This window comes from Melospiza melodia, unplaced genomic scaffold (assembly GCF_035770615.1).
Source record: "Melospiza melodia melodia isolate bMelMel2 unplaced genomic scaffold, bMelMel2.pri scaffold_61, whole genome shotgun sequence".
Classification (NCBI taxonomy): domain Eukaryota; kingdom Metazoa; phylum Chordata; class Aves; order Passeriformes; family Passerellidae; genus Melospiza; species Melospiza melodia.
The window spans coordinates 3,304,842-3,376,930 of record NW_026948800.1 but is presented as its reverse complement, the minus strand read 5'-3'; the positions used below and the strand labels follow the sequence as shown (position 1 = coordinate 3,376,930).

Sequence of the window (72,089 nt, the reverse complement as noted above, 5' to 3'; positions counted from 1 at the left end):
TCCCCAGCAGGATGGGGTTGGCAGCGGGGTTGTCCTGCAGCCAGGGGCCATGCTGGGCTGGGAGATGGAGCAGGAGAGAGGGGGAAAGGGGCACTGACTTCCTCCTCACCTGACTAGGTGTCCCGGGGCTGCTTCTTGTTCTTCACTGCCTCCTCCCCCATCCAATCAAGTTTTGGGAATAGGAAATCCTGGTTTGGGAAGAAGACAAGCGGTGAGTACATTGTCTTTTGTACTGATTTGAAGGCAAACCTGGGGGAGTGTCTAAGCGCGAATTACAATTTAATAAGAAAATGAAGATCAAGGCAATGATACAGAAACACTGCCTTAAACTGACAGAGTCGGGATATAACCTGACACCCTGTTGTTCACGGTGGTGGCAGCAGTCCCAGTAAATGGTGGTGCAGTCCTGTTGGAGAGATGAAGGTGATTCAGTCGAAGCAGTGATCCTGTAGAAGGGTCTGGTCTTCCTCTGGAGGTCCAGTGCTGGTTATGGAGCTCTTGTCCTCTGGCAATCCAGTAGGCAAGCTACGCCTGGTGTAGCAAGGCTCAGCTTATATCCAGGTAGAAATGCTTGGTTCCTCCCCCGGGGCAGAGCATCCCACAATGGGATGATGGAATTTTATCAGTCCTGCAGTGACACTCAATGGCCCATTCACAGAAGATATCTCCCCTGGAGGGAATAATCAGGGCTGAGTCATGGAAGAGATAAAGAACACTGCCCTGCCATTTTATAGCAGTTGATGAAGATGGGGATTGAAAACATGCATTTGGTTACATCTTGCATGGCAACCTGAAACAGTGGGGTAATCCCTGCTCAGGGGGTGAACACCACCCCCCTTACCCAAACCGGCTCAGGTGTAAAACCCCCACCCCCAGAAGGCCAGGCACACAGGGGACAATGTCACACTTGCCCTGCCCCAGGGGAGGGCTCTGTCCCTGTCACTCCATTGCTGTCACCCTTTTTCTCTTTCTTTCCATCCCTCTCTCTATGTCACATTTACTGTTCAATAATATTCATCTTGGATTTGGTATTGTTAGCACTTTAACTGGGGCAGAAGAATCTCTCTAACAATTTTCTTAACTAGACTGTGACGTTATTTTGGCACAGTGGGTTCAGGGCACTGTTCTCTGACATCAAGTGCCTTTGACAACAGCATGGTTCCCTCCTCTGAGGAGGTTGTGCTTCTTTCTGGAGGAACTCTTGGAAACTTGGATGCAGCTTCCTCTGAGCAACTTATGGGAAAACTTATGAGGAAAATGGCTGTGATAGGTGGCCAGTGTAAAGAAAATACTTTTTTGTCCTTTCTTGAAAAGTTCGTTAAAATCACTGGAGGAAAGGGAGGAAAATATACCTGAGAGACTGACAAGGTTCATTCACCCCAAGGTGAGGAACACAAGGCTGCTAAAAGTCCCACAAGAAGCCCAGCTCAAGTAGCTCAGTTCCCAAATAACTCCTGAATTCCCAGGCTTGGGTTGTCAAATGTGAGAATCATTTTTCTCTTCATCCCTGTCACTTTTGTGACAGCTACAGAGAGCTTTCCCTTCCTTTTAAAAATCTGTATTAGGCTGAATTTCTACTTTTCTTTTATCAGAAACTGCCAGCAGTTGAGCTGGAGCTATGCAGAAACCGATGAAACTTGGAATTGCCACAAAATTACTTCTATGTTTCATTTATTATTATTTGGGATTTGTTTGCATTTCCATCACATGACTTGTGGAAAATTCAAATATACATCCAAATTATTTATGCAGAGTTAAGTTTGATTTCTGCCAAGTTTACTTTTGTCCAGTGCCCAGGAGATGCTTTAGTGGTGTCTGTGCCTCTGGCCCGGGGGGATGCTTGGGAGGGGTTTGGGGGTGTTTTTCCTGTCCCTGTCACCCCAGGCCATTCCCCAGAGGGTCTCCATCATTCTCACCCCAGGGAATGCCTGGGGGTTTTCCCTCCCTCTCACCCCTGTTCCAGGGGGTGCTCGGGGCAGTCTCTGTCCCTCTCAGCCCAGGGGATGCTCGGGGGTCTCTGTCCCCTCACCCTGGGGGATGCTCAGGGGGTCTCCATCCCTCTGGCCTCAGGCAATGCCTGTGCAGGGCTGGGGACCAGGGGCTCTGTGTCCCTCTCACCGCTGAGGGTGCTCGGGCCTGGGGGGGCTCTCCGACCTTCTCACACCTGGGGAGGCCGGGGGGGTCTCTGTCCCTCTCAGCCCTGCTGTGACCCCACCCAAACATCATCGGGCTCAGAGGGACAGAGACACCCCCAAAGCCCCAGAAGGGCTGAACCTGGGATTTGGTTTGGGGCTGAGGATTTAGGAAGGGGCTGGAATTGGGGCTAGGTTGGAGTTGGGGCCGAGATTTGGATTAGAGCTGGGATTGGGGTTAAGGCTAGACATGGGATTGGCTTTAGGGCTGGGGTTGGGATTGGGTCTGAGGCTAGATGAGTTTGGGATGGGATGAGATTAAATACAGAATTGTGTGTCTAAACATGGAGTGAGATTGAGAGCAGGATCAGGGTCAGGATTGGGACTGAGCTCACCCAGAGCAGGACAGGGGGGATGTCCCAGCCCTCCTCAAGCAACTCCAAACATGAGGGGCAGCTGGGTGCTCGATGATCCAGGTTCTCCCATCCTGCCCCTCAATACCAGGCGAGCATTCCCTGAGGGCAGCCCTGACTGTGACCACTGGGGCTCTGGGATCAGCCCTCACATCCCTCTGGGAGCAGCTGCAAACAGGATGAGAGATTCCCCTCCTCTTTCCAGAGGAAGGGTGAAGCCCGGCTGCCCTTTTCTTCTGGTGCCTCCTTCTCTCCTCAGCTGAGGATGTCAAACTCTCCAGGAGCAGGAAAATCCCCATTTTCTCTTTCCTTGTGGCTGCAGCCTGGAACATCCACCCAGAATGAAGGACTTTCTGACAGCCCTGCTGAATGACACTGGGAGAAGGTTTGTGAGAAAGAGAGGAAACTGTATTTTGTTAGGAAATAAAAAATGCAAAATTATTTCTTTGTGTCCCTTTCATTTTCAGTCAGTTCTGGTCTTTTTTCAGTGTGCCACCTTCTCAGCTGATTGTGTTCTGCCCCCTTTCTCACCTGCCTCTCTTTCCCTGCTCTGTTTCTCTTTCAGGGTCTCCCTTGACCCAGGGCAGCTCCCACCAAAGACCCCGCCCTGATTTAATTCCCAATCCACGAGCTACAACAACCATGAGTGACGTTATGAAGGCTGGCAGTGAAATGTCACTGTAAGATCTTGCTCCACTTGGCTTTTGGCTCCTTCTTAGAGCTTTGCCTTCAAGGGGAGGAACATCTTTTCCTGGCTGAGAACTGGAATTCCAGCCCCTGGGAGTGTGTGCCATGGATCCCAGAAGGGCATTCCCGAGGCTCCCAGGGTGCTGCTCCTGCCGTGCCTCCCAAGGAACTGTGCAGGGCCAGGGGACAAGGTCCAGCAGCTCTGTGGGCTGCAGAGCACACAGCAAAGATGGCTTTGCCGGACATTTTCCAGCACCTTCCCTGCTGGAAATAGAGGGAGGGAGGAAATGGAAGCGAGTCCCCAACAAAATCCTGGAAGGATTGGGCTGGGAAAGGACCCTGTCCATGGGTTACGATTTCGCGAGGGAGAGACGCCTCTGCCCCAGGGAAGGAGCGAATGAGACTATGGAAACGCAACCTGCGGATCTGCTCGAACTTGGATTGAACTGATTAAGAAATGGGGAAGAGAGAAGGAGAGAAAGAATTCGGGAAGAGGTCTCAGAGAGAGAAAGAAATAGGAAAGAGGTCTCAGAGAACAGATAGAAATAGGAAAAGGCTCTGGGCCGGACTCCGCAGCTCCCAGGGACACCCGCAGGGCGCAGCGTCTGTCATAATTCCAGCCAATCAGAAGAGGCGCTAAACAATTTCCAGCCAACCAGAGCATTTCTCGCCGATGACTCACCGGTTGCCAGGCGGGCCCGCAGAGCCCGGCGGCCCCGGAGCGGAATTTGGGGCTCGGGCCGGGGGACGGATCCGCCCCGGGGGGGTCCCCGAGCCCCTGCCCAGCCCTGGGGCCGATCGGGGGCTCCCCCAGCCAGCAGCCGGTGCTGCGGGGCCGTGGGGCACAGCGGTGGGAAAGGGGGGTCCGGGCTGGCAGCGGAGGAAATGCGGGAGGAAGAGGAGGGAGAGGAGGAGCGGGAGCGGGAGAATCGCGGCGCTCGCAGCGCCCGCACGCCGAGCCTGCAGCACCCCCTGCCCCGGAGCATCGCCCCCAGCCCCGAGCCGCAGGGGAGGGCGGAGGCCGAGCTCGCCCCGGCTCCAGCCAGGGGTCTCCGGCAGGATTTTTTGGAGAGTGTTCGGAGCCGGCAGATCCCGGACTCGAGCCCCGGGTATCTCCGGGCTCCCCAAGAGGAGCTTTTTCGCGGGGAGAGCAGCCGCGATCGCCCCTCGGAGGGTCCCGGGGGTCCACGTGGGGATGGCCCGGTACCGACAGGGCGGGACATTGGTTTTGGGGATCCCCGTGAGAGCCGGGGCTGTGGAACCAGGGACCCCCGGGGCGGGGAGAGGGGAAGGGGCGATACCGGAGCTGGGGGACCCCCGGCAGCCCGGAGATGAGGCGGGGACGGGACCCCCTGACCCTGACAGGGGCGTGTCCTGGGGTGACTTCATGATGCTCGTACCCCATCGGTCTGTTTAGCCCAGAAATGAGTTCTGCACCTTTAAGGCTGGTTCTGAGAGTGAAGGGGAGGAGAAAGAAGCAGCAGTTTGTTTTCATACACTGCATTCCTCTACATTCCAGCTGCTGGATAGAGAGACAGCAGGTAAGAGCTGTCCTTTGCTTTTAGTTAGCTTTTAGCTCGCTGAGGCAGAGAAGTTCCCTGGACTTTGATTTTTCTTTTTCTTTGGAGGTGTTTAAATCTGCTCTGCACTGAACAGCCAGAACACCACGGGCAGCTTGCACCTGTGGCCCACCTGGCTGAGCCTGGGCCACAGCATTTCCAGTGCTGGAGGGACTGAAAAGAGACTGATAAGAGACTGATAAGACACTGAGTGCACGGAGCTACAACCCAAGGAGGGACTTTCAGAGTTTGTCATATATTTTGGAGCAGCAGGAGGTTTTATTGCTTAATATTGTTCAGTTTTTGTGCTGGTGAATGCTTTGCCTGTAGAATAAAGTTTTTTCCACTTTTCTCCCCGGAAATATTTTCCTGGACTGGCTGAGGGTGGGGCTGCTGAATCGACATTCTAGAGGAAACTCCTTTTGGAGGGTTTCAACCAAATTTGCCCTAAACAAGGACGGGGTGGTGGAAAGAAAGGGGAACCCCAAGTGGCTGGATTGAGGGGAGGCTGGAGAGGGGGACCTTGGGACCCCAGAACCTCCCAGAAGCCAAAAGCAGGACCCTGGAGAGGGGGGATCCCCAGCAGCCTTGAGATGGGGGACCAACCATAACCCAAGAGGGATGAGAATGGAAATGGAAAACCCCTGGTGGGTTTTTTGATTCACTCTTGATTTTTGGACATCAGGTGACTTCTAGAAATGGACATGGGTGGGAGGAATCCCCAACCCAAGGCATTCACAGCTTGTTTTTCCCCAAACAAGGATTTTCCCCAAACCTTCCCACCAAAACATTCTCCCTGTCCCGCTCTGGGTGAGCTCAGTCCCAATCCTGACCCTGATTCTGGTCTCAATCTCACTCCATGTTTAGACACACTCATAGTTCTGTATTTAATCTCATCCCAGTGCCAGACTTGTCTAGCCCCAGACCCAATCCCAACCCCAGCCCTAAAGCCAATCCCATGTCTAGCCTTAACCCCAATCCCAGCTCTAATCCAAATCTCGGCCCCAACTCCAACCTAGCCCCAATTCCAGCCCCTTCCTAAATCCTCAGCCCCAAACCAAATCCCAGGTTCAGCCCTTCTGGGGCTTTGGGGGTGTCTCTGTCCCTCTGAGCCTAATGATGTTTGGGTGGGGTCACAGCAGGGCTGAGGGAGACAGAGACCCCCCCGGCCTCCCCAGGTGTGAGAAGGTCGGAGAGCCCCCCCAGGCCCGAGCACCCTCAGCGGTGAGAGGGACACAGAGCCCCTGGTCCCCAGCCCTGCACAGGCATTGCCTGAGGCCAGAGGGATGGAGACCCCCCGAGCATCCCCTGGGCTGAGAGGGACAGAGACTGCCCCAGACATCCCCTAGCACAGGGTATGAGAGTGAGGGAGAACCCCCAAGCATTCCCTGGGTGAGAATGATGGAGACCCCCTGGGGAATGGCCTGGGGTGACAGGGACAGGAAAAACACCCCCAAACCCCTCCCAAGCATCCCCCAGGACGAGAGGCACAGAGACTCCTCGAGCATCCCCTGGGCACTGGACAAAATAATTTCACAGACATCAAACTTGACTCTGCATAAATCACTTTGATGAATATTTGGTTTTCCCACAAGTCAGATGTGATGAAAATGCAAACAAATCCCAAACATTAATAAACTGACTGTACAAGCAATTTTTGACAATTCCAAGTTCCACGGGTTCCTGCACAGCTCCAGCTCAGCTGCTAGCACATTCTGATAAAAGTGTGAATTCAGCCCAAGACAGATATCATAAAAAGGAAAGGAAACTCTTTGTAGCTGTCACAAAGGCGACAGGGATGAAGAGAAAAATGATTCTCACATTTAACAAAGAACTCAAGCCTGGGAATTCAGGAGTTATTTGGGAATTTAGCTACTTGAGCTGAGCTTCTTGTAGGACTTTTAGCAGCCTTGTGTTCCTCACCATGGGGTGAATGAACCTTGTCAGTCTCGCTGGTATCATTTGCTCCCTTTCCTCCTGTGATTTTAAAAAAACATTTCAAGGAAGGATGTCGCAGACATTTTTTCATAAAATCCTCTCTTTTAGGATTTGTCCTTTCTGGGAAGCTGAGGCCCCAGAAGAAAAATGCAAACAATAATTATCTGCTGATGTGGAATGTAAGAGGAGCATCTGTGATTGGTCTTCTGTGAGTGTTTGGATTTGCTGACCACTCACAGGAGAGTTGGTCCTTGCTTTCTGCTGGACACAGAACTTTGTTATTCATTCTTTTCTTTCTATTCTTAGCTTAGCAAGCCTCTGCAACTTTTCTCTTTATTCCTTTTAGTATAGTTATAATGTATTATATATCATATATCAATAAATCCAGCCTTCTGATCATGAACCAAGATTCTCGTCCACTTCTCTCACCCTGAAGACCTTCATCAGGTCGCTGTAATAGAAGGACAACAAAATATTTTCTTTACACTCCGGGCCCACAAAGGCGATTTACCTCATCAGTTCTCCCATAAGTCACTCAGAGGAAGCTGCAGCCCAGTTTCAAAGAGTTCCTCCAGAGAGAACCACAACCTCCTCAGAGGAGGGAACCATGCTGTTGTCAAAGGCACTTGGGGTCAGAGAACAGTGCCTAAACTCACTGTGCCAAAATAATTTCACAGTCTGGTGAGTCTGGTTAAGAAAAGTGTTTGAGAGATTCCTCTGCCCCAATTAAGGTGATAATGAGACCAAACCAAAAATGAATTTTATTGAACAGTAAATGGGATAGAAAAAGGGGGACAGGAAGGGAATGACGGGAAAAAGAGCGCTCCCCTGGGGCAGGGTAAGTGTGACATTGTCCTCTGTGTGTGCCCTTCCCAGGGTGGGGGTTTTACAGCTGAGCCAGTTTGGGTAAGGGGGGTGGTGTTCACCCCCTGAGCAGGGATTACCCCACTGTTTCAGGTTGCCATGCAAGATGTAACCAAATGCATGTTTTCAATCCCCACCTTCAGCAACCATTATAAACAGGTGGGGCAGTGTTCTTTATCTCTTCCATGACTCAGCCCTGATAACGCCCTTCACGGGAGATATCTTCTGTGAATGGGTCATTGATTGTCACTGCAGGACTGATAAAATTCCATCCTCCCATTGTGGGATGCTCCGCCCAGGGGGAGGATCCAAGCATTCCTACCTGGATATAAGCTGAGACTTGCCACACCAGGAGCAGCTTGCCTACTGGATTGCCAGAGGACAAGAGCTCCATAACCACCACTGGACCTCCAGAGGAAGACCAGACCCTTCTACAGGATCACTGCTTCGACAGAATCACCTTCATCTCTCCAACAGCACTGCAGTCACCATTTACTGGGACAGCTGCCACCACCCTGACCAACAGGGTGTCAGGTTATATCCTGACTCTGTCAGTTTAAGGCAGTGTTTCTGTATCATTGCCTTGATCTTAGTTTTCTTTTAAATTGTAATTCTCCTTAAGACGCTCCAAAGGTTTGCCTTCAAATCAGTACAAAAGAAAATGTGCGCACCCTTTGTTTTCTTCCCAAACCAGGATTTCCCATTCCCAAACCTTGATTGGATGGAGAAGGAGGCTGTGAGGAAGACGAATGAGCCCCGGGACACCCAGATAGGTGAGGAGGAAGTCAGTTTCTATTTCCCCCTCTCTCCTGCTCCATCTCCCAGCCCAGCACAGGCCCCAGCTGCAGGACAACTCTGCTGTCAGCCCTGTCCTGCCAGGGATGTACTGGAGGGATCTCCTTCCCCTTCCCTCTGGCATGGAGGCAAATCCCATCCTCTCCTTGTCCTTCCTTCCCCCAGGAAGAAACTGAGGATGGAGACCAGGGAAGAAAAATCTGCATGGCAGAACCTCGTGAAAGAGACTGTTTTGAGTGATTCTAGCACACAGGAATCCAACAGGGAAGAAAAACCTCAGACATCCCGAATGAGGAGGGGCTCCAAACCCAGCCCAGGGTGCTCTGAAGAAGAAAGAGCCACCCTGAGCGAGGAAGGTGGACAGAGCTTCAGCCAGAGTTCAGAGCTGGTGGTCCATAAAAAGCTTCATGATGGGGAGAAGCCCCACAAGTGCTAGCAGTGTGGGAAGAACTTTAGGTGGAGCTCCAACCTGATCAGCCACCAGATGATCCACACTGGGGAGTGGCCTTACGAGTGTGGGGAGTGTGGGAAGGGCTTCAGCTACAGATCCAACCTTGTGACCCACCAACGTCTCCACACTGGGGAGAGGCCCTACGAGTGTCCCCAGTGTCAGAAGAGGTTTCCGAGCAGCTCCAATCTCCTCCAGCACCAGCGGATTCACACCGAGGAGAGGCCCTTCCTCTGCCCTGAGTGCGGGAAGGGCTTCAAGCACAACTCCAACCTCATCAAGCACCGGCGCATCCACACGGGGGAGAGGCCCTACCAGTGTGCCACATGTGGGAAGAGGTTTCAGACCAGCTCCAGTCTCCTCCAGCACCAGCGGATTCACACGGATGAGAGGCCCTTCCACTGCCCTGAGTGCGGGAAGGGCTTCAAGCACAACTCCACCCTCATCACCCACCGACGCATCCACACAGGGGAGAGGCCCTACAAGTGTCCCCAGTGTGAGAAAAGCTTCACCAGTAGCTCTCACTTGACCAGACACCAACGGAGCCACCAGTAAGGGAAGCCCTGCAAATGCCAAAAATGCAGGAACAGCTTCATGCACCACTCCAGCTTCATCCCCCATTAGAGGGCCCACATTGGGAAGAACCCTGGTGATCCAGTTTCCCTGTGGTCTATGCTGGAAAAACACCTGTCCCTTTTCCTGCCCTTGCCAAAGACATAATGTGGGACGGAAGAACATGAGGGTCTGGCCATGGCCGTGTCATTACATTCACTCGCACCTCAGAACATTGCCAGGGGCAGGAAAGGGACTCCCTCTCTCTCCCTGAGGAGAAGGGTGTCCTTTCCAGACAGGGGAAATTGTGGCCAGGAAGAGCCTCTTGTTGATGTATTAGTTTTCCCAGTAAACTGTTTCATTTATCCCTTCTGTTATCAATATAATTTCTTTTTCTGTTTGTTCCTTATCTCATTGTTGTTCCCAATAAATTGTTCTTATCCCAGCCCAGGATCTTTGCCTTTTGTGCTTTCCATGGGAGGCGGAAGGGCAGCGAAGGCAGCACGGTTTTAGCAGGGGCAGGAAATTGAGGAATCCCATTCCTGAATCCCGGCCCGTGGAAACCGAGCATCCCAGCTGGTCCCAGCCCTGGTGGCCATGGCAACAGCCTTGGGAGCGGGTCCCTGGCTGGGGCTGTGGGAACCTCTTCCCTCTGGTGCCCAGGGACAGGAGTGGAGGGAATGGCTGCAGCTGAGTCGGGGCAGGCTCAGGTTGGATGTCAGGAAAAGGTTTTTGCCCAGAGGCTGCTGGGGCCCTGCCCAGGCTCCCCAGGGAAGGGTCCCAGCTCCAGGGCTCTCTGAGCTGCAGCAGCGTTTGGACAGCGCTGCCAGGCCCAGGCTGGCATTGTTGGGGTGTTCTGGGCAGGGCCAGCAGTTGGACTGGAGGATCCTGATGGGTCCCTCCCAGCTCAGCCAATTCTGTGATTCTGGGATCCCATGAGCCTGGGGATGGGGCTGCCAATGGTTGCCATGGCAACGGGCTATGGCTGCAGGCCTGAGCTGGTGTCCATGGCAACCACCCCGGCATGGGGTCTCCATGGAGCTGCCAAGGGACTGAGCATAGCAACAGGGGTCTGGTGATGGTTGCCATGGAAACTGACCATAGCAACAGGGGTCTGGTGATGGTTGCCATGGAAACTGATCATAGCAACAGGGTCCCAGTGATGGTTGCCATGGAAACTGATCATAGCAACAGATGTCTGGTGATGGTTGCCATGGAAACCGACCATAGCAACAGGGGCCCAGTGATGGGTACCTGCTAAGGATCAGATTTGTCACAGGCCCTCAGAGGGGTGCCATGGGGACTTTCCAGGAGTCTCAAGGCTGTTCCAGAGCTGGAATGTCACAGGCAGAGACAGGGGCTCCATGGAGACCTCCCAGGGCTTTCTGGGGATGGTAAAGAGCCCTGTGGTCAGAGGCAGTCACAGCCATTCCATGGTGACATCCCAGGGCACCTTGAGCTGCAAAGGCACTGATCTGTCACAGGCACTCACGGGGGCTCCACAGTGACATCCCAGGAGTCCCCAGGCTGCCAAAGAGCCGGGATGTCCCAGACACTCACAGGGGTTCCTGTCATGGGCACAGAGGGAGCTTGAGGCAAGAGCTTTATTTCTTTATTGGAGAAACTCCTGCCAAATCATGAGGTGGAGAAATGACACTGAACAGTCACCATGGATCCTCAAACCCTTGCAGGGCCTGTAGACTTCTAAAATTCCTTCTAAGAGAGGAGACTGGGAGTGGCTGGATCCAATCCCAGCCCCAGACTTTGTCAAAGGTGTAAAAGATTGAACAGGTGGAATTCAACTTCAACACAATTTGTCCCACAGGATTAATGACAGAATACCAGATACGTTTATATAAATATGTCTCTGGCTTATTCTGATCATCGTCAGATGGAAAGATCACTAGCACAGTTATTTACTCCACGGTTCAGGAGCTATAACCATTATTAGAATATAGTGCTCTAGGAAGCAGTTTTGAAGTCAGCAGGGCCTTGCTGGAGTTGTTGGAGCCCATTGCAGGCACAGAGCCTCCTTGTCCACCAGGAACTGCCTTTCCTGTGCCATGAGCAGGGCAGGTCCTGCTGCAGGAAAAGCCCCAGGCCAGCCCCAGCATAGGGAAGGGCTCGGGCACAAGGGCAGAGCGCCGTGCTGGGAGCTGTGCCAGGGAGAGCCTGAGGCACCAAAGGCACCTTGGCAGCAGCAGCTGCTTGCAGGCCATGGCCAGAAGCCTCCCTTGGCAATCCGGCCTGGTGGCCACCACTGCAGAGCTGCTGCCTCAGGGCTCATTCCTGGCTGGGCTCTGAAAAGCCACTTCTGCCCCAGGAGCCTGACTGGGAAGCCACTGGCCCCAGCACCTTGGGGACAAGATATTAATGACAAAACTCTTCATGCCAGCAGAGCCAAGGCAGGGGCAGAGGAAAGGGCAGAGCCAGGCCCAGGGGACAGGGCTGCCATGGTGATGGCTGTGAGGTCACTGCCCCTGCAGCAGCCTGGCTGCCCTCAGCAGACATTCTGGCCAGAAGTGCTGTGAGGGCACCCAGCACATCAGGGAACCCACACTACAGGAATTCTGTCCTTAGGGATGAGAGGGTTTCACTGGGTCAGGCTGCACAAACATCCTGATCTTAGACAGTTCCTGTGACGGGGCATTCCTTTCTCTGGAAATACACTTGCAGCTTTGTGCCTTTCTCATAACTATAAAAGATTTCCTCATTCTATCAAATGTAAATCCACACTCATTCATTTAAAGATATTGACCCTTGTTCTGTCACTGCAAGATTTAGGAGAAAAATCCTTTAATCACTATTTTTCCATTTTCACAGGTCTTGGAGAGGACCAGAAAATCTCCCAAGATGGGGTTTGGAGGCCTCATCAGATAAGCACCAGGGAGAGGCTGATAGCTCTGGGGTCACTGGGGTAGAGATTGAGGACTAAATGGGAATAGCCTGGGAGGGATGGAAGGGTGGTTTCAGAGAGTCTGGAGCTTTTTCTTCATAGTGGGAATGGGCCTGAAGAAGACATAATAGCACCAATGGCATCTGGGGAGGCCCAGACTGGCACCAGGAGAAAGGACATTCCGTGGCAGGGCAGGGCTGTGGTGCAGCACGTCCCCAGGAGGAGCCTGGAGCAGCCCCAGGCTTTGTGTGGGCAGGCAGAGGCAGGCAGGAGGCAGAGCTGTCAGCAAAGGAAGGGCCCAGCCAGGTGGGGCAGCTGGGGGATGCCGACAGCCTGCAGGGACAGAGGCGCAGCTTTGCTCAGCACCACAGACACCTTTCCCTTGCTTGTTCCCACCTGTCATCACTGCCACCTGTGTTCTGCTCTACCTGGAACCTGGGTACATTTTCTTGGTCCTGTCCCTCAGAAGGATCTATTTAAAGTATGAGAAACTTCAGTGTTTCACCCTCTTTTTGAGTCCCTGCGAAATTCTTTGAGCACATTCTGGGGGATGGGTCTGAAGCAAAGAGCACCAAAGCCCCAGAGGGTCATTAAAGTCCCTGTGCTGTGTCTGTGCTGCTGAACTGGGCCGGGCTCATGGCCCAGAGGGAGCTCCTGGCAAGGGCAGTGCTGCAGAGAGACAGCTCTGGCCAGGAGCAGCTCCTGTGCACAGCCCAGCAGGGCTGGGGCACTGCCAGGGCCCCTCAGGGACACCAGCAGGGCACAGACAGAGCTCACAGGGGCTCAGCACTGGCAGGGGCTGTGGGACGGCCCTGAGGGGGCTATGTCACAGCAGCACCTCTGTGGCTGTGTCATAGAGGCACAGAGCAGCTGGGATGCCAGCAAGGGGCTGTGTGACAGCACAGACTGGGCTGTGTGAGGTCACAGATTGGGCTGTGACATCACAGAGTTTGTTGTGTGAGGTCACTGAGCAGCTACAGGATCACAGAGGGAATTGTGTGACATCACAAAGCAGGTTGTGAAATCATGGTATGGCTGTATGACATCATAGAGCTGGCTGTGAGGTCAGAGTGTGTGCTGTGACATTACAGAGTGGCAGTATGACATTGCAGAGAGGGTTTTGTGGCATCACTGAGACTGTTGCAACATCACACAGCTGCCTGTGACAATAAAGAAAAGGGTGTGAGGCCATAGAGCAGATCCTGCCATCATAGAGGGTGACTCTGTGACATCAGAGAGTGGGTTGTGACATCACTGGGTGGCTGTGTAACATCACAGAGCAGGCTGTGACATCACAGAACAGACAGTGACATCACAGGGTGCCTGTTTGACATCACAGTGTTTTCTGTGACATCACAGTGCAGCTGCATGACATTCCACGGTGACATCCCAGATTTGGTTCTGTGGCATCACAAGCGTGATGTGTGACATCCCAGAGTGGGCTGTGACATCATTGGTGTCTATGTGACATTGCAAAAGAGGTGTGTGGCATCATAAGGGGCAGTGTGACATCACAAGGGCAGTGTGACATCACAGGGGCTGTATGAGGTCGCTGGGGAGGTCACTCTGTCCCGGCCCCCCTCACAGTTCCCCCCAGAGCAGTCCAACCCTGCTCGTGCACAGCGGGGTCCCCTGTCCCCCCGGGTACCCCCGCCCCCGGCCCCGCAGCCTCCCCCAGAGGATGTTCCACGAGATCGACCCCAGAGCCTGACATGGGGACGGGGGCCGGGGCCCTGGGGGTGGCACAGGGGGACAGGGACCCCCCGGCAGCGTCCCCGTGTCCCCCAGGGCCAGAGCCTGGGCCAGGGCTCCTTCATCCTGTTAGGAACGAGGCCTTGAGAGCGCTGAAAAAATCCCCAGCAAGGGATCAGCAATAACCAGATTTAATATTAAGGAACAGCAGCACAAAGTTCATTGGCAAGAGCCACTCTGCTCCTGACTGGACAGTTCAGGCACAGAAAGGAAACAAAGTAACAACAAAACCAAAGTAAATCCAGGCAATCAAAACAGAAATGAGCTGAGAACTGTCCCTATGTGTGTCTATGACACAAGCACAGTGAAGGCAAGGATAAAAGGAATACAGCCTGAAAGCTTAATAGAGCTCAAACCTAACAGAATTTAACTTACACCTTAACCTTAAGTGATACCTTCAACTTCACAATTTGGCAGAAGAATGCTACTTAACAGTATTTAACCTAACTTATAACTTACGACTTAACAATTTAAAACAGGAATACCACTTTAAAAAATTAGGTAATAACTTAAAATAAACTTTATATCTTAGCAAAAGAACAGCTCTTAGCAGCATTTAACTTAGCTTAGAGCTTGTGACAAAACCTTACTTACCAATACCTGGATATCTGACTGACTCAGCTATCCAAAGCACACAAACCCTTCAGAGAGCAGCATTTCTGCCACATTTCCCCAGCACAGGCACTCCTGTGTGCACACAGACACAAAGTGTCGGTGCAAGGCACCTGTGAGAAATTCCCCTGAGGGCAGACAATGCTCAGTGCTGATGCTTTGGCATCTCCCCAGCGGGTGAAGGGTTGAGCCTGGAGGAGTGGGGGGATCGGCCCAGGCTCCGTCGTTGTTCAGGATCCCCGAGTGCAGCAAACGGGAGAGTTCCCAGCTGGGAGAGGCCCCACTCAGAGGGAGTCGCTGGCCCAGGATAGCTCCAAGGGCTCCTTTTGGAGCGCTGTTTGTAGGGCCCCAAGAGAGGGGCTGCAGTCCCTGCAATGGTTTATCCTGGCCGCACTTGGCACCAACAACTTTCTTTGGCAGGGTGAGAACAGGGATGTTGTGCCGCTGAGGGAACAAAAACAGTTCCCAGGGCTGCTCCCAGAGAAAGCAGGAGCTGGTTGGGCAGCAGCAGTGCCTGGAGCAGACAGTGTTTGTGATGAGCTGCAGAGGAGCTGAGCCCAGGGGCTGTTGGCCAAGGCCAAGGCCCAAGGAGCATTTCTCAGCTGGCAGGGCAGCCTGAGAAGGGGAGGGGGGAATGCAGCAGCACAGGGCCATGGAACCAAGGGACCATTGCGACACATTGGGGCCCTGTGAAACCAAGGGACCACTGTGACACTGTGGGTCCCTGTGAGATCAAGGGACCATTGCGACACTGTGGGGCCTTGTGAGACCAAAGAGCCAGTGTAACACTGTGGGACCCTGTGACATCAAGGGACCATTGTGACACTGTGGGGCCCTGTGACATCAAGGGACCATTGTGGCACTCTGGGGCACAATGGAATCATGGAGAGCACTGTGACATTGCTGGGCCTCATGCAAACATGGAGACCATTGTGACACTATGAGGCCCCGTGGAATAAGCAAACCATTGGGACACTATGAGGCCTTATGGAACCAGTGAGACCATGAGGAAGTCCATTGTGATACTATGGACCTCCTCATGGTGGCCCTGGGAGGACCATTGTGATACTGTGGGGCCTCATGAAATCAAGAGGCCTTTGTGACACTACAGGGCTGCATGGAACCAAAGCTCCAGGGCAACACAGAGTGGCCTCATGTCATCAGTGGTCCATTGTGACACTGTGAAGCCAGAGGAGACCATTATGACACAGCAAAGCCCCTTGGTACAAAGGTCCATTGTGACATTGCAGACCTCATGGAACAGAGGAGTCTCATGACATTTGGGGCCTGTGGAACCATGAAGACCATTGTGACACTGTGGGGCCTTATGGAACCTAGGGGCCACTGTGACATTGTGGCACCCCATTGAACCTAGGGACCATTGTGGCACTGCAGGTCTTCTTGTAATCAGGGGGCCATTGTGACACTGCTGGAAACCATGGAATCAAGTCACCATGATGACACTACGGGGCCCCATGGATCCAAGGCACCATTGTGACATTATGGAGCCCCATAAAACCAAGGGCACACAGAACAGCTCTGGCTGGTTTGGCCTCCCATGGACTGCCTGACTGGTCCAGCTGACCTGTGTATGTTGAGGGTCACTTCTCATCTGCTGCTGAAACACTGGGGCTCTGTGCTTTCCTTCCCAATGGAAAAGAACTGTCCGGCTCCAGGCACCCATTGCCAGAATTGGGATTTCACCTCCAAATTTCCTTATATCCCGAGATTGTTCCCATAGGAATATTGCCAGGACAAGTCTGGCTGGCAGTGGTTTCACAATAGTCACTTCTTATCTGTCCCCAAAACACTGAGGGAGGGTCCATGCTCTCCTTCCCATGGGAAAGAACTGTCCTGCCTCTCCAGGTGCCCATGGCCGAGATTGGGTTTCCACCTCCAAAATTCCCTAAATTCAAAGACTGCTCCCAAAGAAATCCACCATTCCTGACACGTCTGGCTGGCCTTGGCCTACTGAGGTTCTCACCTGCCTTCCAAACCTTGGAGCTCTGTGCTTTCCTTCCTATGGAAAAGAACTGTCCTTCTGAAACAGGTGCCCATGGCCACAAATGGGATTTCACTTCCAGCATTCCCTGTAGTGACAGACTGGAGGAGATTGTTGGCTGAAAACATTTTGTCTGTGGGGGAGGAAGGGGCAGGTCCAGCCCTGCCCTGCCCTGGAACCCCAATCCCCCCAGAGCCTCTATCCCAGCCCAGCAGCGTCTGCCAGTCCCTGGCACAGCACAGGCAATGCTCCACAGCCACCTCTGCAGCCCCCAGCCCAGCTCCTGAGAGACCAAATGAGCCCAAGTCCCACCTGGGGGAAGGGCCCAGGAAGACCAAGGGGTATTGAAGGCTGACCACAAGGCAAGCACACATCTTGACCCTACCTCCTCTTGGAATTTCTATCTGAACACTGCTGGAATCCAGGAGTTGGTAGCTGTGTGTGTGCTTCTCTGTATCTTTTTTGTCTTTCTCTCTTTTTAATTCATGCTTCTTGTAAAATTTGAGTAACTTAAAATTGATCAAGCTAAGAGTTTGTGAAGGTGAATGGGCCAAGTCAGTGCTTTGAGAACTGGTTGTTGATTGAATGTCATACTAAACCTTTTGCCAAAGTTTCTCTGATTTTTCTAAAGTTCCCAGTAAAGGCTGTTTTGTTCTTTTGAGCTCACAGCCACATTCCACACTCCATTTCCCAGCTGGAGCCGCTGCTGCCTCTGAGTTGTGCTGCCCCAGCCCCAGGGACGCTCTCCTTGTCTGCCCATTCCCCCACGGTCTCTGGGCAGGGATGGCCTCAGTGGGAGCTGCTGACATCCTCAGCAACTTGGAGGCTGCTGCTGAATTTTCCTGCTCCAGAGGCTTGTTCAGCCTTCAGTTCTTGAGTGCAGGAATTCAGTGTCCCAGGGCTCATTAACATTCAGAACACTTTAACAAGCCAAGCCTCTGGGGATAATTTGATTTCAGTTTTCAAATCTTGTGTGGTTAATTAGGCAGATTTCAAAAGTGCATTCAAACTGAATATATTCTATTTTAAAAAACAGTGAGAAAAGATTTCTTAGGTCCCGTTTAGGTTTTATTTCCTGTTAATAAATTGATATGTGCAATCTTCAATTGACATTGAATCCAAGTACATCCTCATGCAGTTTGAATAGATATGAAAATCAAGACCCTTCATGGCGGACAATCCATCAGACTCTGTCCCTACCCTCACCCCACCATTTCCCCCATCCAAGCCCTGCCACTCAGAGCAGCCTTGTGCAAATCTGAGCTCCCTCCAGCCCAGGTTGCACCTGCAGCTTTCAGCTCCTTGGCTCCAACTCCCACCTGCTTTCCTTGGAGAAGGAGCTGCCCGAGACACAGAGGGATGTTCATTTCTTGTCAGCCAACAAAGTTAGGGGAAGGTACAGCTCCATCAAATGCAACAGTCATTCCTCTGCTGGATAATAAATCCACTTTCCATTGCAGACAGCCTCAGAGCAATGGAAAACACCTTCTGTGCCCAGCACAGATCCCAAGGTCTCCCCAAACCCTCCCTGCCCTGATTTTGCCCAGATTTGCTCTTTGCACACATGAGTCACACGCTGAAGTCAGGAGCTCCCTCCATGCCCAGAGGGAGGAAAAGAGAGAAAGGGGATGAAGAGCTCTCCTGTGCAGAGCCAAGGTCCAAGTGCACTGGGATGTCCCAGCACCATCTGACAAGTCCACCATCCCCCAGAGATTTCCGTACAGCAACAGTTTCAGACAAAGACAAAAGAAAAGGTAATTCTGTGAGATGTAAACACAATTAAGATGTTGACTAATATGATATCATTTGAGCTTCAGAAATATTTGGCATTTCCCTGAAGCATGAAGCATGAAACCAGTCAGCTGAAGGGCACTTGAATGACCAGAAAGCATTGGGAGGAGTGCTGAGGGTTTTTTGCAGGACAATGGACATATGCAACATGTGCACAATCCAGCCTTCATAGAAACTGAGTAAGGTCTCTATGCCCTTGAAGGACACAAAAGGAGAAGAACATGCTCAGCAGCAGACAGTTCAGGATGCAAAGGCAGACAAGAAAACCTGCAGCAAGATGCACCAAGAAGAAAGACTAACTAAAATTAACTGAAATGTCAAAATGCATGCGTAAAAAGGATTTAACCAATCATGTATTAGCTTGAGGTGTGAACAGTAGAGAACAGTATAAAAATGGCTTGCTTTTTGTAATAAATTGGCTTCACTTGATCATATTGATCATGGTGTGATGTCCCGTTAATGATCCTCCACACCTAGGGACCAGAAATGCATGCAAGCCTCCACCCCAAGAGACATTATGAATTCAGAAAACATGGCCATTAACTGCTTGATACCAACACAGAGTAATGGCAACCAAAATGCAGTCAGACCAGGGGTTTTTCCACTCTCTCTCAAGCCCCATGCGTTGGGCACCAAATTTTGTCCTGGTTTAGGGCAAATTTGGGAGAAAACCTCCAAAGGGGCCCCTCCAGAAAGGAAACCCACACAGCCTCTCTCCCCAACCGGGTTGGGAAGGATTCCTTGGGGAGAAGTGGAAAGAACCTGTTTATTTAACAGGCAAAGCACCCCCAGCACACAAAATGAACAATACCAGGTGACAACACTCTTTCACCACTCTGAAAAAGATGACAAATTCAGAAAGTCTCTCTTGGGAGTGGTCGCTCTGTTATCAGTCCCTCTGGTGCAGGAGTAGCTGCTGCAGCCACAAGGTGCAAACTCTCGGTGTTTCCCAGGGCCCAGTCCAGAGCAGGTTTGAGTGGTTCCAAAAAAGGGAAAGGAAAAACAGTCCAGGGAAAAATTCAGACTGCTTAGCTAAACTAACTAATGAGCAGAAGCAAAAGCAAGAGCAAAGCAAAAAGCCAAACAAAAAGCCAAAGCAGCACCATGTACTGCCCTGTCTCTGTGTCCCGCCAGCCATGGGGGAGCAGCTGATAACAAAACCAAAACAAAACTTCGCTCTTCAGAGCCAGTCTTGAAGGCACAGAACATAATATCCAGCATAAAGAGAACACATGAATGGGGATACAAGCATCATAACGTCACCCTAGGACAGCAAAGTTATTCCAAACTGCCCCCCAGCAGCCCCCTCCTCACCAATGCCATCTGCTGGGGCTGTGCCAGCTTCAGGAGATGCCTCCAGGGCCTGCATTACCTGTGTGAAAAATGCATATTGTATGACTCGTTTTTCACAAATATTAAAATTAATATTATATGTGTTGTGTTAGAAAGTTATGTTGTACGAATTTTCTTAAGTAGTGTCTTAAATCTAGTCTTAGGGTATAACATAATGTTAAAATAGAAACCATGCTATGTGAGATACTTTTTTAAAGAAAGGACTCACAGTGAGATAGCAGCCACAGGACACCTAAATCTTTCAGAGAAAGATAATTTATTGCTCTCTTATCAGAACAAACAAACTTCTTCCCGCCTGCTCTGACATGGAGATGCCGTCAAGATTCAGAGGAAGAAGCTGACACTGACCAGACAGAAATCTGTGTTTGAATGGAATTTGTGCATCATGGATGAGGTGTATGAATATGTAACAGGTTATTGTTTTTAAGGGTTGATCCTCTGTTAAAGTGTGTCTTTTTTCAGGCTTATTTTGCCCAGAAAAAGGTACTTGGACATCCATAACGCTTTGTTCTTATTGTCTTGTATTGTCCTAAAACTCAATTGTCCAAACTTTTACTACCCTAATTATATGACTCTTTTTATAACAATTTAATTACTATTAAACTTTGAAAATTTTAAAAACAAGTGATTGGCATTTTTCACTCAGTGTCTGACACACAACATCCCATGTAGCAATGTTTCTGGGGGAGCCATTTACAACACGGGGGGGTTACAGGATGTGAAAAACACCAATCACTTGTTTTTTAAAAATTTAAAAGTAATAAAATGGTTATAAAAATAGCAATATAATTAGAGTAATAATAATTTGGGTAATTTGGATTAATATTTGCGAAAAGCCAATCATAAAATACGCATTTTTCCCACAGGAGGACTGGGCTCCCCCAGTTATTCCCTGCACAGGCGGGACCCCTCCCTTCCCCTCAGAGCTCTCCCGCGCTGAGGGGCCGCTGCCGCTTCCCGCCCTTCGCGCCCGCCCTCAGCGGCCGCCGGGAGCTGGGGCCGCCCCGGCCGCCCTTTTATCGGAGCCATGGAGAAGGAAAACCGCTTTAAATTGTTCATGCCGCCGCGCCTGAGCGCTGGGCAGGTGTCTGCCGGCAGATCCCAGGTAAGCGCTCGGCCGCGGGGCCGCTGAGGGCGGCCCATACCACCCCCCCCCCCCCCCCCCCCCCACCCGGCCGCCCCCTCGGGCTGTGCTGCTCTGGAGGCCGCGGCTGAGGAGGGGACGGGGGGAAAGCGCAGGGGCCCTTCCCCGGGGACACGGGGACAGTGCTGGGCCCGGGGAGTGCCCCGGCAGAGCCCCGGGCTGGAGCACACACATACCTGCCCCTTGTCCTGGCCTGGAGCACACACACACGTCCCGGCATAGGCCGGGACGGCTTTTGCACTCGACTCATTTCTGTGCGTGTGCCTTGAGTGGCGTATGCACAGACATCTTCGGTTTGAATTTCAAAGACTTTTGTTGTTGTTTTCTATCAAAACTGAAGGGAATCATCTTCTCGAGTATCCGCTCTGTGTTGTCAGTCCATGTGTGATGTGGGTAATTCAGCCCAGAGAGCGAGCAGGGCTCTGTCGCATGCCGGGCTCTGTGTACAAATCACCAACGGGACGGGACTGCTCAGGAACTGCCTTGAGCTGTTTTATTTTCCAGCATCAGTCTCATGGAATGGTTATGATAATGGGAAGATGCCAGCAGCTCACATCCCAGGCAGCAGACAAAGAACTTAATGTTACAACTTACTTTAAAAGTAAAAAACTTTTAAATACCAATCACACAAAACAAAAGCATATTGACAGCAGTTCTACCCAACCATTATACGCACATGTACCTTTGGTTAAGACAATGCTTGCTTATTTTGAATACAATACCTGCTTGTAAGCCTTAAAACACAATGCACACAGCTCCATTCTTAAGCTTTAAACTTCTTAATACCTCCCTAGATAAACCTTTCTGTAACTTAGGGAGTTATTCTGGCCAAGCGTTAATACACAGACCATTGTTCTATTTGTCCTTACTTTTCTACTTTTTACATAATTTTTCCACTGACCTATCTCATGGCTGCTGCTTGGCTCTGATCACAGTTCTGCTGTCTCTGAGGCCTGCCTTTTGCAGCTTTCCCAAACCCCTCTGATTTTATGGATTCCCATAGGCCCCGCTCAGATCCTCACACTGGCATTGGTGTCTTGGTCTCGCCAGATCAGTTGTGCAGTGAAAATGTTCTGTCCCCACACTGAGTTATGAGAATGCAACAAGTTATTTTTTCATGTCAAAGCTCCTTATGAAATATGTTGAGATTCAAACAGGATATTCTGACATCAGATGAGTTAGCTGTTTACAGGATGAACTTCTGTGACTGAAAAAACTTGTAAAAGAGTATTTTCATGCTGAAACATAATCAGATGTGGTTTAGAAGTGCCCTTGGAAGTAAAGCAAAGAAATATCAACTACTGGTCTTCAAAAAAGTAATTTGTCTCCTTGAGTCCTTTGCCATGCAGCAGTGCCCAGACAGGCAGGAGCTGCTGAGTTCCCTGCATTGAAAGCTCCCCTTTGGCCACAGTCTGTAAATCAAACTGCAGGACACCAACAGTTTGATCAACCACTGGGAAGTAAGAAGTGAGTTCCAAAGCCATTACCAATCCCTTGGGCTTTGAAAATTGTAGGCAGCTGTTTTATTAATGACAAATTCTATTTTCACATTATCTGTAGGGATTCTTTTTCCCTGGATTTTATAATTCCTCTTTACAAATCTGCCCATAAGGAACAAAGAAACTAAAAATTCTTAAATTTGTGCAGGGTTTTAACAGATGCTCAGATGATGAATTTAAGCTCCCATTGGATGTGTCGAGCCGTGGCGAAATCACTGATTCAGGTACGATTGGAATATTTGCCATGCACCTTCTTTAGATTTTTATATATTGTCAAGTTTTAATTTTCATGAGTAGTCCCACAGTTTCCTGTCTGTAACTGTTAAATACAGTTTCACTGTTACTTTTTTTAGAAATAAATTGATCAAAATCTCTTCATGTTTCAGATACAATTTTACAGCAAGTGAAACTTTGCTCTGAAGTAGATGAAGAGGTCAGCTAAGTATCAGCTCTGCACATCTCATTCCTTGGGGTCTTTTGAATTTGTTCCCAAACAGTGCCTAAAGCATTATTCAGTAGATATTTGAGGGCTAAAGGAAGTAGTCAGAAGGGAATAATGTTTTCTGTCTCCTGTTTAAAGCTGAATCACTTTAGAGGAAATATTTGTGATTTAGTGAACGTGCCTGGAAACAAATTTTTAAAAATTAAGGTGATTGCAATATTGTTGTTGTTTTTTTCTTTGTTTGAAGTGTCTGCAAAGTCTATGAGATTTAATTAGAGTAAGATTTAAACACTTAACTATCCTTGTGGAACTGCCTCTGAATACTCTGTTGAGGGGCAGAAGGGTTGAAGTCAGAGTATTCTTTGGAAAACTGAAGTGGATTATCCCAGTTGCCTGGTCTGGATTTATTTTATCTGTAAAACAATGAATTCAGTGGTTTCCTCAAGCACTGGATTCCTTTCACAGTGTATTTACCAGCAGATCTCTGCTGTAACACAATTCAGTACAGCTCATTTTTTTTGCAATAGCTTCTGTACTTTGCAGCTACAGAACACTGTTTGCTACCACAAAATAAAACACATTTCTTGTGCTCTCTGTGCTGATTTTCATATCCCTGACAACTTTTTAGACTTATTTAATCCTAAGCTATTAAAGTACCATCAGGACTGTAACAAAACTGTGATGCAGCCAAAACAAGGATGGTGTTTGGGGCTGTTGTAAGTGAACCAAAGGGCCCTTGGGGCTCATGTGTTGCTCTCCCTGCCTCGACCACTGGCCCAGCCCTGCTTGTAGGGCACTTTCAAGGTATTCTAAGGGCACAAGGGTGGTGGTTTTCCTTCCTGCTCCGTGTGTGAGCAGAGAACTGCTGGGACACTTGGATATTTATAAATCCCTGGGTCCAGATGGGGTCCATGCCAGGGTGATGAGGGAGCTGGCAGATGAGCTTGCCAAGCCTCTCTCCGTCATTTATCAGGAGTTGTGGCTCACTGTGAGGTTCCAGATGATTGGACACTGGCCAGTGTGACACCCATGTACACAAAAGGTAGGAAGGGGGATCCTGGTAATTCCAGGCCAATCAGCCTGGCCTCAGTGCCAGGTGAGATAATGGAGCAGTTCACACTGAGTGCTATCACACAGCACTCGCAGCATGGCCAGGCTATCAGACCCAGCCAGCAGGGCTTTACCAAGGGTGGGTCATGTCTGACCAACCTGGGCTCCTTATGTGAGCCTGGTGCATGCAGGAAAGGCTGTGGGTGTCGTGTATCTGGGCTCCAGCAAGGCCTTTGGCACTGTCTCCCACAGCACACTCCTGGAGAAGCTGCAGCCAGGGCTGGGACAGGAGCACTCTATGCTGGGCTCAGAACTGGCTGCATGGCTGGGCCAGAGAGTGATGGTGAACGGTGCTGCATCCAGCTGGCAGCCAGGCACCAGTGCTGTCCCTCAGGGCTGTACTGGGACCAGTTCTGTTCAATATTTTTATAGGCGACATGGATGAGGGCATCGAGTCCTTCATCAGTAAATTTGCAGAGGACACTAAGCTGGGAGCTTGTGTTGATCTATTGGAAGGAAGGAGGGCTCTGCAGAGAGACTTAGATCAGTGGGATGGATAGGCAGAGTCCAGCGGCATGAAGTTCAATCAGTCCAAGTGCTGAGTTCCACATTTTGGCCACAGAAGTCTCCTACAACGTTCCAAACTGGGAACAGTGTGGCTGGGCAGCGCTCAGGCAGAAAGGGCCCTGGGGGTGCTGGTGACAGCCGGTTGAACATGAGCCAGCAGTGTGCCCTGGTGGCCAAGAAGGCCAATGGCTCCTGGCCTGGATCAGGAATGGTGTGGCCAGCAGGAGCAGGGAGCTCATTCTGCCCCTGAATGGGCACTGCTGAGGCTGCACCTTGAGTGCTGTGTCCAGTTCTGGGCCCTCAGCTTAGGAAGGACGTTGAGATGCTGGAGCACATCCAGAGGAGGGCAGCAAGGCTGGGGAGGGGTTTGGAACACAAGCCCTGTGAGGAACGTTTGAAGGAGCTGGGGCTGTTTATCCTGGAGAAGAGGAGGCTCAGGGGTGACCTTATGGCTCTCTGCAGCTTCCTGCAGGGAGGTTGGAGCCAGGTGGGGTAGGTCTCTTCCACTGGGCAGCACTGACAGAACCAGAGGACACAGTCTCAAGAGACAGCAGGGAAGGGATAGGTTGGATATTAGGGAAAAATTTTTCATTAAAAGAATAATGAAGCACTGGAATGCTCTTCCCAGGGAGGTGGTAGAATCTCCATCTCTGTATGTGTTTAAAAAAGCCTGGACATGGCACTTGGTGCTGCAGTTGAAGTGTCAGGGCATAGGTTGGACTCAATGATCTGAGAGGTCTCTTCCAACCTCATTATTCTGTGATTCTGTGATTCTGTGATTCTGTGATTCTGTGATTCTGTGATTCTGTGTGTGTCCATGGCAATATCACAGATACTCCTGGGCAAAGTCTCTGAAGCTGCTTTTACTTAACTCAGCAGTGTCTGTCAGAAGGAGAGGACAGAAATGGGGTGAAGAACCTGCTAGAAGGAATTTTGGCTTCACTGATAATTCTGGCAAAATTTTTGTTGATTTTGGTGGACTGCAGTTATCCATGTCTTTAAGCCCATCTATTTGGTGATGTCTGAAGGGGATTTGGGATATTTCATTGTATTTGTTTCTCCTATGTGCTCTGTAATGCCTTTTGATACGTACACAGAGGATGCACAAAGATTTAAACTTGGGCTCCTGATCATATCTAAGCTTATATCACCATCTGTGGAAAAAATATTACTCTTGTGATGTTTCTACGAGATAAATACATTATCTACAACAGTATTAATTAGATATTATATACTATTAATTAGATAGTATTTGAGATTAACTTGTGGAACCTGTTTTAATAGAATCCAGAAACAACGAATGAATTGTTCTCAAAACTCTACAAAGAGGCTGAGAAGATCAAGCAGTGGAATCTGACTGTGGAAAGTGAATTAAACCAGAAAGAAAGAAAACTCCAAGAGAATAGAAAGATTTTTGAAGCACAGAAGAAAGCCATTCAAGAACTGCAGGCCAGTATTGTATAGTGTACATTGAATATATGAAGTTCAATGCTTCCTGATTCAGTTTGACACTTTTATTGATACAATTAAATATTAAAGACTGTTGCAGTTTGGTTTGTGCCTTGAGAAAATGATTATTTTGAGAAGTTGCAGGCACCTGTCCTGTGTGAGGGTGTGTATGAAGAATACACCTGTAAGTGTCTCATTTGCTGGTAAATTATTGTTCATTAATTATTGCATCTTTCATGCAAAATATGACTCAGCATGTAATACCAGATAAAACAGACTCTGTCTACTGATGCCCCAAATGACTTTTTCATGAGGGATTTGAGAAGTTCAAGTGCATTTCTAATATATTTTTCAATAACAGTGTCTTTTTGCATTTGTTCCCTATGAAATCAGTTTGAAAATGAGAAACTCCATTTGAAACTGGAAGGTGAGATATGTGAAAATAAAGATCTCTTGAAAGAGTAAGTAATAGAACCAAGGATATATTTTTGTGGTGGAAATAATCCGTTTCCATGTGGGCAGTTTTATGTAGCTGTTTAATTTTGAAGGTCATTTCCATTGTTACTCCTTAGGTAAACAAAGCACTGTGCACTCCTGTGCAAACATGATATTTTTCCCTCCTTTAGAGCTGCTGCTTCAAGGCATCTGTGTAATCTGCTCAAGGAAACCTTCACTCACTTCACAGAGAAGACCAGCAAATGTAAATGCTTTTTTAGCTTTTATTTATCAGAGTAAATGTACTTCTAGCTTGCTCTAAATTCACAAACAGAAGAAAGAAGAAGAAATTTCTCGTGCTGTTCAGAAAAGTTCTCCAGCTGAGATTGACTGGATGTGGCTCTCAGAATGAGAAATGAATTTTAAGTGGCTCACAAAATTGGAAGTGAAGCCCCAGGTCTAACAGACTTGTGGTTTGTAATGCTAAATGCAGAGGGCTTTTGAAGGCAGTGAGATTGTTTGCTGCAAGGTTGCCAGCCTGGGAGCTCTTTGGGTGCCCAAACAGTGCTCCAGGTTTGAGGCAGTGCCCACAGCCCCGACTGGCACTGGAGCCACTGCAGAGCAGGGCAGGGCTCCCCAAGGCTGCTCAGCCCATTGAAGCTTTGCAGTCCCAGCCACACTCTGGGAATATATTCAGACATGAGAAGTGACACTTCATGCCTGGTTTTAGGCAGTAGAATCTACTCTGAATTCCCAGCACTCTGGGATTTCCAGAGCTGACATTTCCTGTTTTCAGCCATACACATTTATGGGGAAAAAAGGTCTGAACCCCAAGGTGTAATGAGTAACTGGAATTCTTCTCATGAAACGGAACAAGCCAAGACAGTTGGATAACTTATTGAAGTTTAAATTCTTGAGGTTTTAAAATATGTTCTTGATTGGAAATCCTACTTTATATGCAACTTAGAATTGGTATTATAATCATTAGAATTTTACTAACTTGATCCTGGATACTTAAATGTCTGTTTCTTTTTAGCCTTAATTCTAGAAACACTTGTATATAGTTGTACTGTTCTTTTTTGATAGCTGTTTCTGTTACTGTTCTCTTTTTAATTGTTTTCTTAGGAAAAAATAGTATCAATTACAAAAGTGAAAGGAAAGAAGGAAAATATGGACCTGGAGTGTTGTTGCAATTTTATAATGACAGCTCTGTGGTTATAGGTATCTGCTGATAGGAAGAAATTCAGTGCTAAACCCTAGATTACAGTTTATCAATACTAACAGTTATGATACATTATTATTAAACAGCATTAATACTATAATAATTAATATGGTCACATAAACTGATCCAGAATTACACTTTTCACAGAAAAAAATATCTTAGGAAGGAAATTTAAAAGCTGAGCTTGCTCAGTGTTTCAATGAAATACACATTTTCCCTAGATTCTGTAACTTCTGGCACCATGTTTCATAATGACTTATTTAATAAGAATGGAGCTGAGAATTCCTTTTTGAATTCATTTTGCTGATTAAGTATAATGACTTGGGCAGCTGGCATTCTTGTTCAAAAGAAAAACTTTCTCATATGTTCTTGCTTTGATAGATGAACAGGAAAAGGAAGTTACAATACAATTGTATGAGGAACTTCACAGCAACATAGAAGTAAGTTACCAAGCTCGATGAAAGGAATGTGAGTTACGTGAGCTGAGCTGAGTTCCATGTTTATGTTGGGATACTGTTTTTATCCATCCTGTGTGGGTATCATGTCATGTGTGATGCAGGAAGTTGGGTTTTCAATCCCTTTTCAAGAATTATTTTTGTGTTCTATCAAACACATTCAATGGAGAAGGTGCAGCAGTGTGTGGGATGTAGATCCTGTGATCTGGGTGATGTGTGCTTAGTGCTGGGTCACTGCCACAACTTCTGGCTTCTTTCTGGGCTCTGTTTCATCTCCCTGCTGGTTCCTCAGAATGGCTGAGGTGGGCAGCAGCCCCTGGGGAAGTTCCAGGGTTTCCAGTATTGAATTTCAAATATTAAATTTTGTTTTTAGAGAATGACAGTGGCATTTGAAGAGCTTTGTGTGCAAGCAGAGAACAACAGATTGGAAATGAGTTTCAAATGTGAGATTCTGTTTATTGAGTTTATGCAGCTGGCTCAGTTTTGTACTTCATAGCTTGTGTTACACATGCAGTGTCAGGGCAGAGAAATGTGAAGGGCTGGAATGGTGAGCAGCTCACACTGAGACACTGGGACCCTTCTTTTATTCATGCTGCCTTTGGTCACTGCCTGGCCCTTTCTGTTGCTGTTCCACTGGGCCAAAGCTGGAACTTTATTTCTCAAACAGTCACTCAAAATTGAAGTTTTGTCTGTGAAGTACAGTCTAAAGATCAATACTTACTTCCCATAGTTTGTTTATTTAAATGACAATGCACTAGTGTATAGCTACAGAAACTTTAGCTAAATGCTCTCTCTCTGTATGTATAGCCTGCTATGTTCCTGTTTCATTCTCACATGCTCTTTTCTGTTTGTATTTTGATTATAAAATCAAACATTGCCTCAGCAATTACTCTTGGGAAACAAATGGTACAGCTGTACAATTCCAAGCAGTCTTAAAGTGGAAGTTATATTGAACTTGGAGTATATTTCAGCTAGAATGTTAACTATGGATGTTACTGTATTTCCAAAGTAAAAGAAGAAGCAAAAAAAGTGGACAAGTTTGAGAAAGACTGCAAACTGGAAGTCAGTCAAAAGGAAAAGCAGGTTTGCTCATTTTACCATCTAACATGTAGAGCTTTATTTGTGCCTAAAGGGGCAATGCAAGAGCCAAGAAGTGTTTCTGGGTATTAGTAAAAAAGACAAAATAACATCTGAAGCTGCATTTAAGTCAAATTCCGCTAAGTTTAGTGGTGTTTCAGTACCTTTAGTCTCCTGGAATTTATGGTTTGATTTTGAATTGGAGAACTTTTTTGTTTAGAGTTATGTGACTTGATCAATATTTGGCTAAGATTATATCTAAACAAATATTATCTATCTGTCTTTCTGTCTGTCTGTCTTTCTGTCTATCTATCTATCTATCTATCTATCTATCTATCTATCTATCTATCTATCTATCTATCTATCTATCATCTATCTCTGTTTGTCTATCTATCTGTCTAATCTAACTTGAATGACAGCAAAATGGCTGCTTATTATACCTGGATACAAATGAAAATTAATATCTGTCCCTTTTCCAGACTTAATAATGATACTTCTTGCATTTTTCTAGATTTCAGCTCTTACCATACAGAGAGATGAAAAAGATGATGTCATAAAAGACATCGAGGCTCAGCTGCAGACATCACAAAATAAGATTGCTGACTTAATGGAAGCAAAATGTAAGAGTTCTGCCTGCTGTGTTTAAATGTAATTGTTTATAGAATTTCAATGTAGTTGTTTATGAATATTTATTTATTATACGTAATTGTTTATAGAAGCATAGGAAACAGGGCCATGATAGTCTTATTCTGTTGCTGGTTGGCAGCAGAGTTTTGGGGCCTTGAAGGCCTTATTTTTGTTTGGAACAGGAGCTGCTCATGTGGGAGCAGGACTGGCAGGGCAGTTTTTAGGGTGAGTCAAGCAGTGAGAGCTTTTGAAAATTACAAGGGAAAAATATGTTGCTTCAGTTTTGCAAATGTACAGTCAGGCAGATGACACTGAGGGAACTTACTTTTCAGAACTTGATTGCCAATACTTTTAAGCCATCTATATTCAAATTTTATATATTATTTTATAGTATATGATGTCAGTACCATTGGTCTTTGTTACATTCTTTAAATGTATGTAATTTTCCACTTTTAACAGCATTTTTTAGTAAATATCCTATTTTTTAAAATATAAACATCTTTTTTTGTTTAGTACATAATGAAGAAATGTTAAAGGGATCCCAGGGCAGTAAAGAACATTTGAGGGCAGAGCTAGAAGAGGGTAAAATTTCATTGCAAAAGGCAGAGGTACCCCTTGCTTGTAGTTTTACAGTAGAAATAGATTAGATGAGTATTTGCATAAATAATTATGGATACTTTGGACATGAAACAGCTGTAGCTGTTTGTTGCAAAAGATGTTTAGAAACGATATCATGTCTTGAAGGTTACTCAGAAGAACTTGGAAACTGAATTCCAAACTACAGTGAAAACATTAATTCAGGTCACTGGATAAAAGGAAGAGCAGGAGGAAGAATGTAAAAAACTGAAGGCTTTGCTTGCAGCCCTGACAGAGGAGTTTGAGACTTCTGTTGCCAATTTGAAAAGTTTGCAAAATAGGCAAATGAATGAGTTTAAATTCCAGGAGTGATCTTACAGGTTGCAGTCTATGACAAAATCAAGAACAACTGGAAATGAAGCTGAAATTTGGAGGTTTCTTTCACACAGTGGTCTAAATGCAGAGAACTTAATGTAATTTTTTTTTGTTTGTGATAGTTGATACTGTATAAAAAGTAAATTTTTGTCCCCTTCAACTTTCATAATTCTGTCTTTAAGAAATACAGATTTCTTAAAGGTAGGTATATATTTGTTTACTTTTATGTCTGCTGTTCTGAGGTTGTACAAGTGAAATTTGATATGTATTGCAGGCAGATATCTCATCTGCCTGGTGAAAGGTAAATGTTCTTAAAGTGCTTGTGCTAAGACTTTGTCTTATTGTCCTTGAAGTTTCAAATGCAGTGCTTTGTACTCTACATTTGGGGTTTTTAATTTACCATTTCCTTAGATTAAAGAAATCTGAAGATGATTCAAAGCTGCTTACCTTGGAGCTCCAGAATAAATCTGCTGAACTGGGTAAGGCTTGTAGAAAGGCAGAAAATGAGCTGGGCAGTAATAAAAATGTTTTCTGCTCTTTTCTGGAAATGGACTGTCTCTGGTAGTTGGGAAGTGATTTTACATTACCTGTACCTGTCAGGAAGGCCTGGATTTATTTTTACTCGGCTGAACCCTTTTCTTTGGGGCTCATTGGTGCTGGCAGCAGCCACAGGGCAGTGCTGTGCACAGCTCCAATAGTCAGACCATTCATGCATGAATTCCTCTGGAGGTAATTTTGGTTTGCAACTCAGAGCAGCAGCACTGCAGGTGCCAGGAGTGACTTCTGCAGCAGAGATAAAACCCTCCCATGGAGGTTTCTGTGACCCTCCCCATGCTGGAAGTGGAATGATGCTGGCAGGGGTTGTCTTTAAATATCATCAATTTGATACCCTGTGGTTTCTAGGGATGTGCTCCTTAGTCCCCAGAGTAAGCGCTCTGTCTTGCCATTGAGAACTTGCAAAAAATACCAGAATTGTGGATGTGCACATAGAAACCATCTCGAAGTTAGTAACAACTGGTTTCCTTTCTCAGCATATCCATCTGATACCTTCAGCAGTTCAGATTTTTTTTCTGGAACAATGCAGGTGCATCAATACTTGGAGAATACTCTAGTCTTACAGTCCATGGTTTATTTGAAGCTATATTTGTGGAAAACATAATGGGCTCTAAATTTTATTTAGGGTAAATATTTAGTTTCTCTTCAGATATAGATTTGCTAATGTCTGAATCATTTCCTCAAGTCTACATTTAGATTAAGTCATAAATTAGCTTTTCAGTTTCTTAACTTAATCCAACAAGTTTTGAGAACTGGGTATTGCAAAAGGGGAAATGTTTTATACTGCCTGCTAAATATGAAAAATCATTTATGTTCCGTTCATTTTACATTCCATGTGCTGTAGAAGAGATGACTAAAGTGAAATGTGATAAAGAAGTGCAACTTGAAGAGCTGTCAGAAACTCTGGTAAATGTTCATTTTATTAATCTCATGGCATTTGCTCTTCATATGAAATTCCTCTTGCTTTGTAAGTATCTTAAATGCCTTAAATAAACTCCATCTAGTCAACCTTAACATTTCTACTAAACTTTCTCACATACAATTTCAGTGTTTTCTTTGAAGAACTTCTTTATTGCCTCTGTTTTTCTTGTCTCCTGTGCTTTTGGTTTTTCTTGTCTCCCATGTTTTTGGTTTTCCTTATCAATTTTTTTGGTTATTTCCTTCTTTGTTCATGCCCATTCAAAGGCCACTCCCTCTGGATATAAAGTTTTCTCATTTTTTCTTCCTTCCAGGAAGGTAATTAACTCTGGCCTCTGTGAACCCTGCTGTGCTGTGACACAGGCCCATTTTCTGTCACAGCAGTCTAAGCTATATGAAATACACTCTTAACAGAGGTTTATTTTCATTATGATTTTATATTTACAAGTCTAACAAGAATCCATATCAACTAAAGTTAAGATAGTCTGAAATCATGTGTGCATTTTACTGTGTCTGCTTGTTGTTATAATCTGTGCATTGAATGTTCTGAACTGAGTTTCACTCATTTTCTAAAATGGGTAAATTGGAGGACTTTTATTGAAGAAGAATCTTGAGGCTACTGTAGAAAATATGCAGAGAGAGAAAAATGTGGAGAGATAAATGAAAATGCTCTCCAGATGAGAGAGGTCTGAAGCAGGGCAACAGTAACATGTTTTTAGAAATAGTGAAGTTACACATCATGACTTGGATTCAAGTTTATACATAAGAAACAGCACCCAGAGCAGGGTCCCACCCTAATTGTGCAGCCCAGGTAATGAAACTCACAGCAGGGGACAGACATGAACAGCACCGGTGTCACAGTCCACTGTCTCACACCACTTCCAGATCCCAGCAGAGACTGGAAAGATCCAAACTGGATAATCCATGGCATGGATGTTTTTGGGTTCTTCTGAAAGCCTTGTGCTCTTAGCTCACGTCTAAAAACCTCCAGCAGTTGGAGTTTGCACATGGATACTGAAAACTCTTCCTTTCCATTTTGCAGAAAGAATTGCAGGATTTGAAAGCACAGCTGACATTTACAGCTGAGAAGGAACAAGATTATTTAAAGCAGCTTGTGACTCTGAAAACAGATCTTGAACAAGAGGCGTATGACCATTTTGAAAATATAATATTGGATTAGTTTTGGTGTAATATAGAAGTTGCTTTAATCCACAGTGAAATGAACTATGATTGTTTTCTAATGGAAGTTTTGAACCACGTATGTGCCATTAATTATATACTTACATTTCTAAATTCCACTTTCTCTATTTGTATGTATTCTATGGCATATGTAGTTGTTCCGTATCTCTCTGACTTATTTAACAAGAAGAGCAAGTTTCTGAATTCATTGCTAATCTTGCTTTGAACTACATCACCTTCACTAACCATTATATTTATATAAAAGTTGACTCTGAGTTTCTTTCCTTCTTCTGTCCCCTTTTTACATCTCTTTGACTCTGCTGCAAAGCTTATATTTGTAGATAAAGGCCTGGACTTTTTTTCAGCATGGAATAACACTTGATAATGGGTAAGTTTAATTTAAAAGGAGATTCAAAATGCATCTTCTTATTCCTCTTGGCCATTTGGTTTAAATTAGGTTAAAGAATGAACAGCTAACAGTGTATCTCAGTAAGCTTTCACTAGAGAAAGAACAAACAGCACAAGAGAAAAATGCTGTGGCTGCAGAACTCCAGAAGCTGCAAGAACAACAAGAGGCAAGTTGTAAACTTCCAGCTTTCTTGAAAGGACAACACTCAATTTGACAAATGACTCAGTTTCACAAATTAGATGATGAGCTGCAACATGACTTGGGTCTGTAGAGTACCTGAGCTATTTTTTGTATTTGAATTGGAAAGGAAGTATATTACACTTCTGAACAAGGCAGGTCAGTGTGCTCTGGATGTATTTGAATTTTTTAAGAAGTCACTTTGAATTTTATTTCTTTGCTGACACGTGGGTCTTTATTTAGGATAGTAAGAAAGAAGAAGAAAATACAAAGCAGTTAGTTGAAAACCTAGAAGAGGCAAATAGCCAGCTAAGGCAAGTAAAAACAAATAATAATAACTGATATTGTTCAAGGAAGTAGACTCAGTTTGTTCTGTTCATATGCTGCTTTCTGGGATTTTTTGATTAATGTTTTTCTAGATTACATAGTTAAACAGAAACTATTCAGAATTGCTGTTGGCCAAGTACAAATTGTCTCAGATTAGAAATACCAATGGCTGCAGGAACAATGTTTGCCATCATTTTGTATTACATGGTAGGAGCTGTCTTGTTTTGCATTAGACATCTCAGGTGTGAAAGAAATTAAAATGGAAACTGAAGGTTATGGATTAAATGTGACAAGGCAAAACTGGATCAGAGTTACTCTCTGTATCCTCCCCAGTTCAACAGACAGGCAGCTCCCATGTTTCACAGCTGCATTGCAATAGTCCAGGTCAGGATGTATCTTCCTTGGGGTCCTGGAACATCTTTTCCTACTTAAAAGAAGTATGGACAGTTCACATATTGACTTACTGGGCATGTCGCTGCATTTTAAGAACATTTTCGTTGAGCAGGTTATGAAGTTCACATCAACAATAGCAGCTCTTTTCAGAAAATAAAATATGGGTTTATTAGAAGTACTGAAAATAAGTTAAAGGCAATAAGGAAATATTTACTAATGCTTGTTAATTTGGCACTTAGAAATGAACTGGAGTCTTTGAAGGAGAAAATGGCAAAGCCAGGTGAAGAGATGAAAAGTACACTGGATGAAAGAGAAGAAAATGTATGTCATGTGTCAGGAAAATATCTTACAGAACCTGCAGGGCAGCATTCAATGTAAAATCTTTGTTGGGGTTTTTTCTGCAAAGCTCTGCCTGGGGGATGTGATCTCTGCCAGAGGTTTCTTCTTTCCCAGCTGCTGCCAGCTGTGCCATTGTGTGTCCACATGTGAGCCCTGGTATTTCAAAAGACAAGCACAGTCACTGGGATGTTCACTCTGTGCTGGAAGTTTAATATTAAAGATTTATTTGTTTGTTTTCAGGCAAACAGAGAACCTGCTTTTGTTTTTTCATATACCCACTCAGTGATGGATGGGCTCTGGATTAGCTTTTTTTATGTAGTGTGAGTTTGAGCTTAAATAGATTCAAACACTTTACTTTTCTTTCTATTGGTTCAAAGCAACCTGGGGTTTTTAGCAAATTTCAAAATTTCATTGTAAAAGTCAAAGATTTGCAATTTAATTTCAGGTTAAGAGAACTGAAAATGAAATTTCAAGAAAGGAAAAGCCATTGAAGATTCTAGAAAATAATTGGGAAAATTCATTTTTTCATGGATGTAGGGAACTTCATACAAGTGCATTTTTTAAATTGTGAAGATCTTGGGGTTTTTTTCTTCTTCTTTCTTAACTCCATAACCACTAAAGAACTGGTTCACTGCTATTAATTAACATCTTATGGTACTTTATGGCTAAAACTCTGAATATTTTAACATGTCAGCTGGTGTTTCAGTCCCATTGGAACAAACCAGACTGGTGCAAGGGCAGGTTTGAGAACATCTACAGAAATTGCTCACATAGGGAGCCATTTGTAGAACTTACTAATTCATGTCTGAAATATCTCTTTCAGATTAATAATTTAAAGAAACACATGGAAAATAAAACCAAATGCATTGAAGAGTTGCAGCAGGAGGTGTGTTGAGATTTTAAATGTCACAAATACATAAATACATTATAGTTTGGGTTGCTTTTCAGCAGGTTTGGGTCTGCTGTGATGTCTTTAGATACACCTATGTAATTTAAAAATTCTCCTTTCTTATCCTAACCCTGAGCAAACCTAGGGAGTCATCTTAGGGATCACTTAATTTGTTAAATGAGCCTTAATTTGAAAAAAACAATTACAAAAATAGTATCTTTAATAAACTTCTACTCTTTTTCATTTAGTGCATAGTGTTATTTATGTACTTGTAATGAGTATCTCAGTTACCACTAGTAGAAAAGAATTCTGCATGGCACAAACTGTAGTAACTTCACTGTAAAAATAAATAACTTGTGGTTTTGGTCATGAACATCTTCACACCTTCTGTCAGCAGCGTCTTAGTTTTAATTCCCATTCTGCACCTCATTTGTTATTCCCTGCTGCTGCTCAGGAGGAGCCTTTCTGAAGGTCATAAAGAAACAGTAATTATCACAGAAATTAGCTGAACATTCATTTGTTTGAAGAATTGTTCTGGAACCTGAGCTGCACAACAGAGAGTTATTTGCCTGATGAAAGCTGGAATTTCTTGATGCAGTTAAACCATGACATAATTCTATTAATTTATTAAGGTACAGTGCTTGTTTTGTTTAATTTCAACAGAATAAGGTGCTGAAAAAGAAAATTACTGCAGAAAGCAAGAAAAGCAATACTTATGAAGGGAAGATAGGTTTAAATAACATCATGTAGAAGATGAGGTGAGTGTTTTTAAGTCCCACTGTAAATAATGATAATACTTATTAAATACATTCTGAACTGGTTTTTGGATCTGGGATACAGACTTTGCAGGAATGATCTCATAGTTTTTAGAAGATGCTTCCATTTTTAATCATTGGGCACTGACTATTGGACATTTAAGAGATGGATTCACATTGCAATTGATTGTGTTTTTAATCTGTTCCTTACTTTTTTTTTCTTTTGTTGATAGTGGACTGAACAGGATTCAGCAACTTCATTGTAACAGAAAAGCATTTAAAAGACATATATATATATATATATATATATATATAACTCTTTTTAGGCTGTTCTTTAAATGCGTTCTGCAGTGGCAATCCCTCTGATGGGAATATTGTGTCCAGCTTTGGGTACTGCACATGAAGAAAAGTGAAGTTTTTGAGGATGTTCATATGATAAACTTAAAAGGAAAAACTGTAAGGATAAACTTAAAAGGAAAAAATCAAAATGAACAGCTGGGAGGAAAATGTACCATAAAACCTGTGAAAATCTGATACAGATTTACAAGAGAGGGAATAAAATCTCCATCTGTATTTGTTTTTTCCAAGGCATTCACAGCATTTAGGGTGACTGCTTAGGGCAGTCTTCCCCATTGTGCTGTTGCCATTGCTCCTTTGAGTATTTTCTAACTCACTTCAGGCCAAAGTTCAACTCTTTATTAAAAAAAGCTGAACTTTAAATAGGAAACACTTGAATCATTAACCTGAAAAGTAACAATGTGTTGTGTGTTTATGCTCAAAAATAAGAGGTAAGAAAAAAATCATCAACATAGTAATTCCTAAACAAATAACAGCAGCAATTCTACTTTCTCCAAAGGTGAATAAATTGCAGTTAGAGATGGAAAATATGAACAAGCAACATAAGGAAGAAGTTGACATCTATCAAAAAGACATAGAAACAAGAAAAGTAAATGAAAATAAACTTCGTGAAGAGGTGAGAGGTGTTAAATTTTACTGCAATTTAATTTTTTTTAATTTAAAATGTTTTTATGAAACTTTATTGGCCAGAGTTCTTGCTCTTACTTTTCAGATATAAATGGAACTTGTTGTGAATCCCTTTGAGCAAAGCTTTAGTACATTAGGTGTTTAGGTTGAAGTATTTGAATATGTCTTTGAAAATGAGAACTCCATTAAAAATTCTTTCTTTCAAGATATAGTTCAAAGAAATTCCACCCTTGGTATAAAGTCAGCCCAGTTAAATTAGATTATAACTTCTCCCACATTAGGATTTTTCCGCCCACACTTTTTTTAAGGCAATGCTAAGAAATATTAGGGCAGAGGGCTTGAAATGGCCTTTTGGTTTGCAGTGAGCTTGCCTGCCACGGCTGTACCTTTGATCTTGCCCATGTTAACAATCTGCAGAAAAGATGAGGGATTGGAAAGGGATCTTAAAAGCAAATGAAGCTCAAGTGGGACTGCAAACTTTGCACCCACAGGGGGAAGAAGAAATTAAGATTTAAAAGAAATATATTATTGTGTTGATGAATTAAATGCAATTTATTACTGACAGGTAGAAAAGATGAGGTTGCTTTGTGAGGAAACTGCAATGATACAGAGAGAAACTGATGCCAGATGTCAGCACAAGATAACTGAGATGGTGGCACTGATGGAAAAGCACAAGGTCAGAGATTTTCCTGCTTGGTGTGGTTTGCAGTGGGTGATACCATGTCAATACCATGTTTATAACTTGTGACACCACATTAATGACCTTTCAAAAGCAGAAACAGGCCTGAGTCTGGGAAAAGGAAGCTGAACACATGCTGGACTTTGCATCATCTAAAATCAAATTCATTTGAAGATTATGAACACATTCCTATGGGCAGATAAATTCCATTCATCTAAACTTCTGGGATTTTTATATTTTTTTTCAATTCAGGCTTCCTTTGATACCATGTGAATGCAATATATTTTAGTATCAGTTTGGCTCTTTCTCTGAGGTTACTTAGTGACTGTCAGCAGTTTAGCCTGACACATTTTAGTTTACCTTTCTATTCCTCGTTTTGCAATATCTTTAGCAGATACATTAATAAAGATAGCACAGCTGGCTTAGTGCTGAGCACATATTGCTGCACAGAAATAAAGCACTCTCTGCCAGTCCACAAAATAATACTTGAATTGAGCATTTCCTGTTTTACAGTTTCTGCAGAAGCATCAATGGATCTTTTCTTTCTGAAGCTTAAGGGCCTGGTTTGAAAAAAATGTTTTAAGGCTGGATAACTCTATAATTGCAACATTTAGTCACATGTTTCGAGTTTGTTGTTGGTTTGGTTTTTTTAACACAGAATGAATATGATAAAATGGTTGAAGAAAAAGATGCAGAGTTAAAAGTATATAAAATGAAACAGCAAAAGCAGTTCTCATCAGAAAGAGCACTGGTAAGGAGCACTTTGCAATGGTCAATAATTCAGTGAAGGGGCTGATGTCCCTGTGTAGTGGTTTTATACTGGCTAAGTGCCAGGCACACACAAAAAAACATTCAGTCATTTTTCTCTGCTGTAGTTGAGCAGAGGAGGGGAAAGAAAAATTCAAGGACTGAGTTCAGGTAAGGATTAGGAAAAACACTTTGAGGGTAAAGCAGATTGAAACTTAAATAGTATAAAATAATAATTATTAATAGAATTAAAAGTGAGTAATGAGAATTAATATAAACCTTTAAAACATCTTTTTTCCCAATCCCTCTCTCTTGTCCACTGTCAGCACAGAGAGACAAAAGATGCGATCTTCAGTCAGTTTGTGACTTCTAAAATCTTTTTTCAGTTTGCTTAGAGAGTTCCTTTTCCTGCTGTGCTCTGGGGTCTTTCCCACCACAGACAGTTCTCTGGGAACTTTTCCAGTGTGCTTTTAATTTTTACCAGTAGCAGTGCCACCCAACCCGCTGCGAAAGATCTTATTCTGGGCACTAAAAACTCAAAATGTTTCTAAAAATAAATTGCAGTAGCAGTGTGTTTGTGTCTGCTCTTCCAGATAGTGTGTCATGTTCTGACTTCCCACTTTGATTAGGAAACTTTTGTTTTAAATATTTAGATTGTGCCCTCTCACCCCTGCTCTCCCAAGGGTTTTAAGGTATTACCTTGAACACTTCTGATCAAATACCTGTTTCTGACAGTGCTTCAGTCTTTGTTAAACAAGCTAAAGCAAAGCTTCAAGTATAGGGCTGAAAAGCACATAGAATTATCTTGTGTATCTAATGAGTGTCCCTGTTAATTACTGTCTCACCTGGGACTGTTTTCCTTTTTCTGGGCTGTGCAGAGTTAACCCTGTCCTTTATTTAATGGTTTGTAGGAAAATGAGCTGTCATGATTGAAAAGGGACTGTCCTCCCTTAAGGAACAACTGAAAGCAGAAATGGAAGAAAAGGTGGAGTTTTTTATTCCCTGAGCAGTGGGGGTGACAGGTGTGGCCTGGGCTTGTGCTGTGGGAGGAGTTGGGTAAGAAATGAAACTGAACAGAAAAACAGTGACTTTGGAATGCTGGGCTTGTGCTAAATCTGGTCATAGATTTGTGTGAACTTTGTAACAGTCTGTGATTATAGATTATATATAAATAAACAAACAACAAAACAAAACTCTCCCTTATTTTTGGTAATTTTAACTAGCTAAAGCAAAAAAGTTCCCTAAACTGCAGAGTTTTTTCAGTGACTTTTGAATGCTGGGGTTGTACCAAACCTGGTCATATTTTTGTGTGAACTTTGTAACAGTCTGTGATTATAGACTGTGCTCTGTCATTACACCAAGAAGATTTTTAACAACTGAATTCAAATCAATATTTCCTTGCTGTCACATAACTCTTTGTAGGAGAATCTTGTAAAAGAGCACTCTGGCAGTATGAATGCTGAAAGTGAAAAGAAACACAAGGTAACTTGAACTTTTTAATTGCTTTTAGAATTTGGGAGTGTTTATATGTGTAGAATCAATTGAAGTGCCATGAGAATTTATTTGCATTCAACAAAAGACATTGGAATGCTTTTGACTTCAAACTTTTTAAATTATAGAAAATACAAACTTATGTTCCTGGGACTCCTAAACCTTGTTTAGATCTATACAGTGAATCTATTCATGTAAAAAATAGAAAGTCTCCAAATTATATTCCTAAAATTAAAAAAAAAAAAAAAAGTAAAAATAAAAAATGTGTTCTTCAGAACAGGAAGTCCCTTGGACAGTCCAACATTGAAGTTTTGTAACTCCTAACAGTGAATTTTTCTTGTTGCATTTTTCTGCCTGTATTTCTTACTTCTCTGTAGATGATTTTTTTTTTTTCCCCCGGGATAAGAAGGGATTTTAAAGGGTCACACCATTCCATGGAGATATTAGACAGCAGTTTCTGGAAGGGCTCCCAGTGTGTAATTTTTCTTGCTCAGTTGCTGACTTTTTATGTCTCTAGAATTATTTTACATAGTCTTACAAGTGTCCATTTGTAAAGGCACTTTTCCTCTATGGAAGAGAAAAAACCTGATGTAGCTGTAAAAATGGTCAAAGTATCAAAGTAGTCCTGACTGCAGAACTGACCCTTCTTCCTGTCAGGAGTTCACTTGTGGTTTTCACATTGCAGCAATGGAATCCAGCACCATTTTGATGTTATCTGTCTAAAAAAGGACTGCACTGGACCATTCAATGCTTCTCTGTTTAACTTCTAATGAAAAAACTATTTTAAGTAACACCAATCTTGATATAGCTATCAATCTTTCTCTGAAAGCCTTTTCCTGCAGTTTTGTTTGTTCCCATTTTCTTTGATGTTTGATAGAGTCCAATGTAGTGGCTACAGTTCAGAATAACCTGGATTTCTGCAGACAAGCATGGAGAACTTAAATACAATGTGCCATGAAACTCAGCTCTTCCATAGCTTCCCTTCATTCTCCTCATTTGGCAACAAAAAAATTATAAGAAATGGTATTTCCACCCCTCCCCACTTTGTTTGGGTCTTTGCTCCGTGTTTGGATGGAAAGATCAGAGTTCCACCATTTCTGTCAGGTGAATTCTTGGACATTCAGACTGTAAACTGGGTCCAGAGTTTGGCTTTAGATTCCATACTTACCCCATAAAATATAATCTAAAAAGAGAAACATTTTCTTTCCCAGACATATGTTATAAAGACTCCTCCAGTGGATAAAATGCAGAGTGGAAGAAGCACAAACCTGCCTGCAGAGCAGAGCAGCAGGAAAAAGCAGAAAGTGCTTGTGCAGCTGGACACTGAGTCAGACAGCTCTGAGCACACTGACCTCCTGGTAAGAGTCAGAGAACAAATCATGTGCTGAGCAGCTCTTTGTGCTCACTGCTGGGGCTGAGAATGGAAATAAAGAGTTTGGGCTTCCACATTCCAGCCAATATTTATGTGTATATTTTTAATTTATTGGTTCTTTCTGGAATTGTCATTGTATGTACATAATTAACATTCTTTTTATTGAACTGTTATGCCTCATAATGACATCTTAACTTTTTTTTTCATGGTTTAATATCCTTAGGGGAAAGAAAAAGTATTTTTAATATAGTGTGACTAAGTAACTTTCTAATTTATTACAGCATAGTCTCGGAAGAAGAAATGTTTAAAAATTTGTACAAAGATTATCCACAAGCTTCACAATTACATTCCACAGCACCACAAAAGGTATGTTAGCCTTTCCTAAGATTAAACCAAGCAGTTAATCAGATTGTTTACAGAAACTAAAGGATGGCTTTATTTTCCTTCCCAGAGCCCAGCTCCATGCAGTGTGAAATCTCCAGGCTCTGCTCTGAAACTCAAAACCATGAGGAGAATGTGCGAGGCGGGCTGAACTGTGCTCTCCAAAATGGATAGGAGAAGGAAAATTAAAGACACTGTAAAGCTCTTTGCTTAAAATGCAGAAATGCCCAGTGCCCTGGCACTGCTTGCAGGGTTGTTTTTCTCTCAGAGTTGGTGCTTTGTTGCATTTTTCTGTCATACTCAGTGTGTTTAATACTGTGTTCATTCCTTTACACATATAAACTTTATAGATCCATAACTGCAACCCCTGCAGAGCATCTTCCACCTTTCCTCCCTTGTGCTGCAAAATGTTGGGACACAAATTGGCCACTTTTAAATTTGGAAATAAAGAGAACTACATAGAACTACATAGAAAGTTGTTTCAAAGCTGTTTCTAGCATTAGAAATTCTAGTTTTAAATAATTTCTGTTCTTTTACATTTACTCTGTTTCTCTTAACACATAAATACTTAGTGGAGAAAATGTAGCTGTTAAATGTATGTTCTTTTACTGAAGTCCTCTTGCTTTTTCCTGCATTTTAATGGCTGTTAGACCTGTCTTTTAGATTGTTTTATTTTCAGTATGTTAAAATGGTTTTGAAACTTCTAAAATTTCAGCAGAATTACTTGTATTTAAAAAAATTTCAGCTTCATAAGGATTGAAATATGCATGTTATAAGATTGTGAAGACAATGTTAAGATGCCATTAAATTGTTTATCTGAAATATAAAGTGTGGGACTATTTGTTGTTGCTTTACATATTTGAACACAGACAGAAATCACCCCCCAGCCTTCCTAGGGACCAGCACAAGTGCAAGGATAGTTTAGAACATCTATTTCTGTATTAATCCTTGATTAATCTTGGTTTCACAACAATGACAAACCCTACTTCAGAGCCTAGACATAACAAGAAAACTACAAGTACATCTTAAAATATCATGAAAAATCAAAAATCCCAAATGCAGCTGAAGTGGGAAGCAAAACATATTTGTTTTATTCTTTTTGTGTAGTCTTAGGGATAGGCCAGTAGTTTGGGTTCCTTATGTTGAGCTGTTGAGCAATGATGTAAATGAGATTTGTTATTGTATGCAGCTAACAAATATTGTGCAAAGACCTGGAAGAATATGATGTGCTTTCCCCATGAGCACCTGAAAGTGAAAAATGGAAGTTTGTACTGCCCACTTCTAGACTCAAACAGTAACTAATCAATTAGAGCCTTGGTAATTTTAGGGACATGAATCCATGGTATATCACATAATTCTCCTGATCCTGTGAGTGTGTCCTGTGAGGTGCTGTGTCAATCACCTGAAAAAGGACAAAAATATTGCCAGCAACACTGCAGAAAGCTTGCAGGAAATGCAAACAGCAGGGGAGGGTGTAAAATCACATCTGCCCGTGTCTGTGCGTGATTTCATTAATGGATGAGGGTGCCCTGCTTGTGGCCATGGCAGCAGTGCACGGCTCCATCTCTCCTGTCTCTCTCTCTGGCCTCAGGCCCAGTTCCCTGGGGCACCCATGGGGGAAAATCCAGGGAGTGAGAGAGACAAAGAGCCCAAACTCCTGGGCTCAGGCACAGACAGGTCTATGGGGGAAGGAAAAGCTGTGCAAGGAGGCAAAGCCAGGAATTCATTCCCTGCTTCCCATGGGCAGGTGAGTGTTCGTCCGTGCCCAGGTGAGCAGGGCTCCAGCCCAGGCAATGGTGACCTGGGGACACAAATGCCATCACTGCCAGCATCCCCCCCTTTCTGCTCCTTCCCCCTCTTTCCAGACTGATCCTTCTTCCACACACTCTGGGAATGCCCTGGGCTCGAGTCAGGCTCCCTGTCCCAGCTGTGTCTCTGCCCCTTTCTGCTGCTCCCCCAGCCCTTCACTGCCAGGGCAGGATGAGGAACAGGAAAGGCCTCGGCTCTGGGCAGGAACAAAAACCTCCTGGAACCTTCCCTCTGTTTCCAGGCCAAACACAAGCCCTGCCCCAGAGAAGCCCCTAGGAAGGAAGTTCAGCCTCCCCAGCCCAAAGCAGTGCCCAGAACCCATCCCAGCTCCAGGCACTTCCTTCCCTGGAGCGTCTCCTCTAGGGCAGGGACACCCCAGCAAGCGCCAGGCCGGTGGCGATTGCAGCTCGGGGGAAAACAGGCGGGAGGGGATCCATGCTGGGAGTACCAGTGGTGCTTTATGGGCCAGCACACCCAAGGGCTCCAGGCACAGAGAACCAAGAACAAAGCAGAATCCAGGGTTTTATATGGGACAAGGGAGGTGGAGCTTTGGTGCTGCCATGGTATTTTCTGAAAAATCCCTTTGCCAGGAGTTTTCTCCTGAGAAGCTGAGAAGCCTCAGAGGAAAAGAAAAACAATAATTATCTGCTGCTGTGGAATGCAACAGGTGCATCTTTGATTGGTCCATGTTGGTTGTTTCTAATTAATGGCCAATAACAGTCGGCTGGCTCGGACTCTCTGAGAGTCACGAGCTTTTGTTATTCTTTTCTATTCCTTGCTGGCCTTCTGATGAAATCCTCTCTTCTATTCTTTGAGTATAGTTTTAATACATCATTTTCTTTTAATATATTATAAAATAATAAATCAGCCTTCTGAAACATGGAGTCAAGATTCTCATCTTTTCCCTTGTCCCGGGGCCCCTGCAAACACCACCACACTTTGGCTCTGAGGCCAATGGGCAGAGGGAACAAGGGCGGTGCAAAGGTGGCACAAAAGGGCAACAACCAACTGGGATTCAGGGGAGGAGCTGCAGGGAACGGGAACCAATGGGAAAGCGGGAGTGGGGAACATTCTGGAACTGGGGAGGAGAACAAGGATGATTTAACTTGGGTCACCAACATGTAACGGGCATGATGCCAGCAGGACACGCACCAGGGGACAATGTCACCACACCTGTGGGGACGCTGCCACCAGGACGCCTCCAGTGACACCAGCATGGCCCTGCATGGCCCCTGTGGGTGACACTGACCCTTGCCCTGTCCCCAGGGGCGGTTGGGGTCCCCTGAGCGCGGTGGCCCTGGGACACCCTGGTGGCTGTCACTCACTCCTGGGCCACTTGTCACCAGCTGAACAAGCTCCCATCCTGCCCTGCTGGGGGGTGACATTCGGCTGGGACACCACAATGGTGGCAGGGGGAACGTGGTGGCAGGAACTGGATCAGGCAGTGCCATGGCTGAGATGAAGGTGCTGGTGGCAGTGATGCTGTCCCAGTTCATGTCCCCATCCATGTTCATGTCCCCCCATGTCCCTGTCCATGGCCATTTCCAACCCAGGTCCCCACCAAAGGCTGTGTCCTCACACGTGCCCATTCAAGCACGTTCAATGTCTTGATTTTTACCCCAATTTCAGGGCTTTCAAAGGGATGAAAAGAAACCTTTGTGTTTGAAGGCCAAAACAAAAGGATTTCTGTGTCCCTGCCAGAAGAGCATCCACGTGCTTGGGTGGGTCGGAAGAACCTTTTTTGGAGGGGTTTCTACCGAACTGTTTCCAAAATCATGGGTTTTGCCCCAATCCGACCTGATTTGGTTGTGGAAGATGCCTGTGGGGCAGGGAGAATTAAAATGATGGATTTATGTTGGAGAAGACCTCCAAGGCCATCCAGTGTTACTTGATGCCAACAAAAGACGCAAAAAGTGAGATTTTTCTGGGGTCAGAAGTTAACAAATCTGCTCAATGTCGCTATAAGACACAAAACAACAGGAGCGCACATACCACTGTTGTCAAGGTGAAAAAAGGAAAGTTTATTTTCTGACTCCAACATTTATAGTTTTCCAAAAGTGACAGCGGATCAGAGGGTGAAAGTCACACCTCTCCAATGACTCTGGAAAAACCAACAGTCCATCAAATTTCTCCTCCTCCATCAAAGAATGCAAAACAATAAGTTGTTTACAGGAAGTGTGTGAGAAAGTTTGCTACAAGAATGTAAACATCAGAAGGCTTAGAAAATCTTAAAAAATCAGGGCGACAGCTCTCCACAATGGATTTCTGATGCTGGTCTGTGGATGTGTCCAGGTGCTCATGGGGAGCCAGGAGCCAGCCAGGTCTCTTCCTAACACAGATCACTGGCACCAGAGGTCACCAGGGCTCTGCCCACTGGGGTCACTGGGGATCATCCAGTGCTGATCCTCCAATGAGGGATGGAGCTGTGGAGCTGGAGCAGCACATAAAGCCCTTCCTGCCCTGGGGGCACTCCCACAGCTTCCCTCAGTGCTGGCTGCGTTGGTGCTGGGTCAAGGCTGACCTCTGGGAGAAGCTCTTCCCACACTGGGGACACTCGTAGGGCCTCTCTCCAGTGTGGATGAGCCGGTGTCTGATGAGGGTGGAGTTCGCCCTGAAGCCCTTCCTACAGTTGGGGCAGCGGAAGGGCCTCTCCTCTGTGTTGAATGCGCTGGTGCTGGAGGAGATTGGAGGTGGTCTTAAACCTCTTCCTGCATTTATCACACTCGTACGGCCTCTCCCCTGTGTGAATCTTCTGGTGGAGGATCAGGCTGGAGTTGTAGGCAAAGCTCTTCCCACACTCCCCACACTCGTAGGGTCGTTCCTTCGTGTGGCTGCTCTGGTGGATAATCAGGCTGGACCTCAAACTGAAGCTCTTCCCACACCTGGGACACTCGTAGGGCCTCTCCCCAGAGTGGATGAGCTGGTGCCTGAGGAGGCTGTGCTTGTGCCTGAATCCCGTCCCGCAGTGGGGGCAGTGGAAGGGCCTCTCCTCGGTATGAGTGCGCTGGTGCAGGAGGAGGCTGGAGCTGCTCTGAAAGCTCTTGCTGCATTTGTCACACTCATAGGGCTTTTCCCCTGTGTGGCTCCTCTGTGGAAAATCAGGCTGGATCTGGCTCTGAAGCTCTTCCCACACTCAGGACATCCGTAGGGCCGCTTCCCCGGGTGGACGTGCTGGTGGCGGATCAGGCTGGAGTTGTGACTGAAGCTCTTCCCACACTGCCCACACTCATAGGGCCGTTCCCCAGTGTGGATTCTATAATGGTAGGTCAGGTGGCATCTCTTGCTGAAGCTCTTCCCACATTCTGAGCACTTGTGGGGCTTCTCCCCATCCTGAAGCTGCTCAGGGACCCCCAGCTCCGAGCTCCAGCCGCCTCCCTGGCACAGGGTGGGTCTTTCCTCCTCAGATCCCTGTGATCCACATTTGCAGCCCCTCCTTGTGTGGGATCTCTGGGACTTTTCCTCCCCATTGGATTCCTGTCCTGTGGAGCCGCTCAAAACGGCCTCTGCCAAGAGGTTCTGCCGTGGGGATTTGTCCGCCCTCCTCTCCAATCAGCTCCTTCCCTGGGGGAGGAAGGACAAGGAGAGGATGGGATTTGCCTCCGTGCCAGAGGGAAGGGGAAGAGATCCCCCCAGTGCATCCCTGGCTGGACAGCATCAGCAGTGGGGCTGTGCTGCAGCCGGGGGCTGTGCTGGGCTGGGAGATGGAGCAGGAGAGAGGGGAAAGGGGCACTGACTTCCTCCTCACCTGCCTGGGGGTCCTGGGGCATCTTCCTTCTCCTCGCAGCCTCCTCCTCCAACAGGCAAAGGTTTGGGAATGGGAAGTCCTGGTTTGGGGAGCAAAACAAGTCCTGAGCGTGTTGGGTTTGATGGTCCCGGTGCCCAAGGGCAGCTGGAGAAGCCAGCCCCCCTTTCAGGCTCGGGGGTCCCGGACCCCACTCATCCCCAGCCTCCCGCACCCCTCCCGGCTGCCGGGGGTCCCTCTGCACCGGAATCGCCCCCTCTCCGGGGCTCTCCCCGCTCCGGGGCTCCCGCGTTCCCCCCGGCTCTCCCGGGGATCCCCAGAGCCGGGATCACCCCCTCCCTGCCAGCACCGGGCCAGCGCCCCGCGGGACCCCCCGAGATCCCTGCAGGGGCATTTCCCGCTCGGCTTTGGGCTCCTGCACGATCCAAACATCCCCGCCCCGCCAAAAAACCCTCCCAGAGACCCCCCCGCCATGGGCTTGGGGCGACTCCCCCCTCCCCGCTCACCTGCGGGCTCCGGAGGGGCGGAACCGGGGCAGCCGCGGCCCGAGGGGGGAACCGCGTGGGGTTGGTGCTGCGGCTCCTCCTCCGCTGCTCCTCTTCCTCTGCTTCCCGCTCCTCTCTTTCCCTTTCCCTTTCCTTTTCCTCCTCCTCTGTCCCTCCTCTCCCTCCCGCTCCTGCTCCTGCTCCGCTCCCAGCCCGGCCCGGGCAGTGCCGGCACCCAAAAGCAGCCGCTCTCTGCCCTGGGGGGGTTCCAAAGCGGCCCCGACCCGCGGGGCTGGGAGCGATACTGGGAGCACTGGGAGCGATGGTGAGAGCAGCAGGCAGGAACTGGGAGCGCTCTCCCTGCCGGTGCCGCTCTAACTGGGAGCACTGGGAGCTATGGTGAGAGCAGCGGGCAGGAACTGGGAGCGCTCTCCCTGCCAGACTCGCTCTTACTGGGAGCACTGGGAAGGAACTGGGAGCAAACAGCGCTCGGAGGCGGCAGCAGCCGGCGGAGGGCGGGGCCGGAGCAAGGGGCGTGGTTATGCTAATCCGGGAGCGATCGCGCGCTGGGATTGGTGGGCGGGAGCAGCGCGGGGTTTGCGCGGTCGCGTGAGGGCCGGTGGGGGGGCCGGAGCGGTGGCGGCGGCGTCCGGTGAGAGGGGACAGGGAGTGAGAATGGGAATGGGGACTGGGAATGGGGACCGGGAATGGGGAATGGGGACAGGGAATGGGGACCGGGAATGGGGAATGGGAAGAGAGAATGGTGATAGGGACAGGGACCTGGAATGAACTGGAAATACGGTACAGGGACCAGGAATACAGGACAGGGAGAGGAATGGGGTCCAGACTGGGATGAGACCAGGACGTGAACGAGATAGGGGGGACATGGACACGGGCCGGGTGAGTGGGAGTGACAGCGGGAATGGGGCAGCCGCTCCAGGGGACACCAGGCATTGGGATGGGGGCACAGGGGGACAGTTCCAGGCAGGGGGTCCTTGATCAGCTGCCCCAGAACCTCTGCCAGGGTCTCCCAGCGCAGCTGGAGCTGCTCGGCCTGGGGTGCCCAAAGCCCTGAGCAACCCCCAAGTCCTTCCCAGGAGCCCTCAACTCCCTCGGACCCAGCATCCCCCACATCCCCTGGTACAGCCCCCCATGTCCCCATTCTTGTCTTGCCTCAATATCTTTGTTTTTACTCTGTTTTTAAGGGGTTTGAAAGGGCAAAGAGAAATGAAAAGAAAATCCAGGCCATGGGGAGCCAGGAGGATGTGGAGCCCCAGCCAGGTGTCTTCCCAACAGGGATCACCGGTACCACGGATCACTGGGGCTCTACCCACCGGGGTCACTGGGGATCATCCAGCACGGATCCTCCCCGTGGGGATGGAGCTGGAGCAGCACACAGAGCTCTTCCCACACTGGGGGCACTCCCAGGGCTTCCCTCAGTGCTGGCTGAGTTGGTGTTGGGTCAGGGCTGAGCCGTGTGAGGAGCTCTTCCCACACCTGGGACACTTGTAGGGGCTGTGACATCCCCAGGAGCAGCGCTGGGATGGGCTCTGGTGCCTGGGATGGGCTCTGGTGCCTGGGACATCCCCAGCAGCGGGGTCTCTGTGATGCCCTCCAGTGCCTGGGCCATGCCCAGGGGTGCTGCTGGCTGGGTTTGGGTGGTGCCTGTGCAGTGTCCAGGGCAGGGTCACAGCAGGGCAGCTCTCAGTGTCCCCAGCAGGTCACACTGTCCAGGGCAGCCGTGCCAGTGCTCACTGCACACACGGGGCAGCCTGGGCTGAACAGGGCTCGGGGCACAAACGCCGCCCCCGGGGCTGGGCTCTGCCCCTGCCTCTGGGGCCCAGCCCCTGCTGGCAGCGCACTGGGCAGGGCACAGGGCTGCTGCTGGCCCGGGGGGGACAGGCCTTGCCCCTTGCCAGCTGCCCAGGCCCCTCGGGTGCCTGTCCCATGTCCCTGTGCCTTCTGTCCCCGCTGCTCCCCGACACCTCCACTGCCTCCAGCAAAGCCCCTCTCAACCTCTGCACTGAGACCTCTGGAATAAACAGAAGGACAGGAAAGAAAAAATGAGGGGAGGGGAGGGGAGGGGAGGGGAGGGGAGGGGAGGGGAGGGGAGGGGAGGGGAGGGGAGGGGAGGGGAGGGGAGGGGAGGGGAGGGGAGGGGAGGGGAGGTGTAGCTGATTGACCCTGCTGGGATGCCAGACACCCACCAAAGCTGTTCTCTCACTTCCCTCCAGAGATGGACAGGAGAGAGAAAACGAAGGCTTCATGGGTTGAGATCAGGATGAGGACAGATCACTCAGCAAATGCCATCATGGGCAAAAATTAAGTTCAAAATTAGAGACATTAGTTGAATTTATTTCTATCCAGATCAGGGCAGGATAGTGAGAAGTAAAACAAAGCTTCTGCCCATCCTTCCCTCCTTCCCAGCTCTGCCTCCTCCCCCAGTGGTGCAGGCAGACAGGCACCAGGGGCTCTGCTCAGTTCATTCCTGTTGTTTCTCCTGCTGCTCTGGGAAAGGAGTCGTTCTCCTGCTGTGCCAGGGGTCCCTCCTGGAGACACTTCTCCATGAACTTCTCCAAGGTGAGTTAATCTCAGGGACAGCAGCTCTTCCCAAACTGCTGCAGCTGCCTCTTTCTCCATGGGCTCCCAAGTCCTGCCAGGACCCTGCTCCAGCGTGGGCTCCTCTCTGCAGGATATGCAGCTCCCTGCCCGGTCCCTGCTCCAGCACAGGTTTCTCATGGGGTCACAGCCCCTGCTCAGGCACCCCTTGCTCCAGCACGGGCTCCTCCAGGTGTTGCAGGTGCATCTCTGCTCCCTGAGCCCTCCATGGGCTGCAGGGGCCCAGCTGCCTCCCCAGGGGCTGCCCAGGGAATCTCAGGGCAATCAGCTCCAGCCCCTGGAGCAGCTCCTGCCCCTCCTGCTGCCCATCCTGCCCTGGGCTGTGCAGAGTTGTTCCTCTCAGTGTTCTCACCCTGCTCTTTCCTGCTCACACTCACACCTACACATCACCCATCTTCTGAAATCTCTCACCCCAAAGGTGTCACCATTTCCAACTGGCCCAGCCTTGGCCAGCAGCTGCTCCATCCTGGAGCCGGCTGGAATTGACTGTGGGACGCAGAGGAGCAGCTGCTTCCAGCAGCCTCTCACAGAAGGCACTCCTGGAGCTCTGCCGTACCAAAACCTGGCCATGCGAACCAAGTATAGCATGGCAGGGTTTTTATTACCATTATTGATTCTTCTTATTGCTATTGTGGCTATTATTGCTATTAACATTAAGCTATTATTTTTATTACTACTAATATTTTTTAGTATTTTTGACTCTTTAAGTAGTGGCTATAGTAGAACTCAAAACAAAAGTTCTTCATTGCAAGTATAAGTTATAATTCTGTCAGCCTCTTGCCCTGCCCTGTTCTTTGTCATTGCTGTGTGTGAAGCTGCTGCTGCCCTATTTCCCTGGTTTGGGAAATTCCATGGCATTGCTCACATGTCAGAAAGAGAGGGCTCATTCCAATCAAATGGATTGCCTGAGCTCTTCTAGTCCCAGTGCTGGAAGCTTGTTTTCTAACATTGTTGGCTTTCTCAGCTTCTGTCAACATTTGTGATTTTATAACAAAATGTTCTGGGATATGATTTTGCAAGATTCTCTAATCAGATTTCAGCTTTGCTCTTGGATTCCTGGATGGTGTGTCAGGGCTGAAGGCAGCAGTTTGGGTGGGAAGCCTTCAGTGGGAGCTGGGGTTGCCTCAGCAGTAGCTGGTTGTGCCCATGTGTGAAAAACACCTGTCCTGGTTTAGGGCACATTTGTTAAAGAACCTGCAAAGGAGGGCCCCTCCAGAAACCAAACCCACATGGCCCCTCCCCCGCAACTGGTTCGGGAAGAATTCCTCGGAGAGAAGTGGAAAGAACCTGTTTATTTGACAGACACAGCACCCCCAGCACACAAAATGAACAATACCAGCTGACACTGCTCTGAGAAAGATGGAAAATCAGAAAGTCTCTTTCGGGGGTGGTTGCTCTGTTCTCAGTCCCTCCGGCACTGGGGCAGCTGCTGCAGCCAAACGGTGCCAACCCTCGGTGTTCCCAGGTCCCAGTCCAGAGCAGGTTCGAGATGGTCACAGAAACAGGAGAGGAGAAACAGTCCAGGAAGGAATGTGGACTGTTTAGCTAAACTAGCTAATAAGCAGAAGCAAAAGCGAGAGCAGAGAGAAAGCAAGCAAAGCAGAGAAGCCAAAAGCAAAAAACAAAAAGCGAAAGTAGCCCTAAGTACTGCGTGTCTCTGTGTCCCTGATAAGAGAAACCCAAACAAAACTTTCACTCCTCAGAGTTGGTCTTAAAGGCACAGAACAGATGAATGGGGATACAAGCATCATAACGTCACCCCAGGACAACGCCAATCACTTGTTTTTAAAATTTTTAAAAGTTTAATAGTATTAAATGGTTATAAAGAATAGTGACACAATTAGAGTAATAACAATTTGGACAAATTGAATTAGGACAATATGAGATAATAGAAGCAAAGAGTTGCGGACATCCGGGTACCTTTTCTGGGCAGCACAAGCCCGAAAAAGGACACCCGTTAACAAAGGACTAACCCTTAAGAACAATAACCTGTTACATATTCATAGCCTTCATACATGATGCATAAATTCCATTCAAACACAGGATTCTGTCTGGTCAGTGTCAGCTTCTTCCTTCTAATCCTAACAGCGCCTTTGAGGTGAGAAGAAGTTCGTTTCTTCTGATAAGAGAGTAATAAATTCTTCTTCTCTGAAAGATCTAGGTGCCCTGTGGCTGCTATCTCGCTGCAAGTCCTTTCTTTTAAACAAAGCATCTTACATAGCATAGTTTCTATTTTAACAATTTTTATAACCTAAAACTATATTTAACGCAGTGTTGTGGTGTGCTGTATTGTCCCATTTTGGCCTTCCAGGTCACTTTCCCAGGTGTGCCTATGTCTCTCTCCCTTCCCCCTTACCCCCATGCTGAGTGAGTCCTGTCACTCGGACCTAACGTTCCAGCAAGGCGTCGTGTGGTTGGTCAAGTTCAAAGGATGCCCCTATGCCCAGAGGTCATTGGCCTGTCTGGGTGTCATCTTCCCCTGAGACCCTGCCCCTCTCACCTGGTTGGTGGCTCACCTGTACCTCCCCTCCCCCTGTCCCTGAGCTTAAAAAGGCGATCAGACCATGCGGTCGCTGTTCTGTTGGAGCAGTTGCTCACGTTCAGACCTCTGTAACCATGGAATAAACCTCTGGACATTAAACCCTCCAGCAGAATCCATCTCCTTTTTCTCTTCACCATCGCCTGAAGCCATTCCTCCTGAGGTAAATGGGGTTCCTTACAAGCCTGGACTTGTTCAGTGCCCAGCTGCAACCACCAGCAAGCCAAGGTATCTCTGGGGTGATACACCGCAGTTGCTGCCTTTGGCCCAGCAGCGAGGGTCAGACTGGCCCAGGCACAATCTAACTGGTAATATTGGGAGCTTTTTTTTCCAATATTTGGCGTCCCTGAGGCGGGCTAAGTGACTCTGCAGCCCAACACGGACCCGCAGTACCTTGGAGAAGCTTCTGGCAGCTGTGCATCCAGCTGAAAGGGGCTTTGGTTGCAACGCCCTCGGCTAGAGACTTTGGGAATAGTCCCAGAAGAAGTTTCGTGGACTGTTCGGCGCCTCTGGAAAGCCCAGCTCCTTTCTGGTGAGCAGATTTTCCAGAGGGAGGACAGGGGAGCCTCTCTCGCCCAAGAGAGGTCCTGTTCCGGTGAAGAGACCTGCCTGTACCCAGCCAGCTACAGCTTCCATTTTGGGTGAGTATCTCTGCTCTCGGTAGGGCAGGAGCTCAAAAACAGACTCTGCCGTGAGTTCTGTTCCTTTTTGCATTTGCATTTTTGGCTGCGCAGCCCCACAGACGGGAATTCATTGATTTCTAGCTATTAGCTTTCTGCCGCGTGTTTTGCTGTCTTTCGGAATTCGCGCCGGAGCGGGAGTGCTCTCTGTCCTTCCCCCAGGCTCTGCAGCGCAGCGTGCTCGGGCTCTCCACGTGGTCGGGAGATCTTTCTCTCTCTCTGTGCGGGGGAGGGGGGGCTCTCCGCTCTCTTGCCTCGGGGGATCCCTTCTCTTTCTCTCTCTGTGCGGGGGAGGGGGGGCTCTCGGCTCTCTTGCCGCGGAGGACTCTCTTTCTCAGCTCTCTCTGTGGGGAAGGGGGGTTCTCTGCACACGCGGTGCGGGGGGCCCCGGTTTCGGCTTGCCACGTGGCGTGGCTGCTCTCTCTGCTCCGCGGGGGGGTGCATCCCACGGCGGGGGGGGGAGGCTTTCTTTCTGCCTCAGCTCAGTAGGGCGTGCCCTGCTGCTGCTGCCCGGGAATTTTAAAAGCAGTATATACAGCTGCATTGTGAAGCTTTTGTCGGCTCGTTATCCCTTTCCATCTGTGGTTTTTTTTGAAATCGGTAGCTGATTTTGGCTTTGTTTTTGGTCAGGCAGGATTTAGTACTTTGCTTTTTACATCTAACATGGGTTTGAAACTCAGCATTGTACAAAAAGGAGTGTATTATAATATTGTAAGCATTTTGGACAGTGGTAATGTTAAGTTCTCTAAAGGAAAATTGAAACAGTTTATAAGATGGCTTTTCCTCCACTTCCCACAAATCTCCCCTGAAGAAATCCACAATACTCAATTCTGGGATAAAGTTGGAAATGAATTGATAATCTTAGGACAATCTGGCAATGCCCCCTCAGCTAAATTTGTGTTTTGGAGTTTACAAATTCGAACAGCATTGCTCAAACAAAAGGAAATGGAGAAAAAGCCAAATGTAAAGCCATGTACCTCTGCTCTCCCTGTTTCTCCCTCTCCTAATTCTAAAACCTCTAAACCTCTTTCCCCAAAACTTAGTATTTTAAACAGATCAAACTCATTGGGAAGTCGACGCCCAAAGTCTGTTGAAATGCCTGAGTTGCCCTATCCACAAGGCCCTGGCCAGGCTGCGTGGAACCTTTCCCAATCCCCTGTGTCCCATCCTCAGAAACCAACAGCACGTGTTAGCTTTGCAGAGAGTAGTGTTACCCAAAATGGCCCCCAGCCCCTAGGGGGTCCACAAGATGGTGGATGCCACGTGGCATCTTCCCAAACCTGGTCTTCTTCTTCCCAAAATCCCCTTAAGCATCCCGAAACTCCAGCCCCATCCCCCTCTCCTCCTGTTCCTTGTGATACCTTTCCCCCTCCCCCTCCCTTTCCTGCAGTACCCTCAGCTCCGCCCCTCTACTCCTCTCAGGGGGCGTCTGCTGACGTGATGTCACTAGGTGTCCCCGCCCCCTGCTTGCCCCTTGACCCCGCCCCCTGTTCCCACGGTGTCCCCGCCCCTTGCCGGCCCCTGTCCCTGCCCCCTGTCCCCGTTGCGTCCCCGCCCCTCCCCGGGTTCCCACGGTGGGGACACACCCACTGCCATTCCCCAAACCTGTAGCTGTGATCCCAATGCTTCTGTTTCAAGGGATACAGAGCTGGGAACAGCAGACCCAATGCATAGTCCCATGTTGTCACTGGCTCCTGTTACCTTTCAGCCTGCAGCTCAGGGGGGAGCAGCTCCAACTGCTAATTGGAGTTCTTTTGGACGGCAATTGATTAAAGAGATCTGTAAGTCTCATAAAGAATATGGTCCACACAGTCCATATTTCCGTGGCCTTTTAAATTCTGAATTGAGTAGGACTGTAGTGATTCCACATGATTTAAAACAGCTTTTTTCCTGTCTAATGACCTCCACGGAATTTAAATTATGGGGAATAGCATGGAAACAAATGCTGAATGATGCTCTCCCAGGCTTACATGCTGATCCAAACACAGCCAAAGACAACAGTGGTAACCCTATCACCATTGAGCACCTCTGTGGTGAGGGCCAATGGTCTTCTCCCTCGATCCAAGCTACTGCAATTCCTGCAGAAACACTCGAAAAAGTAAAGGAAGCAGCTGAAAAAGCATTCTTTTCCCTACAACCTGAGGGGCCTTTTGAGCCCTATAGTAAAATTAAACAGCTACCATCAGAGCCTTTTTTGAAATTTGTAGAAAGGTTAACTAGAGCTATTGAAATACAAGTTAAAAAAGAGAATGCTAGGGAAGCAATTTTAGAAGAAATGGCGTTTACAAATGCAAATAATCAGTGTCAAGCGGCAATCCTGAGCCTTCCTCTCGAACCTACCCCTACATTAAAGGACATGCTTCTAGTCTGTAACAGGAAAGTCCCTCTGATGAGTGTAGCTGAAGACACCAGACCAAGGCTGCTGTCAAGACCACCCCAGCGTGTCGCCGTTGCCAGCCCTGCGCCTTTCCCGTCAGCACAGCAGTGCCCTGGGCAGCAGCGGAGACCAGCAATGGCTGAGCCCACAAAACCATGCCTGCTTTGTAACAACCTAGGGCACTGGAGTAACCAGTGCCCCCTGAAAAGGGAATTTGATGAATTTAGAAATGGCAGGGGAGGAGAACTACAAGCCCTCCCTGGGGGTCAACAACAACAAAAAAACTGAAGAGCCAGCGCCGGCCTGCCAGGCGCGTAGACACAAAAAGAGCAGGCCAAGGGAATAAGGGTAGCACAACAAATCAAGCGCGCGATAATATTAATGTTTGTGTAAGTGAAGCAGGTGCTTCAAAGACTGTGTATGATTTAGGTGATCCTGTGTTAACCACGTCTTCTATCAATGAGCCTTACAGGTTGCAGCTGACTGAGTCACTCCATCTGGAGGACACTGATTGGCATTTTGTGTCTGTAAATCCTGAACAGAAAGGTACTTGGAAGCAGATTCGTTGTAAGTACATCGTCATTGGGGACACCAAACACACACCACAAGAGATCGAAATTGCTCCAGGAATGACAACATCAGATCCTGAGCAATTCGTTCTCGGCCTGCATTGTTTCCACCCACCCCTGTTTCTTCCCAAGGGACAAATTGTTGCACAAGCTATCCCTGTGCCATCTTTACCTGAAAATATCAAAAAACAAGGGCCCACAGTCGCCCGGGTCCAAGTTATTGGAAAAGACAAACCCAAATTATGGTGTAATGTCAGTGGGGGTGGGGAGTCTAAACGCATTGAGATGCTTGTAGACACAGGTGCAGACTGCACAGTAATTCCAGTACAAGACTGGCCAGCACATTGGCCTTTGCAAAATGTTGCCGGTCACCTTCAAGGTGTAGGAGGTCTGCAATTGGCAAGACAATCCAAAAGCATTATTCAATTTGAGGGACCAAACGGACAGTTGGCTAATATCCGTCCATTTGTGTTGGATTATTCAGAACCTTTGTTAGGGAGAGATTTAATGGCCCAGTGGGGTGTCACAATTGATATTCCAGACTCTCCACAGCATATTTGTACAGCAGTCACTGAACAACAACAGCGCCCCACCCCAAAACTGAAGTGGATAACAGACAAACCAGTTCAGGTGAAACAGTGGCCGCTAAGTAAACAAAAAATAAAGGTGCTTGAAGAACTAGTGGAAGAGCAACTAAAAAAGGGCCACATTGTGGAGACCATGTCCCCATGGAACTCTCCAGTGTTTGTCATCCAAAAAGCTGACAAAAAGAGATGGCGGCTCCTCTGCGACCTCCGACAAATTAATAATGTAATTGAAGATATGGGTTCTCCCCAACCTGGTATGCCATCCCCAACAATGCTTCCCCAAGATTGGAAATTAGCTGTTATTGATATTAAGGATTGTTTTTTCCAAATCCCCTTGCACCCTGACGATGCACCGCGTTTTGCATTCTCAGTTCCTTCTATTAATATAGAATCTCCTATGAAAAGGTACCATTGGACCGTTCTTCCTCAGAGATTAAAAGTATCTCCAGCTATCTGCCAGTGGTATGTGTCTTCCCTGCTTTCCCCAGTACGTGCAGCCGCAGAGAAGGCCATCATCTATCATTATATGGATGATATCCTTGTGTGTGCCCCCAATGATGATTTACTCACGCATGCGCTTGACCTAACGATTGATGCATTGATTGTTGCAGGGTTCGAGCTCCAGGAAAAGAAAATTCAAAAGATGCCACCTTGGAAGTATTTGGGCTTAGAAATTGGAAATAGGACCATTGTTCCTCAAAAATTAGAAATCAATCCAAAGATCAAGACCCTTGCGGATGTCCACAGGTTGTGTGGGTCTTTGAATTGGGTAAGACCATGGCTCGGTCTGACTAATGAAGACCTTGCCCCTCTTTTCAATTTATTGAAAGGGGAAGAGGACCCAGGTGCTCCTAGGTCTGTTACCCCAGAGGCAGGGAAAGCTCTAGAAAAGGTTCAGATTGCAATGTCCACAAGACAGGCCAACCGATGCCGGCCTGACCTGCCATTCAAATTTATCATCCTAGGTAAGTTGCCACACCTCCATGGAATTATTTTCCAGTGGGAGGAAAAACAAACACCTAAGGCAAAGAACACACCAAAAAAGGACCGGGACCAGAGGGACCCTCTCTTGATCATAGAATGGGTTTTCCTCAGTCACAAAAGGTCCAAGAGACTGACAAAGCCTCAGGAGCTGGTAGCAGAACTGATCCGGAAAGCAAGGACCCGGATCAGGGAGTTAGCAGGATGTGATTTTAAGTGCATTCACATTCCAGTTGAGTTAAAATCAGGTCAAAATACTATGAAAATACTGGAACAATTGTTTCAAGAAAATGAAGTGTTGCAGTTTGCTCTGGATTCCTACTCAGGACAAATTTCGGTAGCGCGGCCTGCTCACAAATTGTTCGAACAAGATGTTCAATTTACCTTAAAACTGAGAAGTGCTCTAAGTAGGAGACCTTTAAAAAGGGCTCTAACTGTCTTCACAGATGCATCCGGGAGGTCCCACAAGTCTGTTATGACTTGGAAGGATCCTCAAACCCAGCAGTGGGAGACAGACATTGCTGAGGTGGAAGGTTTACCTCAGGTTGCTGAATTGGCTGCGGTTGTTAGGGCTTTAGAAAGGTTCTCAGAACCATTTAATCTGATTACAGACTCTGCATATGTGGCAGGAGTAGTATCCAGGGCAGATCAAGCAATACTGCAAGATGTGTCTAACATCGCACTTTTCGAATTGCTCTCAAAACTGGTAAAGTTAGTCACTCACCGAAAGCAACCATTTTATGTGATGCATGTCAGATCACACACTGACTTGCCGGGGTTTATCGCTGAAGGCAACAGAAGGGCAGATGCTCTTGCTGCACCTGCAGTGATGGCCACTCTCCCAAATGTTTTTGAACAGGCAAAAATCAGCCACCAGCTTTTCCACCAAAATGCACCTGGCCTGGTTCGTCAGTTTAACATCACTCGAGAACAGGCCAAAGCGATTGTGGCCACATGCCCAAATTGCCAACAACATGCACTCCCTACAGTGAGTACGGGAGCAAACCCAAGGGGACTGAACAATTGTGAACTGTGGCAAACAGATGTAACACACATACAGTCTTTTGGACGGCAGAAATATGTTCATATTAGTGTAGATACCTTTTCTGGAGCGGTCTATGCTTCTGCCCACACAGGACAATCATCTATTGATGCTACTAAGCACCTCTTGCAGGCTTTTTCTTTCATGGGCATCCCCAAGGAGCTGAAAACTGATAATGGGCCTGCTTAGAAATCCAAGGAATTTGGGAGCTTCCTGCAGCAATGGGGAGTAGAGCACAAAACTGGCATCCCCTACTCCCCTACAGGTCAAGCCATTGTAGAAAGAACTCACCATGATATTAAAAGGGTCCTGGACCAGCAACAACAGGTTCTGAAGGTAGAACCTCCCTACATCCGGTTATCCAGGGCGCTATTCATAATAAATTTTCTGAATTGTTCTTTTGACAGCCTGAACCCACCCATCCTACGCCACTTTGGGGGGAGCAATCATAGGTTAATTAAGGAAAAACCTCCAGTTTTAGGAAAGGACCCTGAGACTTGGAAAATGGTGGGACCTTACAAATTGGTTACTTGGGGACGTGGATATGCCTGTGTGTCCACCCCCTCTGGTTTAAGGTGGGTTCCTTCCAAATGGGTAAAGCCCTATGTTCCCAAGGTATCAGAGAAATCTACAGAAGCACCCCAGGTTGCTCATGCTGCCTGGAGAAGAAAACGCCGCACGCATTCTCTGGAGGAAATTCCATTTAAGCCTCCTATCTGGAATAGTTTATAATATATATTTGTTTCAAGTTTTTGTGGCAGTTTAGATCCCACTGTTCGTGTGTAGCCTCGAGACACCTTGAGACCGAGCCTGCTTCTCGTCCTACTCGTGATCATCCCACCTGTGACCTCCTGCATAGTGCCTCAGCCCAAACCACATATGGACTACCTTGACAAAGGCTCTCGGACATCGACAGAGAAACTGACAACTGGCTGAATGGACTGTTCAATGGCTAGGGACTCTTGGGCTGGTTGGGATCTATTCTGAAAACTGTGTTTTTAGTGCTGTTTATTTTAGTTATTGTAGTTTTTAGCATTGTTTTTGGACTAATCAAACGCATGGTTCTCAAGTTAGTTTCAAGCTCATCTCCCCCTCCTGAGGTCTACCATTTGGAAGCCCTCTGTGCTCCAATGGATGACCTAGAAGCCTCAGTGGAAAACACTGACCCTCCTGTAGAGGAAGAACTGATTTACCAACCATGGTTTGACAATCATTCTGCACCACAAACACAGTCCTCTTCTTTTTAAACAAAACTAGGGGGAGATGTTGTGGTGGTGCTGTAATGTCCCATTTTGGCCTTCCAGGTCACTTTCCCAGGTGTGCCTATGTCTCTCTCCCTTCCCCCTTACCCCCATGCTGAGTGAGTCCTGTCACTCGGACCTAACGTTCCAGCAAGGCGTCGTGTGGTTGGTCAAGTTTAAAGGATGCCCCTATGCCCAGAGGTCATTGGCCTGTCTGGGTGTCATCTTCCCCTGAGACCCTGCCCCTCTCACCTGGTTGGTGGCTCACCTGTACCTCCCCTCCCCCTGTCCCTGAGCTTAAAAAGGTGATCAGACCATGCGGTCGCTGTTCTGTTGGAGCAGTTGCTCACGTTCAGACCTCTGTAACCATGGAATAAACCTCTGGACATTAAACCCTCCAGCAGAATCCATCTCCTTTTTCTCTTCACCATCGCCTGAAGCCTTCCCTCCTGAGGTAACGGGGTTGCTTACAAGCCTGGACTTGTTCAGTGCCCAGATGCAACCACCAGCAAGCCGAGGTATCTCTGCGGTGATACACCGCAGTTGCTGCCTTTGGCCCAGCAGCGAGGGTCAGACTGGCCCAGGCACAATCTAACTGGTAATATTGGGAGCTTTTTTTTCCAATAACGCAGTACTTAAGAAAATTAATTCAGCATTGCTTTCTAACACAACACATATAACATTCATTTTAATATTTGCAAAAAGCCAGTCATAAAATACATGCATTTTTCACAATTCCCACTCTTATTCTTTGTAAATCATTTGGCTTGAGCAATATTTCTTATCTATTTGTATCTTCTGGACTATGGCAAAATAAAACAGGGGATTACACAAGGAAGAAATACAAAAACAGTTGTAACACAAAATGAAAGATCTTAATTTCTTCTAATACATTACCCCACCAGCTAGATTTTAACATTGTTTTCTAATTTTTGGACTGGTACCTGGGTTAATATATGCATATATATTTTTCTTCTTTGATTTCTTTTGCTTTTTCTAGAATGACTTTTCTGTGGTCATCAATTTTCAACAATCTGATATATTGAACTTTCCACAAACACCCCGTTCTTTGGCCAATAAATAGTCCAAAGCCAACCTATTTTGATACCCTACAATTTTTGTTTGGCTTAGCTGACTTAATATTAACTCTAATGCTTGGGCAGCCTTATTTGCTACCATTTCTGTAACTGCTTGGAGTCTTGTAATACGACTCAACAGATAATTTGGAGTCAATACAGAGTTAGATTGCTGTGCTGATTTTACATTTTTGTTTATTATTTGTTTTTTTACCAAATCTTGAACCGTATCTTCAAGATTAAATTTAAAACAAATCCATCTCTCTCCTTTTGGACATTCAGTTCTAAATCTATTACCACTTTTTCTTAAATTTCTTGTAATCCAATAATTTACTCTGTTTTGCCTACAGGTTTCTAATTTGGATGGGTTAGAACAGTTGCTGTTGACATAGGTGTGTGTAATAAAAGACGAACTTTGGTTTCTTTCCATGTGATGCTTTCTGTAGCATTTTTGACACAATCTTGCTCGTATCCCAAAAGGGAAAAGACAACAAATGAGTGCCAGAAACAGGAATAACAGAGGTCCAGTATGGCTTATACTTCCACCTCTCATGCCTGTGAGGTTGCAACCCACAGCAGGTGTATTTGATCTTCTCAGTGGCAAAATACAGAGGCCAATCTGGTCTTGCCCTCTCTTTCCTTATCACTTTGTCTTAACTAATTTCTAAGCAAATTTTTTTGACACTCTTTAACTGTTGTCTGAAATAAACAGGGCCAGGAGACTTCTTCTCCTTTTTAATGCCTTTGTTAAAAGTGATCAGCTCAGGATTGGGCAGCTCGGTGGGGCTGCAGTCTCCCGTCCTCTCTCCCAGGGCAACTCACAGGAGGAGGATAAGCACACCTCTGTCCACTAGGAGCAGAGCTGGGGAATCACGTCCTCGTGGGTAGCTTTTAGGGCGCGATGATCCTGTCTGATGTCAGTTTTCTCTGTTCCTTCCTCCCTGCTCCCGGTTTCGGGACGACTCCCATGCTCAGGGCGAGAGGGGCTCCGAAGGTGTTCAGCATCTCTGCATGCTCAGCACTCGGCTCCTCATGTCCAGACATCACTCCAGTCTCTCAACTCTTATTTGGCTCGTTGTTTTTGGGTTTTTCTCTATGTGTTTTGAGCCGTAGTCCCCCACAGCATGCTGGTCCTGGAGTCACTTTGCATAAACCACCCCCCCCACCCGTTCTCTTCTCCTCACTGTTTGGGAAGGTCCCCACCCGTTACTGTCTCGGAGAAGGGCCATTACCTCGCCCCAGCCAGGGCTTTTACTAATACAAAAACAACCATTAACAACAACGACCCGTAATTACCATACACAGGCAGCAGCCCAGCAGTAGTGGTAACTTTCTTTCTCACAGAAAAAAATCAACTGAATTTTTGTTCATAACAGTCCCCCCTCTTTTTCTTTGATCGAGCTTAAATTTTAAGCTCGCATCAACTCACAATTTTTTTGTTTTGAATCTACTATAAATTTCTTGTGCACTTTGGTAATCATGGTTACTTAACCTTGTTACTTTCCTTGGTTTCTTTAGGTTGGTCTGCACGGCAAATACTATTTTACTGAAACAGATGAATAAACATAGTAAAAAGAGCAATCTTCCAAGTATACACACAGCGAGAAAAACTATCTTTTCCCATACATCTTTTCTGAAAATCTCCAGGTTCTCCCACCCACTGGGATCAAGTGTAGGAGTTTGATCTCGATTATTTACACATGCTAATCTTTTTATTTCGTTTGGTTCCTAATAATTGAATTCTTTATTTTTAATACTGCCTGGAGCCGGATTACTTTGTTTAACACAGATATTGGGATCCGAACTTGGCTTTTACAATTTTGGATTTTCTCAATTTCTATTTCACTTTCCCTGTTCTGTTTAATTTCTCCCAAAACATTATATATAGGAACTCCCAAACTCGATCCAGTTTCTTTGGGTAATAAGAAGAAAATTGGTTTTATCACTCTAGCAATGCAGCTGCCAGAGCAGTCTCCTGACAATTTGGTGTGTGTTGCGGTATCAGAGATCAAACCTAGGGGTTTAGAGCTCCCTTGAAATGTGTTCCAAAAGGGGTTTATCTCTTTTTCAGTACACTCATAACATTCATAAACTTCATGGTGAGTACACTTGTCTCTTTCTTTTTTCTCAACAGACTCTAATTTGTTTGGATCTCTTGGGATCCACTGGGTGACTGAATACTCCACTGCTAAATACTTGTTACAAACAATTCTTACCATTTTCATAATTTTTTTTCTTTTTACTAGATCTGCTGAGCTTGTTTCAGCAGCATCACATTCAAAACACAACCAGGCTTCTCCTATAGGGCACTCTCCTAGGAGTGGCTGCCTAAAAGTGGCAGTATTGTGTGCTATCCAATACATTCTCTTATTTTTCTGATAAAGGACCAATTGGAAGAGGTTGACACAATCAGGGTTAGAACTGATGTGGACTCTGGACAAGGAGCTCACTTCCTCCTCATAGAGGGGTTGGTAGCACTCACTGCACGGCTCAGCTGGGCTCCCCCAAGCACCACCAGCAATCAGAGCGATCATTACTACCCTTCCCAAGAGTCCAGTATGGGTCATCTTTCACAGCCTGCCCACCCGGCCTTGCCTCTTGGGGAATTTTACTGAGAAGAAGCTTCCAAGCTCTTTAGAGTCCCTTCCACCCACTTCTCTGGTTAAACCTCTCTTGGTCTATTCCCTACCAATTTTGGTTTCTCCTAGGGGAGTGTTCTGTAGAGGATTAACCTGGAGTCTTTAGAATTAAATTGGGGAACTTAACCAGAATTACTTATTTACAGTCTTAAACTTTTTACCAACATAGTTTACACAGAACAGTCTTGAAACATTTTAATCAATGTTAGAACTCTTGATACCAATTTTTTCCCACAAAGTTCAGTCTTTTTGACTCTTCCTTCTGAGAGTCAATTTTAAATCACAGTATACTCAGGTGAATTAACTTGTGATGTGGCTGAACCCTTATCCAGTGCCCAGAGGTGAGTGGTGTGGACTCTGGCCCAATGCCAGAGGGAAAAACTGGGAGTCTGGCCCAATGCCAGAAGGAGAATGGGGTGGAGTCTGGTGCAATGCCAGAATGCCAGAGGAAAAAAAACTGGTGTTGAATCCTGGTCCAATGCCATGGGGTGAGAGTGATGTGAGTCCAACCTTTTTCCTTTGATCTGCACAGTTGAATTAGTAATGAAGGGTACCTGAAATGGGCTTTCAAACACAGGCATTAATGGTCTTCTATTTAATGATTTTATCAAAACTCAGTTTCTCTGTTTAATGTTATTGGTTAATTTCTCTTTTTCCATAGCTTGCACGTTTCTCTCATCAACTTCTACATACTCTGTATCTTTCAAGGAGTTGTATTACTGTTAGCTAACTTAACTCCAAAAGTACTTTTATTCCCCTATTTTTCTGTGTATTTAATTCACTGGTTTTCTGTTCTATTTTTCAAGATCTTATCTATTTATCTCTTGCTTCTGTTTCTTACTTTCACTTAGAGCCTAAATACTTCTTTCAACCCCTTACACTTAAATTTTTTTTTCTTTTTTTCTTACACCATTCTTCTACACAATACACTTCCCTCTAAGGAGATGTGGTAAAACTTATAATGCACAATCTACATTACCTCTATTCTAATTTGTCTATATTTATTCTCACACATTCCTTCACACCCTCAAGACACAAACTGGATCATTATTGCTAGAAAATCACTGTGGCTCCCCTCACCTTGGGGTTGGCCCACAGGTCTCAGCATCTCTGGGCCTCCTGGAAGGGCCCTGGCTCTGGTTGCCTCTGGTGCACATTCACCTGTGAGGCTGTCTGCGTGTCACTCACGCTCTTACAGCTACGGCTCCCTCACACACCTGAGGAGCACTAGTCTCGTTTGCAGGTCACACACACTCTTTGGCCACAGCCCCCACCCGCCTGGGGGACACAAGCCTGGTTTGCAGGTCACACATACACACACTTCCACTGCCCCCTTCCCACGTGCCCGGGAAGTTGAGGCTGACTTTGCTTGTGACTCACTCTCACGCACACAACAAGACAACAATAAGGTACCTTTTACTTTCACATCACTTATTACAAGTTAAGTATTACTGGCCAGTTTTTGGTGCTATTGGATATCCTTTCTACCTAGCTGTTTTTTTCTAACTTTAGATGTTTTTCACTATACTATACTATACTATACTATACTATACTATACTATACTATACTATACTATACTATACTTCTTAGTACTTTGTTGAGACAGGACTTATCTGCTCCTGTATCTACTCAAAAATTCTAATTTTCTTCATTTAAGGGTCCCACTTCAAAGTTTACCAAGGGCTCTTCTAGATGTTACATCAGGTCCCCTATAGTGTAAAGCCCCTGACCCTCTAATTGTCACCTTTAAGGATCTTCCCTAAATTATCTTGTTCCCTGGCTATTGCCTCATCAAGACTGAGTTTTCTACAAAACCTCCTGACGTGTCCTGCCTTTCCACAGTAAGAGCAATGTCGCTCTCTCAAAGGGCTTTGAGGTGTCTCCATCCCTCTTGCACCTGACAGTACTGACCTATCCTTGCCTCCTCCTGGTGGTGGACCCGCCCACCCTGCACTTTCTCTAGCTACAGCAACCATGATCTTAGCCTTGGCCTTTGCTTTATCTTCCTCCCTCCTTAAATACACCTTCAGTGCCTCTTTTAATAACTCATTAATGTCCTTCTCTTGCCAATCTTCCATCTTTTCCAGTTTTCTCCGTATATCAGGCCAAGATTTGGTAACAAATTGGACTTTTAGTAGCATTTGACCTTCCAGGGTGTCTGGGTCTATTCTAGAGTACAACTGAAAGTTCCGCCTTAGGCGATTAAGCCAGGCAGCAGGAGCTTCATCTTTCTCCTGTGCACCCTCAAATGCCAATTGGGTATTAGTTCCTTTGGGAACTGACTCTTTGATCCCCCGTATTATCAAAGACCTATATTCCCTCATGGCCTTCCTACCCTCCTCCTGATTAGGGTTCCAGTTGGGCTCCGTTAGTGGCAATTTCTCTTCACCTGATGGCACCTGAGGTCCTGGACTGTTATCTTTCTCCCAAATTTTTATGCCCGCCGCCCTTATCATCTGGACCTCTTCTGGGGAAAATAATATACTCAGGATGGAATTCATTTCCCCCCAAGTGTAGATATTTGGACCTAGAAATTGATCCACTTGTTTGGCTATGCCCACTGGGTCCTCAACTAAATGCCCCAACTCTTTCTTGAATCCTCTCACCTCAGAAGCAGTTAGGGGAGCATTCACAAAGCCAACACCTCCTGCTACTCCTCCCATAGGAACCTCTCTGAGGGGAAAGAGTCTCTCTGCCTTGGAGGTCTTGGATCTGGTGCTACAGTATGGCCCATCTTCAGATGCCAAACTACTTTGAGGGACATCTGGGTTACCCTGAACTTTCTGCCCATCAGCAGGTGTATTTGCTGATAGCTGTCTACTGGGCGAGGAGGCATTTGTGTCCCAGGTAGAAGGAGGTAAAGGGACAGCAATAGGAGGGGGAGAGGGACCTGAGTAGATATTAATCGGAGCTGGAGAAGGGGTGGAGAATGCAGCAGGTGGAGTAGGCACTTGTGGTGGTGCAGAAGGAACTGGAGGAGATACTGGGTTCATCATAGCAGAAGCTGAAGAGGTAGGAGGAGGAGTTTGAGCAGGTGGTAATGAGATGGCAGCTGGGGGAGGAACTGGACCTGCCATTTGAGGTGCTTGAAGAAGAGGATTATAAGGTGGAGGGGCAGAAGGAGGCAAATAATCCAGGGGGTCCCATCTTTTACTAGTTCTATCATCCCCTCCTTCATTCCCCTCTTTCTTCCTCTGTACCTTACAAATTCGCACCCCTTCATCCCCAACAGCACTCTTTAACCAGCAAGCCACATACAATAATTGCTCAGGATCAGTATCCCCTCGAGCTGTCAGATAATTATTTAATTGTTGGCACATCCACTTATCCTTTGTCCCACACCAAGGCCATCCTCCTTGCACCTCTAATTCTGGCCAGACTTCCATACAATAATGGATCATTTTCACTTTATCTAATCCCTCCGTGGCCTCTATAGAATCCCATTTTACTAACAGTTCTCCTAAGGGACTATTGGGATGTATATACCTCAGTCTCTTGCCGGTCTTTTTACTACTACAACATCCCATTTTTCAGGTCTCAATAAAAAATATCCCGAAGGTGCCTCTACTGACCGGGAATTTCAAAAAAACCTTCCTTGAGGAGCTCCAGCCTCCTCCACTGAACTTCAAATTTACTGCCTGATGCTCAGGACTTTATACTGAAACAACTGCCCAATCTCTTGATTGCCCAACTTCCCAGCGTCAGGTCTTACATCTATCGGGACTTAAACACACGAAGCCACGGCCAAGAATCCGGGTCGTGCCTGACACCCTCAGTCAGGAGAAACAACTGCCTGATTTTTAGTTTGCCTAACCTGCCAATTTTTAGGCTTCACTGTATCAGGACTTAAAAGCAAACCGCAGCCTCCTTCGCTGGGGTTTGTGCCTGACTCCTTTGTCAGGACTTACTTTGCCTGCAGGGCTTGTGAAACACCCGAATCCTTCTCGGGACTGACAAATCTTACTCGAATCCTTCTCGAGACTTACAAAAGTGCCTGACCTCCCTTCGTCAGGACTTACTTTGCCTGCAGGGCTTGTGAAACACCCGAATCCTTCTCGGGACTGACAAATCTTACTCGAATCCTTCTCGAGACTTACAAAAGTGCCTGACCTCCCTTCGTCAGGACTTACTTTGCCTGCAGGGCTTGTGAACCACCCGAATCCTTCTCGGGACTGACAAATCTTACTCGAATCCTTCTCGAGACTTACAAAAGTGCCTGACCTCCCTTTGTCAGGACTTTGGGGTGCGTGCCACTCATACACAGTAATTCACTCCGCACGCCCGGAGTGGGGGGCCCTTTATTCCCCCTTGGGAGACGACTCACTCACACTAATTCCACTCGCGTCCCCCTGTTCCTGGCCGCTTTTCTCGCGAAAAGACGGAACCGCAGTAATGAGGGGTCCACTCTCGCTTCGAAGGTCCGGCTGCCGGCCCTCGTCTCACTCACACACACGTACGCACGTCTCCCGCTCCCGCCACCGAGTTTCTCACCAGTCCGGTGCTCCGGTGCTCCTCTGCGTCGCTGTCCTGAGCCGGTCCCTCTGGTCCTGGTAGCCAGCTGTCCTCTGAAGATCCAAGATGGCCAGTCCTGAGTCCTCTTGCGGCGTGGCTATTCCGGACGAGAGCCCCCAGCTGAAATAAACAGGGCCAGGAGACTTCTTCTCCTGTGTAATGCCTTTATTAAAAGTGATCAGCTCAGGATTGGGCGGCTCGACGGGTCTGCAGCGTCCGTCGTCTCCCAGGGCGACTCAGAGGAGGAGGATATGCGCAGCTCTGTCCACCAGGGGCAGAGCTGGGGATCAGATCCTCTTGGGAGCCTTTTGGGTCTCCTGATCCCATAAGATGGTGTCGTCAGATGTTGCCCCTCCCACTCAGTCGGCCTGGTCTCAGCTCCGGGGTCACCTCCCATGGTCAGGGCGAGAGGGTCCGGAGGTGTTCCGCATCTCTGCAGGCTCAGCACTCGGTTCCTCACATCCAGACATCTCTCCAGTCTCTCAACTCTTAGGTGGCTCGTTGTTTTTGGGGTTTCTCCATGAGTTTGGAGATGGGGTCCCACAAAGCATTCTGGTCTTGCGAGTCACTTTGCATAACCCCCCCCACCTTTTCAGGTGTCTTCCCTATTCTGAGAAAGGCAAAACTTAGCTTCGGGCAAGGTCCCCACCCAGGAGAAGGGCCATTACCTCGCCCCAGCCAGGGCTTTTACTAATACAAAAACAACCATTAACGACAACGACCCGTGATTACAATAACAAAACACACAGAACTTGGGCAGGGCCAGTGGTCTGGCTGCCTTTTTGAAACTTTTTCTCATAAAAAAATATTAACCGAGTTTTTGTTCATAACAGGGCATCTTGGGGTCAGGAGGACTCAGAGGGTCCCGGGCGCTTTCGGAGGCTCCCGAATGGGCGGTAAGGGGGCACTGAGGGATCGTGGAGGGTCTGGGGAACACTGATGGGACAGATAGGGGCGATCCTGGGGTACTGTGGAGCGCGGGGCACGACGGGCGTTGTAGTCCCGGCTCCAATGGGGCTTAATGGGGCCGCGGAGTGTGATGGGAGTTGTATGCAAGGAGAAAATATGGTGCCTTTCTGGGCACGGCCCCTAGGCCCAGATTCCTAGTGATGATTGGCTGGGAACGGTGATGGGTGGGAGCCTCAGCAAATGGGATGTGGTGGAGGCGGGAACAGCCAAATCTAACTCCTACAGTCCATCCAGGGACAGTCCAGTCCATTCCAGTACAGACCAATATAACCCCACTAAAGCCCATTTCATTCCAAGTAGAACCCAGTTCAACCCCAGTGGCCCTCCAGTCCCTCCCAGTGCAGCCCTGTCTGTCCCAATACACCTGAGTTCATTCCCAGTCGTTCCCAGTTCTTCCCAACCTGATCCATATGATGCCCCAGTGTCCCCAGTTTTGTCCGCAATGCCACCAGTGTCCTCAGGTTGTCCCAGTCCTCCCCAGTGTCACTCCCAGTATGTCCCAGTGTCTCCCACAGCATTCCCAGTGTTCCCCAGTATGTCCCAGTCCTCCCCAGTGATTCCAAGCACAGTTTAATTTCTCACGGTGGCCATGGCAGCCAAACCCAGCAGTGGGGTCAGTGCAGTGCCCATGGCCACAGCCTCTTGCAGGGGCCCCGTGCAGCTTGGGCTGTTGATCCACCCTCACAGCTGGCCCAGGGCAGCTCTGCAGTGCCTTTGGTGGCACCTGGGGCTGGCACACACCTGAGCAGTCTGTTTGCAGTGGGGAAACTCAGGAGATTCAGATTGCTTCAAAAAACCCCAAAAAAGTGAAAACCCCTCTCAGGCTGGGTGCAGCCAGCTCTGCAAGCACAGCAGGGCCCAGGACAGTGAGGACAGACAGGATGGGGCTGGGCAATGTGGAGCAAGGCTGTCCACACTGGTCAGAGCTCCAGGCACAGCTTCTGTGAGCAGGCCAAAGCTGCTGGGTCAATATCAATCACAGAATGCTGCAATCACCTCTGCTCTAAAGAGAAATTTAATCAAAGACACCCTTTAAAACAGGAATGTATATTTTCTTACTGTACTTCGAAATCTTTCTCCATGACTGGACTAGGAAAACTTTAATGACCCTCTCAGGGCTTTGCTGTTGTTTACATCAGACTCAGTCTTTGAGAGTCAATAGCACAAAGTTAAATTTAAACTCCAAATTTTCTTGAAGTTTTAATATGTCCCACAGAGGGACACCACTGGGAAAGTGTCCCCTGGTTCCAGTTAGCGCAGGACACTGGAGGCAGTGATGACAGCTGGGGACAAAGAAGGCAAAGGTGTCTCTGGTGCTGAGCAAAGCTGGATGTGTTTCAGGAATGCACAGGGCCCAGGCTTGAGCCCCAGCCCCTGGCCAGGCAGATCCTGTCCCTCCCTCCTTGCTCAGGGCTCTTCCCGGGATGGGCACTGGCATGTGGGGATGTGCAATGGCAGGGGCAGGAGCATGGGGTGGCCCCTGCCAGGCTGCTGAGCAGGGACAAGGAGGCAATGAGGCCCCAGCCCTGCAAGGGTCACTTGTCTCCTGCTCCTGCCTCAGGCCCAGGCCCAGCAGCCATGGCCAAAGTGCTGCCCAAGTTGGCTCTGGCAGGACTGTCTTGCAGCTGCTGCCCATCCCTGTGCCCTGTGCAGCCCAGGCTGTCCCACGGTGTCCCTGCCCTGCACCTCTGTCCCTGCAGGCTGTTGGCATCCCCTGGCTGCCCCACCTGGGTGGGCCCTTCCTTTGCTGACAGCTCTGCCTCCTGCCCGCCTCTGCCTGCCCACACAAAGCCTGGGGCTGATACCAAAAGGGTGAATTCAGTTTTTACTGTGCCTGGGAACTTTCAGCACAGGAACAAGGCATGCAGGGGATGCTTTCCCGACAGGAATGGTTGGAAGAGAAGAAGAAAACATC

General features: G+C 47.0%; 1 pseudogene; it reads left to right on the top strand.

The window, feature by feature from the left end:
• The first annotated feature begins 20,821 nt into the window (after positions 1-20,821).
• Positions 20,822-42,521, top strand: LOC134413922 (synaptonemal complex protein 1-like; annotated as a pseudogene).
• Positions 42,522-72,089: the final 29,568 nt, after the last annotated feature.